General features: G+C 37.0%; 1 protein-coding gene across 1 annotated transcript; it reads left to right on the top strand.

Moving 5' to 3' along the window:
- Window positions 1-25,129: 25,129 nt before the first annotated feature.
- On the top strand, window positions 25,130-59,600 carry LOC149807882 (RING finger protein 11-like). Its single transcript, XM_089971568.1, has 3 exons — window positions 25,130-25,368; window positions 27,266-27,429; window positions 46,149-59,600. Exons 1-3 carry the CDS (start codon window positions 25,261-25,263, stop codon window positions 46,318-46,320), a joined length of 444 nt encoding a protein of 147 aa, XP_089827694.1. The 5' UTR covers window positions 25,130-25,260; the 3' UTR covers window positions 46,321-59,600.
- Window positions 59,601-60,948: the final 1,348 nt, after the last annotated feature.

A 60,948-nucleotide genomic window follows, 5' to 3' on the forward strand; every position in this document is an offset into this window, starting at 1 on the left:
TCGAGTATTTTAGGAAAGTTTTCGTTGATGATATCGTTGAGTGATTTTTTTAGTTCGTCTGCGTTATATGTAGTAAATTTATAATTCGGTAGATCAGATTCTTTTACTTTATTTCTATCTAACCATTTTTTTGTTGAAGATCCTTCAGAAATTTTTGAATGAACCATCGCCTGAACTATTCGGTTGTTAAAATATTCCATGTCTGATATAAGCTGATTTAATATTTCCACACGAGTAACGATTTTTTCACGCGATGATGCTGATATGTCAAAAAAATGTTCGTTAAAATATTGATTTAGTTGTTTTTGACATTCTTCATCAATTTCCCGAAAGTAATCATAAATATCAAATCGATCAATATATGAATCTTGTCCTTCTGATTTAAATCTCCAAAGTTCACCTTTATCGATTATAACTTCAACAAATGTTGATTTTTTTAAACACATTTAAACCTCTCAGATATGGTGATGATGGTTTAAATTCATGATATGATTGCCTATCCGTGGCATAATCAGACTTTTTCGGTTCTGGTGGTCCACAATGCTCTGGCGGGATTTCAGACCAACCTAGTATGGATCTTATTGATGATTGATAAATATCAACGGCGTAATCAGGTGAATGTACTTAATTGGTATTTTTGATTCTTTTCCTGTTATTGATTTTATTCTACGTTGAAATTCTTCATTGATTTCCTCGACCTCATAACTGCCAGTTGGTATTCCAACAACGACCCAATCAGGTGTTCCATCTGGTTTCTTTTTATTAGCAAATACAAGCGAATTATTTGCTTGTGTACCATTAAATGATTTTGATTTGATATTTGGCCAGCTGTAATATATTCGTAATTGTACTGAGGCGATTTTATTTGCACGAATCGCAGTTGGAAAATTAACACTAAATTCAGGATTAGTCGAGCTTACCGAGATCATTGTTGTTTTTGGTGGAGTTGTGTTTGTCACGATCTGTTGAAGTAGCTCTACTGACGTTGTCAGCGATGTCATTATTAATACTCATACCTTTAACAGCACTGTTATATATTTTAATCATTTCTGAAAACTCAAAATCAGAAATTGTTCCATCGCTGAGGCTTGCTGATAACAACGAAGATAACTTCGAGTATGCGACCGTCGCTGTGTGTAATTTTATCATGTAATCAGATAATTTTTCGTTCATGCAGGTGCATATTTTTTTGCAACGATATTAAGAACACCTGCAATAGTTGTTGCTGCTGAAATACAGATTGTCACGGCTACTGGTGCCATCATTGTCATTGTTGACAATATAACACCTGTTCCAGCAACAACAGCGGATACTGAATAAAAAAACACGTCGACGATAACCAGTCGTCGACGATATTTTTTTACTTTTACCGTATATTGTTCGATGATATCTTTTAATTTTACTTGCCATTCACGCGCTTGATTATACCTGTATTGAGATGCATCCTCGATTGAGGTACTCATTATATTTTATGCAGTATATAATTGAGGTGTTTCAGCTACAAACTCTATACACCACCAGTAAGATGTTGCGGTTAATTTCTTATGAGCTGCTTCCAGAATAAATGTTTCTTCGGTTCCCTTGTTTAATATGATAGTTACAAATCCAGAAAACTTATCAGTTGAATGACGCCATGGATACGTTGTAAATATCTCAAATTTTGCAGCACTGAACACAGATAGCCTGTGCACGCCAGTGACTGTTGCGGTATATTTAATAGTTTTATTCTGCGTTGACCATGTTGCAAATCCAGATGATACCGTGTATACGATGTTGGTAATATGCCAGGGAGTTATTCCAGGTGGAATTTTAATCAAACTAATTTTGTTAACGATCTCAGGAATCCCCGCTACGATGTCTTCGAGTGTTCGTTTGATCGTGTCGATGTTAGTTTTGATATCAGAGAAGTAGTGAAAGGGGATACTTTACGGACAATGGGAATTAGCATTACAGAACCCCTTGGGACACTTTACGGACAATGGAAATTTAACATGGCGAAAAATCGTGGGTCAATTTACGGACAAGGGGAATTTAACATGGCAATAAATCGTGGGACACTCTACGGACAAGGGGAATTTAACATGGGGAATAGAGTTTGGGCTTGTTTAGGGACAAAGGGAATGGAACATGGGATTTTTTTTTTTTTAAAAAATTTTTTTAAAAAAAAAGGGGTAGGCAATTCAAAGACTATCTCTTTTCGAGAAATATGGCTGGCCCTGAAAAGGGCCTTTGGGTTTTCTTCTTCTTCTTCTAATTTCTTCTTTTTCTCCACCAAGTTCTTATTTTATCTCCTACACTCTTCTTCCCTTTCTTTTTTTTCTTCTCCTCCTCTTCTTTCTTCCTCTTCTCATTTTCTTCTTCTTTTTCAATTTTTTCGTTCCATTTTGTGACGATCGTGGATAAATACCTATGTATCTATAATCAGCTGAAATTCCTATGAAATCCCACTATCTATTTATAGCTCCAACTTGTGGGTTTTTCCTTTGGAAAATCCCACTATCTTTTTATAGCCTCAGCTTGAGTGACGTTCCTGTTTATGAATTCTAGTATATATGTATAGCTACAAAATGTGGAAATCCCCAAGTCGATATTTATAGTCTCGAAATTTCCAGCGTCAGTGACGTCACTGTACTGAACACTAGGGATAAATATCAACAGTGTTGCAAGTGGCTGACCTGAATACGCGCTACTGTAGGTAGGTAGGTAGGTAGAGTGTATCTGATAGGGATAAAGTGAGTTTTATACGGACAAACAGAGACCAATAGACACACACAACGTACGCGCGCAGACACACACACACACACACACACACACAAACACACAAACACACACAACGTACGCGCGCCGACATACTCACACACACACACACACACACACATACTCACACACACACACACACACACAGAAACACACAACGTACGCGCGCAGACATACTCACACACACACATAAACACACACACTATAAAATAGATAAAATTAGTAACTACTTACAATATCAACTTCTGTGACGATCGTGGATAAATACCTATGTATCTATAATCAGCTGAAATTCCTATGAAATCCCACTATCTATTTATAGCTCCAACTTGTGGGTTTTTCCTTTGGAAAATCCCACTATCTTTTTATAGCCTCAGCTTGAGTGACGTTCCTGTTTATGAATTCTAGTATATATGTATAGCTACAAAATGTGGAAATCCCCAAATCGATATTTATAGTCTCGAAATTTCCAGCGTCAGTGACGTCACTGTACTGAACACTAGGGATAAATATCAACAGTGTTGCAAGTGGCTGACCTGAATACGCGCTACTGTAGGTAGGTAGGTAGAGTGTATCTGATAGGGATAAAGTGAGTTTTATACGGACAAACAGAGACCAATAGACACACACAACGTACGCGCGCAGACACACACACACACACACACACACACACAAACACACAAACACACACACAACGTACGCGCGCCGACATACTCACACACACACACACATACTCACACACACACAGAAACACACAACGTACGCGCGCAGACATACTCACACACACACACATAAACACACACACTATAAAATAGATAAAATTAGTAACTACTTACAATATCAACTTCTGTGACGATCGTGGATAAATACCTATGTATTTATAATCAGCTGAAATTCCTATGAAATCCCACTATCTATTTATAGCTCCAACTTGTGGGTTTTTCCTTTGGAAATTCCCACTATCTTTTTATAGCCTCAGCTTGAGTGACGTTCCTATTTATGAATTCTAGTATATATGTATAGCTACAAAATGTGGAAATCCCCAAGTCGATATTTATAGTCTCGAAATTTCCAGCGTCAGTGACGTCACTGTACTGAACACTAGGGATAAATATCAACAGTGTTGCAAGTGGCTGACCTGAATTCACGCTACTGCAGGTAGGTAGGTAAAGTGTATCTGATAGGGATAAAGTGAGTTTTATACGGACAAACAGAGACCCATACACACATCCACACAACGTACGCGCGCAGACATACGCACACACACACACACACACACACACATACACACATACACATACAGAGGGAAGAGGAAAAAACAAACCCCAAATATACTATCAACACAGAAGGGAGATGATACAAACCCCAAATAAACTATCCACACAAACGTACGCGAACGCATACAAACTCCAAATATACTATCAACACAGAGTGAAGAAGTAAAAGTTTTTTGAAAGCACCTAAGCCCTCACCTGCAATGACCAACTCTGCCAAACACCTACACCCCACCCACCCCACTCCCAACACTACAAAACCCATTTAACCCGTTATTTTATGGCATCAGTGTGTGATTTAGGAAACATCAAGACACAAAATAATGGAGGAATAGACTGACTATTGTTTACCGACTTGCATGCCTAAAGAGCGTGCGTGAAGGAAAACATCCTTCCATTTCAATTCTAACTAAAACATGATCCAGAGGGATAGAGATAGGTGAAAGGGCACAATTTCATAAAGTGTGAGTAGAAAACAAAACACGCCATCCTTATTATACAATGTCAAGACCAAGAGACACTTACGTGTTCTTTCTGGTCTATTCTCTTTTAGAAGGTAGTATGAAATTTCACATCAGGACCAACGCATCGGCTCACATTGTCAATTTTTCCATTTCCATGTCTTTACTGGCACAAGTTCTTCATCATCTTCAATTTCTTCTTCTTCTGAATCCCTCTTCTCTGTTTCGTCTTGTTTTTGTTTATTCTCTTTTCTCGTAGGGCACTCTGAATTCCAGTGTCCTTTCTCCTGACAACGATATTAGGTATCTTGACTTTTGTCTCTCTTTCTTAGACGAAGCAGGTATTCTGGAGACAAATACCCATTTACCTTTGCAGATATAGCAAACTTCATTAGCACTTACACACTTTCGTATGACTCTTATCAAATCAACGACCAAAAGAGTAAGTTTTGTTGCCACTTTCGCATGTGAATTATGCTTTCGTATGACTTTTAGCAAATATTTGACCAGCAGGTCGATCTGTGCTGACTCTTCCATCTTTGATCGTTTGAGAGCGAAATGAATACTCTGACGCTAAGACACTCTCCTTATATACAGAGACCTGCTGCGTATGAAACCTAGTCAAATGTAATTTTGCAATAAGATGAAACGATTTCATTGAGGAAGTAAAAGGCAATGATGTACCGTATCGCCTCACACAAAACCTGAAGTGTTAGTTCAAATCCGTGTCAGCGATTTCGAAGACGACATAACTGGGCTTTAATCAATGCTCTCCAATTATGCCACAAAACCACGAGTTCTGATTCACGCCAAAAGAAATTTCGTTCGGTCCATAAAAAATAGTATCACATCCGAGAAACGCAAAAACGAACTTCCAGAAAACTGAGAACGACGGCTTACACCTACAACGTGAAATGTATGAGTTCAAGTAGTGCGTAAAACTTAGTCAAATTAAATTTTTATAATCAAGACGAAACGATCTCTTTTCGAAGAAGAAAGCAGACACCAAGCGACAATGGCGATCCGTGTCACACAACACTTTTCAAAATGTATATGATCAGAGGTTTGTTCTAGCGATCTGCACGGTTAAATTAAATGTTGATGTATTTTGCAATAAGACGGACAATGGTCGCCCATGGAACCATTGTTCGTGCATTAGTTTAATTTTTTAAAATATTTTTTTATATAAATCGCCTATAGGATAGACCCAGTAAAGCATGGCCATTCTCGTCACTGTGTGAATAGCTGCTCAAGTCAATTCGAAGTGAACGCGGTAAGAAAATAAGTATAGCCAATGAAATGGCTTACAACGGGTGATGCATTGTTTTGTTCTAGGACTGTGTGGCATAATAATCCCTATGTTCTTGCGTTGTTACCATTACAGTGCAGACAGACTGAAATGTGAACTTACAAGCCCTCTTTGTGTGTGTGTGTTGTACCATTTCTTCTTACCACATCAAAAGACTGAGCGTCACAGTATTGGTTCGCGTTTTCAAGCTGACCATTTTTTTTAAATCTCACTTAAACATTTTAACATAAACACTCACACTCACATCGGTAGAGTCAGAACAGACGTGTTACAGTACTGAGGGGCATGTTATCTTTTTTTTTCAAACTAATAAATTTGGGGTTTGTATGAAGTAAAGAACCGAAAGTACAGTGAAACTCAAGGATGATGACCCAATCTGTCTGTCTATTGATGCGTGTATTTACTTAAGAAGAAATATGACCTCTAAAACACAAAGAGATACGGCAAGCATGATTAGAATGAACATAACGATGTTTTCCTTCACGTCCGTGTAATTTAGAGTTTCAATCCTCTTTGAAAACAAACTTGGTCTCCTTTTGTAGGGCTTGAAATAATAAAAAACCTGAAAAAATCTTAAGCACTTTGCTATAGATAATTTCATCAACAGACTAAACAACATAAATGCCGTTACAACACTAGAAAGCCTTAAATCTTCTATCAAAAAGAAATGTATCAAAAAATTAAAGATTAACGATAACTAACCAATGAAACCGAATTTAACAAAGGCAGTGACATGTGAAGAAATGTCTCTCACTTTGGAAAGGTAGGCGAATGTACTCTGTCATGCACCATCAACTTGAAAAAAAATTATAAACAGAGAGAAACCTGAATTCAAAATTCAGTTGTTTTTTTTCTTCAAAATTGTTTCGTTTCTTTTTTCTTTTTTTGGAACAAATCTAAGCACTAATATAGAGTGGAAAAGGGAAAATGCACATACAAGCTTTGATATTTCTGAAAAAATGAGGGGATATTCCTAACGTTCATAACCACCTATGGACTTGGACTTGTCTGTGACTTATCCACAAAACAAGATGTACATATTTCTGGTCAAGCTGCAAGTGTGTGCGTGTTTTTGAAAATGGTAAAAATGGGATATACAATTTTCTCGTGATACTTATGAAGTGAAGAGTCTGTGCAAGTGTCAAAAGCCAAAGTCATATAAGTTTTGTATTTTGTACGGCTTGTAAAGATTTCCACTTTAGAAAATGTGAAGTATCACAAGTTATTATCACAAACAGAAGTGGAACATAGGGACTTGCAAGAAAGAAAATAACCCAGACAGTTGGTGTCATCAAGAGTGCTAGAGACGGTACCCGAACTTGCTTGCTTGCTTACTTGAATTAAAGTGATTTTCGCCCTAATGGAGCATATATCACTGGTTTAATAACGCACCGCGTGATTTTTAATTACTCCTAGGGAAGGAAAGAGAGCCTCATCTCCCAGGCTTTTATGTACTCACAGACTACTTTTAAATTTAGCCACTCAGGTGTAGGACAAACTAGTCCTTAACAACCTGACTGAAAGGCTTTAAACATGAGTGGGAATAGTCTCACCACACACTCATATTTCTGTCCGAGCGTGGTAAAGGAGGAAAAAGGTGCTCAAAAAGACAGCCATGGGTGTTAAGTACTCAACAAAACGCTAGCCCGTACTTATTTCAAATCAAGTCCCGTTTTTGCTAATGGACAGTAAAAAGTACCAATAATGTGTTAACCACTTGTGCAATTAGTTCAAATCTAACGAGTCTGTTAAATTTCCTACTTCCTAACATATCTATCTAATATTAGTACTTAGTGTACATAAAAATAGCCATACTGATCTTATTTAAATTATTATGTCTAAGAGACATATACCAGTTTGGTCACTGTTAGGTTTAAAAAGTTAAATTTGTTGCGGTGTTCCAATGGGTCAAGTTTGTTTCGAGAATAGTTTAGTCAAAGAGGGATACCAAGCCAAATATGGTTCCCTATTTAATAAAAAGCAATCTTTTGGAGCCCTAAAAAAGTTTGTTTTTTCTATTAGAAGGTAACACGTCTCTCTTTTGCTTTCACGTTCTTTCCTGCACTCCTAGTCTCATGATTCTTGATATCAGGAAATGCGTAGCCATGATGGGCGGCAATGTAAGCAGCGGCTTCTACCAGTTGACTGAGGGGGTATCCAGTGTAGGTTTGTCTGTAGAATTGGGGAAGAACTCTGACCCTAATCCCCATTGAGAAGGTCTTGGTTTAAAGGTGTCTAGAGATTTGTAGGCAACGTATTGTATGGCTCTAATAAACTGCCCTGATTTGTTAACGTCATACAATGCTTGATCTAGTCCCATTTCGGTGTACTTCTCAACGAGGGTCAGCGTCCCCCTCTTCCTCCTCAACCGCCTCAATTTCCTCTTCTGGTTCTGATACTAATTCTTTAGTTGAGGTAGATAGTTTTAAATCCGCTGCTATGGCGTCTGTCGCTGTTATTGTTGTTGTGGTTGTTCTTTCAGCTGAGATTGCCTGTAGTATCGGAGTGAGAAAAGAACGTTGTTGTTGTTGTAGGGTTTAACGCCATTTTTCAGCACGCGATAGGCTATACATGGCGGCCAGCATTAATGGTGGAGGAAGAACCCGGGAAAAACCCGGAAAGAACCACCGACCCACGAGAAGCTACTGGCAAGTTTTCTCACATACCCACATTAGCCGAATCCGAGACTCGAACCCACGCAGACAAAGGTGAGATGACAGTGATCCGTAACGGAGAGCGCGTTAGACCACTCGGCCACTCTGGGCCCCAGAAAAGAACGTAGTGCCTCCGATAATTACATTTGAGTTTGCCATACCGTTTGTCTAACATAATTGGCCCTTTGTTTTGCCACCACTCTTTCCGGGTCAGGTTGTTTGTTAGGTATAGTCGGCTGTTAACTAGATGTTATTTGTGTTCTCGAGGTGGGTGGAGTGCTAACTGGCTAGGTCTGCATTTCTTGCTCCCGCTACTGTTGCGTATATTTCTTCCCTCCACACCGAGTTCTGGGCCTAATTCTTTTAATTTCGTTGTACCCGAACTTACATTATCCATATTATCGCCAACAAAAAAAAAAACAAAAACGCACAAACCTAAAAGAAACACTCACTCACTTTTTTACAGAACATTACTATTTTTAAAATTTTGATAAGCGACGGAAACGAAGGACTTAGAGTCGCACTTTCTAACCAAGATAAAGAAATCATGTGCTGATAGACTCACTTCTGTATTTTTTCTTCTAACTGACTAACATATCATAGGCAATGGAATGTTATTTCTTTTCGAGAGTATGGGGTAGCCCTGAAATTTTTTTTTTTGGAACTTGAAGCTATGGCGATCGTTTAGGTTATAAGATGGCGGCCTCCTCTGCTGAGAGGCTTTCTCATAGGATAAGGTCTGCTTCTTCGGAAAAGAGAAGAAGAACTCTTTGGTGTCGATACAACTGTTGACAAAGCCTCTGTTAGGTTCATGCTGCTGCTGTTGCTGCTCTCTCTGCTGTTTATGAAGTCTGTACTTCTCCATCCATTCTTCTTTCTCCTTCTTGAATTCCTCCTTGAAGAGCTCTTCTTTCAGGTCTTCAGTGACTTTTAGCATTCTCACATTTTCTATCTCTTCTGGCTTCGGTATCAGACTGTGTCTGACCCTATGTAAATTCACGTAGGCTTCGTTTAGCTTAGCTAGTTTGGAGCACATCTTCGTAGGAGGATGAGTTAACAATGGATGGGCAGACTGGAAACTTCCCCGGTTCTTAAAGTCAAAGCGCGGACGTGAAGGAAAACATTACTACACGGTTTTCTAGCCGGAACGTTCTAATAGTGTTATGGGAGGGATAGAGAGAAGTCAAAGAGCATGAATCAAGATTCCTATAGCCAAATAAACCACAAAGGCATTTTTTTCTTCAAAACACAACATTTTTTATTCATACTAACAAACAACTCTAACATTTTTTTAACAATAATCCAACACTATAACATCAAACATTTTTTCAAATACCAAACATTTTTTTTTCAATTCACACTCTACTTTAAACAGGGCTGACAACGTTGTGAATGAAATTGTGATTTCCACTGTCGGAAGTCATTAGGCCATTGATGGACACTACGTTTTCTAGTTAGAGACAAAAGATAAGCATACTGGTCACAAAACCATCGATGTACTTTCACATCGTTTCTAGAAGAATGACGAGCATCAAAATGAGTCACTAAATGTTCTAAAGAATAGCCCAGGCTGCAATCATGCAGAAAAAACACACACAGTACTGTCCACACACCAAGGAATATGTGCCTTGTTATTTCACATTATTGAATCGTGTGGTCTATGCATTTCTTCTCATAAAGTCAATGATATCGTCTTCCAAAGAGGGCAGTCCATAGGAATCAAAGTATTCCACACATCCTTCTTGAGGAAAGTAGACGGCTACCCAGTGGGTTCCTGGGAGATGACTGTCGTCCGTGTTGATCACATAAGCTTGATGGTTTTGAGGTGTGCAATGAGGGAGTTCATCTTTAGCACAGACGACAGGATTCCAAGAAGCAGTGTACAAACTGTGGTTCAAAAGGTAATAAAGTTCTCAGGTATCCATTTTTTGTTTTTTTTCTTCTTCACAGGTAATGATAAGTGGTCAATTCGATCCAGACTTTTTGCTTGAAAATGTCTGACGAATAAACGGTTATTCGTTCTGTTTCCTCACTCTGATTCAGGAGAGCTTCGATGCGATGGATCTCTTGTGTGGTTAATGGTGGACAAGAATGTTCACGCAAGTCTTTATACCACTGGTGCAACACGTCTTTGTTCGAGATGAGACTCCAAGCTTCGTCCAGATACTCGTCCAATTTTTCTTCTTGACTTAACATCAGGCATTTATCGTGTTGAATTTGACTGGGATGATCGTTTTGACATCCATAACAATTTTTCTTGATCAATTCCTTAATTTTTTTCTGTCAAGACTATAGCATAACAGGAAACTAAATGTGGTTCTTGTTCTGGCCATCTAGACTTCATCATGATGACTTCTTCGTCTTTGTCTTGGGATTCTCCTTCCTCAGGGATCTTCACATTCCATGTCCAAAGAATCCCTACTATACAAACATTGATAAAAATCCTCCATGACTTCTAATAGTCTAGAATGACTTCTCTCAAACTGTTGGTTTATATCGTATTGTCCAATTCAGCATACAGGATGACGTTCACCGTATTATCTGCGCGTAGATTTTCTGCAAACTGAGATTCCACACGCATCTGGCCGGATTTTATAGGGTGGAAATGTCCCTCCTCGCTGTCTTGACTTACAATTCGTTAGAGAACCGTTTTCGAAAATGGAGTTTCACTGTAACTTTCCCTTTGGAGAATGGAATATTTTGTCCCAGATCTCCTTTTATAGCAATGTTGACAGTGTCTAAATACGACTTACTGACGGGCAAATAGTGAGGATGTACAAATTCACGGTGTACGTGATAGGTGTTTGCACCTTCCTGGTCATTGTTTGTGGTACTATCCACTTTGAAAGGAATGACACGCAGTAACGGAACAGAGGTGTGTCCCACCACGTTGTACTCCACCACATCGGAATACACAAAGATCAAATTAAGTCCTTGGTTCAGTTCTACCGGGTTTCCAAAAGCTCTGTAAAAATCCATATTACTTTTGATCTTGGGGCTCATATTGTTTGCGACCATTTCTGCATGTCCGCCCAAAATTTCAAACAAACTACCATTGAACCTGAGGGACAATGTGTCCGTATCTTGAAATTTGATCACGAGACGATGAGCCACTTTATTGTACTCAATCTTCACACTTTTTTTGGCTCTGTTCAGTGCTTTGCCAAAGGCTAAGTTGAACCTGTCCGCAATAGTGTCCACCAAATGTTCACCACTAAAATAATAACCTGAAGGAATTTTCAAGGTGTAGATAATGAAGGCTGGATTGCTGGCTGGTCTTGTGTCCCCTAAAAACCCTATTTTGTTGATTTCTTCCTCCAATTGGGCATTCAGGATTTCCACCTCGAAAGTGTCTTGCTTTTCGGTGATGTTTTTGATTTGTGTTGGGTGAATGATTTCCACTAAAGCCACTTCCCAATGGGCTTCGTGATCTAACTGGATGGTCTGAGGTAATTTGACCGTGTAACAGCATAACGTGTTCTTGGGAAACACCTCCATGGAACTGTCACTGGGTAAGGTTAAGTAAAATTGGTTCTTATTGCTCATAATTCCAGAGTTTTGTGGCTCTCCGAGGCGATACTGGAAGTTAGAGGAGTGTCTCCGCCCAAAATGGGGTTGTTGTTGGAGTGGTGACTGGCACTGACACTGGACACAAGGTTCCCGTGGTTCCCGTTCGAAGAGAATTTCAGGAAGGGATTAGGAAGCAGGTAACCGATGTAACTGCTCAATACAATGGTCCACAAGTGTTTGTCTCCTTGTTGCAAACTCAAATTGGCAATGGCTGCACCGATGACACAATACACCACGAAGGTTTGGCAGAAAAAGACGATTTGCGTTTTAGGCACACGTTTTCCATACCACACCCACAAGGGCTGTGTTTGTAAATCTTGCAAAGAATTGGGTGAAGGAGTGATCGCAGTAGCTGAATCTGTGTGAAAGGGCATGATGGTCACTTCTTTTTATAGTGCGAAGCGTCGATGCAAGAATGAAAACTGGGTGGATATCCTTTCCAACGTACTTTGACTTCTTTGACACGTCGTTTGCCCACTTTACGGTTTCTGCGTTTGACAATGCCTTTGATGTCGTACACGTCGTCTTTTTTGGTGACACGACTTGATTTGAAATAAGTACGGGCTAGCGTTTTGTTGAGTACTTAACACCCATGGCTGTCTTTTTGAGCACCTTTTTCCTCCTTTACCACGCTCGGACAGAAATATGAGTGTGTGGTGAGACTATTCCCACTCATGTTTAAAGCCTTTCAGTCAGGTTGTTAAGGACTAGTTTGTCCTACACCTGAGTGGCTAAATTTAAAAGTAGTCTGTGAGTACATAAAAGCCTGGGAGATGAGGCTCTCTTTCCTTCCCTAGGAGTAATTAAAAATCACGCGGTGCGTTATTAAACCAGTGATATATGCTCCATTAGGGCGAAAATCACTTTAATTCAAGTAAGCAAGCAAGCAAGTTCGGGTACCGTCTCTAGCACTCTTGATGACACTAACTGTCTGGGTTATTTTCTTTCTTGCAAGTCCCTATGTTCCACTTCTGTTTGTGATAATAACTTGTGATACTTCACATTTTCTAAAGTGGAAATCTTTACAAGCCGTACAAAATACAAAACTTATATGACTTTGGCTTTTGACACTTGCACAGACTCTTCACTTCATAAGTATCACGAGAAAATTGTATATCCCATTTTTACCATTTTCAAAAACACGCACACACTTGCAGCTTGACCAGAAATATGTACATCTTGTTTTGTGGATAAGTCACAGACAAGTCCAAGTCCATAGGTGGTTATGAACGTTAGGAATATCCCCTCATTTTTTCAGAAATATCAAAGCTTGTATGTGCATTTTCCCTTTTCCACTCTATATTAGTGCTTAGATTTGTTCCAAAAAAAGAAAAAAGAAACGAAACAATTTTGAAGAAAAAAAACAACTGAATTTTGAATTCAGGTTTCTCTCTGTTTATAATTTTTTTTCAAGTTGATGGTGCATGACAGAGTACATTCGCCTACCTTTCCAAAGTGAGAGACATTTCTTCACATGTCACTGCCTTTGTTAAATTCGGTTTCATTGGTTAGTTATCGTTAATCTTTAATTTTTTGATACATTTCTTTTTGATAGAAGATTTAAGGCTTTCTAGTGTTGTAACGGCATTTATGTTGTTTAGTCTGTTGATGAAATTATCTATAGCAAAGTGCTTAAGATTTTTTCAGGTTTTTTATTATTTCAAGCCCTACAAAAGGAGACCAAGTTTGTTTTCAAAGAGGATTGAAACTCTAAATTACACGGACGTGAAGGAAAACATCGTTATGTTCATTCTAATCATGCTTGCCGTATCTCTTTGTGTTTTAGAGGTCATATTTCTTCTTAAGTAAATACACGCATCAATAGACAGACAGATTGGGTCATCATCCTTGAGTTTCACTGTACTTTCGGTTCTTTACTTCATACAAACCCCAAATTTATTAGTTTGAAAAAAAAAGATAACATGCCCCTCAGTACTGTAACACGTCTGTTCTGACTCTACCGATGTGAGTGTGAGTGTTTATGTTAAAATGTTTAAGTGAGATTTAAAAAAAATGGTCAGCTTGAAAACGCGAACCAATACTGTGACGCTCAGTCTTTTGATGTGGTAAGAAGAAATGGTACAACACACACACACAAAGAGGGCTTGTAAGTTCACATTTCAGTCTGTCTGCACTGTAATGGTAACAACGCAAGAACATAGGGATTATTATGCCACACAGTCCTAGAACAAAACAATGCATCACCCGTTGTAAGCCATTTCATTGGCTATACTTATTTTCTTACCGCGTTCACTTCGAATTGACTTGAGCAGCTATTCACACAGTGACGAGAATGGCCATGCTTTACTGGGTCTATCCTATAGGCGATTTATATAAAAAAATATTTTAAAAAATTAAACTAATGCACGAACAATGGTTCCATGGGCGACCATTGTCCGTCTTATTGCAAAATACATCAACATTTAATTTAACCGTGCAGATCGCTAGAACAAACCTCTGATCATATACATTTTGAAAAGTGTTGTGTGACACGGATCGCCATTGTCGCTTGGTGTCTGCTTTCTTCTTCGAAAAGAGATCGTTTCGTCTTGATTATAAAAATTTAATTTGACTAAGTTTTACGCACTACTTGAACTCATACATTTCACGTTGTAGGTGTAAGCCGTCGTTCTCAGTTTTCTGGAAGTTCGTTTTTGCGTTTCTCGGATGTGATACTATTTTTTATGGACCGAACGAAATTTCTTTTGGCGTGAATCAGAACTCGTGGTTTTGTGGCATAATTGGAGAGCATTGATTAAAGCCCAGTTATGTCGTCTTCGAAATCGCTGACACGGATTTGAACTAACACTTCAGGTTTTGTGTGAGGCGATACGGTACATCATTGCCTTTTACTTCCTCAATGAAATCGTTTCATCTTATTGCAAAATTACATTTGACTAGGTTTCATACGCAGCAGGTCTCTGTATATAAGGAGAGTGTCTTAGCGTCAGAGTATTCATTTCGCTCTCAAACGATCAAAGATGGAAGAGTCAGCACAGATCGACCTGCTGGTCAAATATTTGCTAAAAGTCATACGAAAGCATAATTCACATGCGAAAGTGGCAACAAAACTTACTCTTTTGGTCGTTGATTTGATAAGAGTCATACGAAAGTGTGTAAGTGCTAATGAAGTTTGCTATATCTGCAAAGGTAAATGGGTATTTGTCTCCAGAATACCTGCTTCGTCTAAGAAAGAGAGACAAAAGTCAAGATACCTAATATCGTTGTCAGGAGAAAGGACACTGGAATTCAGAGTGCCCTACGAGAAAAGAGAATAAACAAAAACAAGACGAAACAGAGAAGAGGGATTCAGAAGAAGAAGAAATTGAAGATGATGAAGAACTTGTGCCAGTAAAGACATGGAAATGGAAAAATTGACAATGTGAGCCGATGCGTTGGTCCTGATGTGAAATTTCATACTACCTTCTAAAAGAGAATAGACCAGAAAGAACACGTAAGTGTCTCTTGGTCTTGACATTGTATAATAAGGATGGCGTGTTTTGTTTTCTACTCACACTTTATGAAATTGTGCCCTTTCACCTATCTCTATCCCTCTGGATCATGTTTTAGTTAGAATTGAAATGGAAGGATGTTTTCCTTCACGCACGCTCTTTAGGCATGCAAGTCGGTAAACAATAGTCAGTCTATTCCTCCATTATTTTGTGTCTTGATGTTTCCTAAATCACACACTGATGCCATAAAATAACGGGTTAAATGGGTTTTGTAGTGTTGGGAGTGGGGTGGGTGGGGTGTAGGTGTTTGGCAGAGTTGGTCATTGCAGGTGAGGGCTTAGGTGCTTTCAAAAAACTTTTACTTCTTCACTCTGTGTTGATAGTATATTTGGAGTTTGTATGCGTTCGCGTACGTTTGTGTGGATAGTTTATTTGGGGTTTGTATCATCTCCCTTCTGTGTTGATAGTATATTTGGGGTTTGTTTTTTCCTCTTCCTTCTGTATGTGTATGTGTGTATGTGTGTGTGTGTGTGTGCGTGTGTGTGTGTGTGTGTGTGCGTATGTCTGCGCGCGTACGTTGTGTGGATGTGTGTATTGGTCTCTGTTTGTCCGTATAAAACTCACTTTATCCCTATCAGATACACTTTACCTACCTACCTGCAGTAGCGTGCATTCAGGTCAGCCACTTGCAACACTGTTGATATTTATCCCTAGTGTTCAGTACAGTGACGTCACTGACGCTGGAAATTTCGAGACTATAAATATCGACTTGGGGATTTCCACATTTTGTAGCTATACATATATACTAGAATTCATAAATAGGAACGTCACTCAAGCTGAGGCTATAAAAAGATAGTGGGAATTTCCAAAGGAAAAACCCACAAGTTGGAGCTATAAATAGATAGTGGGATTTCATAGGAATTTCAGCTGATTATAAATACATAGGTATTTATCCACGATCGTCACAGAAGTTGATTTGTAAGTAGTTACTAATTTTATCTATTTTATAGTGTGTGTGTTTATGTGTGTGTGTGTGAGTATGTCTGCGCGCGTACGTTGTGTGTTTCTGTGTGTGTGTGTGTGTGTGTGAGTATGTGTGTGTGTGTGTGAGTATGTCGGCGCGCGTACGTTGTGTGTGTGTTTGTGTGTTTGTGTGTGTGTGTGTGTGTGTGTGTCTGCGCGCGTACGTTGTGTGTGTCTATTGGTCTCTGTTTGTCCGTATAAAACTCACTTTATCCCTATCAGATACACTCTACCTACCTACCTACCTACAGTAGCGCGTATTCAGGTCAGCCACTTGCAACACTGTTGATATTTATCCCTAGTGTTCAGTACAGTGACGTCACTGACGCTGGAAATTTCGAGACTATAAATATCGACTTGGGGATTTCCACATTTTGTAGCTATACATATATACTAGAATTCATAAACAGGAACGTCACTCAAGCTGAGGCTATAAAAAGATAGTGGGATTTTCCAAAGGAAAAACCCACAAGTTGGAGCTATAAATAGATAGTGGGATTTCATAGGAATTTCAGCTGATTATAGATACATAGGTATTTATCCACGATCGTCACAAAATGGAACGAAAAAATTGAAAAAGAAGAAGAAAATGAGAAGAGGAAGAAAGAAGAGGAGGAGAAGAAAAAAAAGAAAGGGAAGAAGAGTGTAGGAGATAAAATAAGAACTTGGTGGAGAAAAAGAAGAAATTAGAAGAAGAAGAAGAAAACCCAAAGGCCCTTTTCAGGGCCAGCCATATTTCTCGAAAAGAGATAGTCTTTGAATTGCCTACCCCTTTTTTTTAAAAAAAATTTTTTTTAAAAAAAAAAATCCCATGTTCCATTCCCTTTGTCCCTAAACAAGCCCAAACTCTATTCCCCATGTTAAATTCCCCTTGTCCGTAGAGTGTCCCACGATTTATTGCCATGTTAAATTCCCCTTGTCCGTAAATTGACCCACGATTTTTCGCCATGTTAAATTTCCATTGTCCGTAAAGTGTCCCAAGGGGTTCTGTAATGCTAATTCCCATTGTCCGTAAAGTATCCCCTTTCACTATTCAGAGAGTTTCATATCAGCGGTGAGCGGAGTGCCAAAAAATTCCTCTGCGGTTTCGTTAATTTTTCTAAAATTTCTACGGAGATTTGTGAACGCATTTACATGAACGTCATACTCGGCCCGCAACGTGGATAATTTACCATCTACGGTGTTATAGTTGGTGTCGACGTATTTTTCCGTTGTTGCGTCTTCGTCGGATGTTGGATCTCTCAAAACTACTATCTTATTCCCGTTCATGTTGAGTTCTCCCGTCCTTGTGTCGCCGGTGTTTTTCACGCGATTAGCAACGCTTCTTGCAATTTCATCTCTGATGGTTGTAAACGATATACCTGAGTCTCTGATTTTTCCGCTGTCAGTAAACACAGGGATGTTATCCGTGACCGCACCGAGTACTCGTCGAACTATGTCATTCCATTTGATGTTACTCGTTTTTAAAACACCATATCGGTCCTGAAAAACAACAACTTCATCTCGGTCAACTCCAGCTAGATTCATAATATCAGCGAGTTCATCTTTAGTTGCGTACTTTGACAAATCGATGTCATCGGATTTTTTCTTACTTTTCTTACACGTAAACGAAGATCTTCCGTAAATATCAACCATTATATAACATCCTTGATCTGTTTAAAACACCTTGCGCGCAACGAAGCGGTTAATTGTATAATCATGCACAACTTTATGTGGTGGTTTGGATGATTTTGATATGGCGTTAAGTACATTATTTGCTTCACGGCCGCATATTGGCGGATCTGTCATTGTTTGTGTTGGTAGCGTTGAATACCAAACTTTTTTATGAAGTGACTCGACATACTTGATGAATTCAACGGGTGGAGCTAACCCGTACGAATCGAAATATTATTGTTGTAGCAACGTCGACATCTTTCTGAATCGATTCGATATTTTTTCCATCAATCATATAAGTGGCGCTATCAAATAATGCCATAATACCATTGCTGACAAAACCAACTTTTACTGCATCTGTTTATGCAGTATCATCCGTTTTTATAATTTCACATTCTATCTCAATAAAAGACTCAGCGGGTAAAAAGTATCTACTTGTGTCATGAACTTGTAGTTCAATTCTTCCACGTTGATCTGGTAATCGTGCGTCATTAGAATAAAACTGAAAATCACGTACAGACTCATCTTTAAGGACAGGTGCTTCCATGTCAAATGCTGTGTCGGACATGCGCTTGAACATATTATTGTAATAATTTTCGTCTAACACGTTGATTACCGCGTTCGGGAAATTCCACTTCGGGAAGTTCCACTTCCGGATATTAAACTTGAAATATTATTCCCTAGTTCACGTAATCCCTGATCTGCTAGTTCTGCTATTTGTTTATTTGCAGCTTGATTTATTATTTTACTGACATCTGCGGACATCACTTCAGTACTTGGTAATTTTACTGGTTGTCGTTTTCGTCTTATTAATCGTGCTAGTCTATCTTTGATCGCCGAGAACGCCTTACCAGCAACATTGATAATTGCACCAGGAGCTTTTTCACGAACAACATCGATAGCTTTCATCGATAATTGTTTTGCAACAAGTGCTACTTTTGGGGCTAATCTTCTTCTAAATAATTCCTGAATAACATCACCAAGTCTATCTCTGCAAATTGCTCCGTAGACTGGTAGTCGTGAGTTTACTACTCTGACCGGTACAGGTCTGCGATAATTATTATGTATGATCATCTTATCTTATTTATCATTTATCTAATCGCGGTGACTAATCATCAACGAGCTCATCGATAAGTTCCGGGTAAACACTGATATCCATGATGCCGCCGCGAAATAATCGCTGACAAATATCAGCTGCTTCATTAATTATTTCTGGTGAATTATTTCCGGCTCGTTTTCCTCCTATAAGAACTTTTAACCGCGACACGTCATTGAGAATGTTGTCAGGACAAATAATATTACTTGCCAAACCACTCTCAGTAACACCAGGTGCATCATGAAATTCTTCTTCTGGAGATTGTGGTCGAGGAGGTTGTTTATTCTGTTGCGGTGAGGAAGATTGTGTTGTTTTTAACGGTGTTGACAGATCTGCGGTTATAACAGGACTTGTAACCATTCTTGCTTTAACATCTTTCCTAAATTGTGTAAAATCATTGTCATACTTCATCGTGATCCGCTGAATATCTTTCTGTTTAGTAAACACCAACCGTTCCCACTGCTCATGAGTCAACGGTGGTGAAACCGGTTCCAGGTAATTGTAACGATTAACATATTCACCTACAAGATCAACCGCGTTATCGTAATTTTTCAACTTGATATTTTTTGCCACATCCTCTTTGATTTTTGCTTTACCACGTTGGTATTTCAGCGGAGCTTCGGCTTCAAGTGACGTTTCTGGTGCATCTATGAAAACTTCTCCAGGCGGTCTTATTGTAACTTCCCTGATAGCAGTGGCCGCCCTAGCGGCTGCTTCAGCGGATCTTTCAGCTGCGGCTGCTAGCCGCCTTGTTGCAAAATTTTGTTGTTGAGCAGTACGCGCTAACGATGTAGTAACAGGTTTAAATAACCTTTTAGTGTCTTCCTCGTACTCAACTTGTGCTTTCTGCTGCGCTTGTAGGTTTTTTCTAAATGAATCTCTAACAGGGAGAAATTTTTTGATTGCTTTTAATCGTTCTCGAGCTATCCTTGCAGTATGAGATTCCGGATGTACCATTTTATTATAACATTAATTTTTTTAATTAATAGCAGCAGGGAGGGCGCGACCTCAAGTTGAGTCAATTTTTTGTAATATGATCGCTATCAACACGGATAAAATTATATTTAACCAATTCGAGGCTTCCTCGAGTTGGTCAATATTTTTGTTTCAAATATATTTGCTTAAGAATATAATATCAGTATAGAAGGGTTTATTTTCGGTTTTGGACGCTCCTACAAAGTTGCGGGTTCGCCCTTCCTGCTGCTTTCTTGATGAATTTATTAATAATCTCGTAGTATACGACGACGTGATGCTGGACAAACAAACAAATCCAGCAAGAATATTTTCTCGAGGTAGGCATAAAAATACTGATGTGATTTATGTTCCTCAACGATATACACAAATACCTAAAGTGATCAGAGATAACTGTAATATTTTAGTTGTGTATATGGAGTTGATACACACACTCTTCGAAATATTCATCAGACATGGTGTAGTGGGAATATGGACATGATTAAGTTCAAAAACTTCTTTTCAAAAGCACAATCTGCTCCTCACGGATTTATAACAATAAATTTGCACGATCCTAGAACAAGATATCGTGTAGGTCTTGATAAAATATTTGATTGATACAATAATGATCTTATTATAGCAGCAGAGAGGGTTCGACCGCAATGTAACGTCGGTGGGTAAACGAAAACACGCATACAAATTTAGAAAAACACTAATGACCAAAAAAAAGTAACAAAAAACCTAACCCAATTAGAGAAACTCTCGGTAAGTTAGAGGCTTCGGTTTGGCGTTAGTGACCTTACTTTTTTTTCTTCGTTTTTTTGTATGAGGTTGTAGTTTTAAAAATGATGTTTCAGCAAAAGGTCTGTTCTCCCTCTCTGCTGCTTCATTTATTGATCTATAATTTCCAACCTGATCGTCGCCAAAGGGTCACAAACACAGTCAAAGCATTGATGTTTCAAAGCAAACGGAAGCCCTCGGTATAAACAAGCTAACGGTCTGCTCGCTGTCCGTTTCTGCTTTCTAAAAAAGTCTATTTCGGTAAAAACTGTCGTCTGAGTCCAGTATTTGCAATGTCTAGTTTTAGTATTTCTAAAATAAATGGAGCAAATAAATAGGAGAAGCTCTTGCATACATGTGTTCAAAGAGGTAAATCTAAAATTTACGGAATTATTGAGATTTTCAAAGACGCTGAGCTACATCACCATCACATCTGTTGCTTAAAAATATAGTCTGGCCCTAGCACATATGGCGACCGTGTTGATTCTCAACGTCAAAAAGTTGAGAATGTTTGAGACGCCTTGGAGACAATCAGGTTAGAACTAATAATTCAATGAATGAAATGACTAAGTTTTGTGCATTTTTTATATCCTTGATGTTTTCTCTTCTTTTTTTCTCCGTTAACTGTACACTATCAGAATCGTGCAATATTTTTCCATGCAGCACAGCTTTATCTTGCACGACACGTATGTCTAAAATAGTATCGTTTATCAGCGTTACAACTCTATGGTCATAACCTAAAAAACAAAAAGAAGCAAAACCAACAAGTTTTATAATTTAATTGTCAAAGTTATAAACGAAACTGTGAGAGTAACTTACTGTATTATGAAGTGAATCCAAAATAATCCGGGCAACATTGTATGAAAGACCAAATTAATGAAAAGTCCCATATAAATTTCAGAACCGAAAATATCCTAGTCCGCCAAGAATCGTAACTTTTTCAAGGTGGCGTTGTCCAGAACTCCTTTGAATAATTCAAAACGGTTCCAGAATAACTTTATAGTCCAAATAATGATCACTTTCTATTTCCACTGAATAGCCCAAAGAACTGTTTTTCCTCTCGAATAATATCCAAGTACAACATAAAACACGTCTGCAGACTTACAACAGGAACACAAGAAATGAGGATGACTCCAATATATGAATGAATATGATTGATCAGTTCTTTCTTTAAATACGCCTTCTATTACGACTATATTTCGCAACATACCCCACGTGACGGATCTTACTACTCAACTTATCTCGACTTGTCTATCAATGTGACCTAGACCAACAAATGGGAAGTTACTGAATTCTTTTAGAACCTTCCAAACCAGGTTATAATTCCTATTATTAAGATTGTTATCAGTACTTGACAAGACGCACGTAATCATCTATTTATAGATACTATTGAAAATGACGCTCGTAGCAAACTCAGGTCTCGTAGGCAAAATTTAACTAAAGATATTCTGTAAAATTTACAACCATCAATAAAAATGAGATAAATCATGTACCAGGAGTTACAAAAATATAGATATACATAAGAATTAGGAACTAATTTGATTGTAAACATTGTACGCCCATATAGCAGAAGTTTTAGGACTGGTTGATTAGATTTGTTTTTGGATGAACTAAAGAAGTTGTTTCATCCATTTGAAAGTAGAGATGATCAAGTTGACGATGTGTACGAGTTCAGTGAGTCACAAATGAAACGTTCAAAGAAGCGAACCAATGAACGTCATATTCGCAATGTAAACAACTAACGTAACAGACGCAGTATTGAAAATACCGTTCTGATCATTTAAACAATTTTTTCAGGAGAAATGTTCGTAACTTTCCGTAAATAGGATGGTTCAGACTATGACCAGTATTCTCTAGGGTCTATAAAATAACATAGAAAACAATACCGAGGCCATGGGTTATCGTATATCTATCCGATACGTACTATTTTATAAGTAAGTCTAAACACTAAAATGGAGTGAGAACAAAATGCAACTGAAGTGTTTGGTAGAAAATTAAGAGCCTCAGAGCCAATATGCCAAGAAGACGAAGAGTTCTTATTTTCGCTGGCTAAATGGACTGTCATAAAGCAGCTGGTTTACAATTTTCCATGTTACCTTTGTCGATACAATGTTTTGGATTTAGGCTAGTGATCGAAGCCATACTAGTCATGCACATAGCTGTGGGGCCCTACAAAGATCATGCAAGTGACAAGACATAAACTGTCTTCCTCAGCTGGTAATATGAATAGCAAAAATAAATACTTATACGGTTGCATCTTTAATTTCCTTAAAATGTGCTTTCTTAGTTCTGCAAATCCGAATTAGATTACCTATGATATGGGTTCCAAACCTTCGACTACATTTCCAACTGCACTCACCTTCTTATTGCACTCAAAATGAAAAGAACATGATATTCCATAGTTTTTTTTATTTAAAAAACAAATAATTTCAATTGAAAGAATTCATATTTTGGCCACATTATGGTTCCAAACAATCAATTATAGGACAGAAACACCCATGCAGCGGATTGAAGGCTGGTCCCTGGAGTGGAGGCCCAGTGCTCAAATCACATGTTCATCATACGGAATTGACACATCTAAAAAATCAAGTTCATCATAAGCAGAAAAGCATAATTGACTTGGATCGACAGAAAAACAAAATCCATCCATTCCAGACCGACTGGAAAAGTTATTTCAGCGCGCATTCATGCACAGTATGACTCAAGTTTATGTCGACCAAAACGAGAATTATTTTTGAAACTAATCAGCGCGCGGTGAAGTTCAGTTGTCGGTGAGGCGCGCAATGTGCTCATAAATAGTGTTACTGTGTATTGAAGTATGTATGGTTGTGTATTTATTTTGGAATACAGCATAAATTCGATTATCTTGTTTCTTTTAGTGTTTTTTTTTTAAAATTATTATTAAGCCTTAGGTAGAAAAACCAAATACGTACTTAATAAAAAGGTTACTGCATTTGTATGGAAAAATATGAACTCGTTTTTTTCTTCTTCTTCGGAGTAATACTGTACTTCCTAGGTGGCGCAGTAATACTCAGAAAAACTTGATGATATATTTTCCTGTACACAGTCAGTAAGCCATAACTACTGTATACTTAATTATGGTATGCGGTACATTTAAACACGTATTTTTGTCCAATATCTTTTAAAACGAGCAAGCCATTTTTGAGACTGATTTTTAGCCAAGGCTTAGAGTATTAAAAACTTTATGTTAAAAGCTTTTGCTACTTTTCAAGTAGCTTACACGATTAAAAATTTTTTAAAGTTATTTTATTAATATAAAATTTAAGAATCTGTAATAACTACACTAGTTGCAATGGAAGTAACTCGTAATATCACAACTAGCACAAAAAGGTAATCATCTCCCTTATGCCAATATTGATGTTTAACAAATCGAATTTTTTTTTTGTTGTTCGTTGTGCGTCAGTCACACATCAGTATAATAATAATAATAATAATAATAGTATTATTATTATTATTATTATTTTATAATATATGTATATCTGATAGTTAAATTGTAAGTAGTTATGCGAGCCCTGTGCTCTGAATAAAATGGATCTATTTAAAAAATTTGCAAACGTGTTTTAACTATGACCATCTTACTAGTCTTCCCTTTAGCGGGAGTTGATCATCCACGAAATCCCGAAATAATCTTTGATCTGCGCAGTATATATCATCTCTATTCTCGAATACATAGGCTGCATTATCTCATCCCTATAAACAATTGTAAACCCGTTAGGGCCTAACATTCTTTGCTGCATTTTTTTCAATATGATATGAATCCTACTTAAATTAAATATACAAATAATAGGCAAGCAGAAAAAGATACATAAAACACGTTGTTCTTAAATTTGAATTAATTATTCTATTATGAAAAAGGATTATTTGATGACATCACTTAATGCCCGCATCTGTTGCATATCCTTAACGTCACTAGGTCTTCCACTTACTGGGTATTAGTGCGCAATCATCTCGTTTGACATATATTGTTCTGATTTGAATTAAAATTGCTGAACACAATATTAGATATGAGCTAGAATCAATAAGTATCCTGTAACGATATAATAAACTATAATATAATTGAAACCACGGCTTGATTGGAGATCTATTTTTGCGAATGACGTCAACGCGGATTTATCCAGACTAGACGAATGTAATGCGGCAAATGTTTATATTTTTGTCAGGTGTTTAGAGTTCTGAACTTCTGTGATGAAAAGACATACGTTTCGCGACCTCTTGTAACATGACAGCGTGTTAAGGTGTTTATTTGAGATTGAGTAAGGATGGGTAACTGTTTCAAGGCGCAGAGTGCGGACGATATTTCCTTGCTGAGGGGTAGTGAAACCCAAGACGGTAATGAACAGGCATTGGGACCCCCACCACCTTACCAGGCATGTTGAACCTATAATAGTCACGTTCATTATCTCTTCATTTTATCTAAATTGTAAATAATCTAATATAGTTTCTTCACAATTAGAGCGAATTTATTCGGATATCATCACAAACTGAGTTCTATTTTCTAAAGGACAGATACAGTGATGGTGTTAACAATGATCTAAAATCAGCTGATTCATGACAACAAAGGGGACAACAAAGAACCAGTCAACAACCAGACATTGTGTGTTACTAGCCGTACATCGTGTTTTCTTTTCCTATCACAACATATGTAATCTGTGAAAGCTGAATAAACATAGTACTTTATCAAGTTAAAACCACATATACGAATCCATATTTTGTACGAGTCTTTACAGCATTGTGTCTCTCTGTTACCTAATTTGTACTTTCAATGTCTTTCAAAATGGATAATTGTCGTAAAGGTTGTGGGATAGTATGTTTATGGCATTTTAAACACATTATTGACTTTATAACGCTGAGAAAATTGGAGCTTTGTGCATAAATATTGTACATGTAACAGATGCAAATATTATGAATCAGATAATTACTTAGTACTCCACACAGTAAAAATACGCTTATTGATATGATGCACAGTCTCCTATACACACGACTTGCAAATCGAAAAAGGCTTAAGGGGTATGCATTTAGAACTCTGGCACCCAGACCATTCTGTTGCTGGGGCCCTCATTCTGGCTATCCAAGATGATGCACCAAGGTAGTTCTGGGAAAAGGGTTGGAGCATAAAATATAACCTTTGTCCAACCACCCACCCATCTGCCAGTCTTGTGTTAGTTATTTTGTAAGAAACAGTGGTGGGGCATTTGTGTTCCTTATCATAAATCTAGTTTTATGTTATAATCATGATATCAAAGACCAGAAATTTTGTTACATGTCCCAAGGGGGAAGTAATTGTCCCTCTGCGAATGAAACATATTTTGAAATTATAATTTCCAGTTTTATCAGTTTGTCTGAATATATCATTGTTGTTTTTTTTAATTTCAAGTTGATAAGCCCATTCCGAATTGCTTTAGAAATGTTCCATTTTTTCTATCGAGACTGAATCTTATAATCATGACACATAGGTCTGTGGAGTCTACATTTGTGATCCAACAGTTTTCACCAGACGTCTTTGGGAATACTTTTAGATTGAAGCTTTTACATGGAATATTAAATTTACAGCTGATATCCCTTGCTGGTGCTTATAAAAATTCTCTCTGCTTTTTTTATGTCCCTTTATTAATGAATATAGTGGTGTTATCAACATGCATGAATCTGATGGTACATGTTCTGCAGGAATGTAAATATTTGTCAAGAAAACACTTGTCCATAGTGTTGTCAGCTGGATTACATTCTTCACTTGCACTATGCACAGTTTTAAGATGTATGTGTACACTGCACTCAGACTTAGCAAACATACTTAATTGTAACATATTTCATGCCTCAGCTAACAATTTGAATTAATTTAATTGGCTTAACAGTACATCTGTGTAAGAGACAAAAGTGCTTTCAACACAGAATATGCAAATTGCACAAATTCATACCTGGAGGGAAATGCAGAATCTGATTTAAAATAACTTGCATAAGATTCGTTCTCACCACTATTCACCTGTGTCATGTGTCATTTAATTTAGAGTAAAGTCCTTTATCATTCCATTGTGTTTAGATCTTTCTCTCAGAGTTATCTCCACCTGGATATTTACATTTAAGCACCATTGGTGTTAATCTGTCATGTTTTTGCTCATTTTTCTTCCCTTAAAGTGAAATCAGCCAGTGAATTACTTTATAGCATTATCAGAGAACATGTTGACTTCAAGGATTTCCAGATTTGAGTCATCTTAAAGCATCCGCAGTTTTTTGTAAATTATATTTGTCTTTATCTATTTTTCTGTCCAGGAGCGGGTAGCACCTAGGGCTCCCATATATTATCCATCACCAAATGTGAGTCGACCAGCCAACTTACTAACAGAAGATGAACAGGTCAAGATTGCCAAACGCTTGGGCCTGATTGTTCACCTTCCATGTGGAGTGTATGATGGGTGCAGCAAAAAGGGCAAAGAGTAAGTCAGTCTGTTTATTTATGTATGACTGTTTCATTTTGCTCTCTTCTGAAACAAAATAGCATATCCAAAACTAAGTGTTTGAAATTTTTACTGAAGCAGTATTACACACTCATACTAATATCAGAGGCATTTGGATTATATGTGTAATTTCTGTCTTGCTTCAAATTGTAACTGAGCAAAACATTGCCTATAGCTTAGGACAGTGACCAAAACATTTCCTATAGCTTATGACTGTGAGCAAAACATTGCCTATAGCTTATGACAGTGACCAAAACATTGCCTATAGCTGATGACAATGACCAAAACAGGACTGACCTACAGCACCTTTCATGTCTGGATCACTCTGGTGGCCTGAGTGGTTAGAGAGCATCTGTCTTTGATGCGGGAGATCGTGGGTTAGAACCCTGGCTAAGTCATGCCAAATAATTATGAAAATAATACTAGCAGCTTGCCTTGCTTGGTGCCCATCATTAAGAGGTTATTTAGGACTTTTCTGACTGGTGTCAGGATAATGTGACTGGGTGGGACATGATGCCCCAGTACTAGACATCACTACAAACTGCCACACTGCAGACATCGTACTGATATGACTAAAATTGTTAAAGCTATATTAAAAATCCACAAACATAAACACTTTTCCATGTCTGTAAACATGAGAATACATGATGCATAGTAAGAATCTGCTAACAACAATCTCGGAAACGCTTAATTACGTGTATTTGGATGCCAGTTTTTGATCTGGGATGCAGAAAATCACTGAGGCGGGAGTCCTCCGTACGCATGTAATAGGTGTGCAGCAAAATTCAAAGACTTGCCAGACCTGCTTCAGCCACCTGCTTTGTGGGGAAAATGTGTTGATCAGTTAGCTGTTCTGATATTTACGACAGAATTCAGTGACTGAAAGACGCCTTGATACATACATGTTGCCGTTTTATAAGAGTACATAAAAAAGAACATGATGCAATACCTGGGCAGCAAGTTCAAAGGCTTTGACTGGCAGCCACATGGGAAAATGTACATATTTACAATTATTGAATTCTGAGGCAGAAAGATCCAGAGATGTACATGTGGTCATTTATAAAAGTACATCAAACAAACAACTTTAGCTTTCGTTATTGTGTTCATTTCCGAATGTAGCGGAATAAGCAATGCACATGACCTCAGAATCAAGACTTGTTGAGATTTAGACAAAATGTCATTTGTAAGTGGGTGACAAGTTGCCTAAAAATGTAAACTTCGCCTTCTTCTGTTAGGAAAGCGAAAACGACTTCGCCCTGTGATTATTTAAGAGGTACATTGACTGACCATACCATATTAAATGCCCCTTGCCTTAGCCCGGTCAGTTTTAGTGTTGTAGCGAAATGTATTCATCAAGGCATCAGTAGTTAGGCCTAGTTTTTATATCAAATACATTAACAAACAAACTCTTGCCCATTCACAAGCATTATGTGTTGATAGCTGATTGACCATTAACCCTTTTCTGAGTAAGGTAGCAACTATCAATTTCCTGCATGCTCTCCTTTGATGATAAAACATACAAACTTGTGTTTTAAGATCAGAATTGGTAATCTGGATATATATTAACTGCCTCTTATACACTATTATTTCATCATAAAATTAGTTTGAACCAGTAGGCTTAAGGGGAAATAATGGCTTACTTCGCTAAGGCTGGGATATACTAGTTTATTAGATTGTCTGTTTTCTTAAATCATCGGGCAAATATATTCAGAAAAAATATACAAATCATTGAAACCAAAGCCAAGGTATTATTTTATTAAAGATTTAACTTTAAAATGCAAATTGTGTAGGTCAGTGGGGCCCCGAGTGGCCATGTGGTCTAAAGCGCTCTTCGTTATGGATCACTGCCATCTCACCTCTGCCTGCGTCGGTTTGAGTCAAAGATTCAGCCAATGTGGGCATGTGAGAAAGCTTGCCAGTAGCTTCTCGTGGGTCAATGGTTCTTTCCGGGGTTTTCCCGGGTTCTTCCTCCACCATTAATACTGGCTGCCATATATAGCCTATCGTGTGCTGAAAAATGGCGTTAAACCCCACAACAACAACAACAACATGTAGGTCAGTAACGTATGAGACAATGCTATGTTGTGGAATTCGCAAGATGCGCTTTAAGGTCTAAGCTGTTTTCTGACTTGACACGTATTTGCGAAAATGCGGGAAAAAACAGCAAATCTAATAATATTTATTTGCCTAAAATTACTACAAGTACATATACAAATAAATAAACCATAAATTTGCGATCCTGTCAATGGACTGTTGTAATGAAGCTATATTATAGTGAGTGATTACATTATGAAAACATCTCCATCTAAAAGTAGATGCACTCACATCTGTACTGATTCTGTAGGAAAGAAGGGACTGCAACTTTTGATGGTGGGACTCCTATTTTTACCAAAATGGGAGTCCAAAACTCCTAGTTTAAAAATCCTAGTGAGACCCCTGTGCTAACATGAGAATACATGATTCATAGTCAGAATCTGCAAACATGAGACTACATGATGCATAGTAAGAATCTGCAAACATGAGAATACATGATGCATAGTCAGAATTTGCAAACATGAGAATACATGACGCATAGTAAGAATCCGCAAACATCAGAATACATGATGCATAGTCAGAATCTGCAAACATGAGAATACATGATGCATAGTCAGAATCTGCAAACATGAGAATACATGATACATAGTCAGAATCTGCAAACATGAGAATACGTGATGCATAGTAAGAATCTGCAAACATGAGGATACATGATGCATAGTCAGAATCTGCAGACATGAGAATACATGATGCATAGTAAGAATCTGCAAACATCAGAATACATGATGCATAGTCAGAATCCGCAAACATGAGAATACATGATGCATAGTAAGAACCTGCAAACATGAGAATACATGATGCATAGTCAGAATCTGCAAACATGAGAATACATGATGCATAGTCAGAATCTGCAAACATGAGAATACATGATGCATAGTAAGAACCTGCAAACATGAGAATACATGATGCATAGTCAGAATCTGCAAACATGAGAATACATGATGCATAGTCAGAATCTGCAAACATGAGAATACATGATGCATAGTCAGAATCTGCAAACATGAGAATACATGATGCATAGTCAGAACCTGCAAACATGAGAATACATGATGCATAGTCAGAATCCGCAAACATGAGAATACATGATGCATAGTCAGAACCTGCAAACATCAGAATACATGATGCATAGTAAGAACCTGCAAACATCAGAATACATGATGCATAGTCAGAATCTGCAAACATGAGAATACATGATGCATAGTAAGAACCTGCAAACATGAGAATACATTATGCATAGTCAGAATCTGCATACATGAGAATACATGATGCATGGTCAGAATCTGCAAACATGAGAATACATGATGCATAGTAAGAATCTGCAAACATGAGAATACATGATGCAGTCATAATCTGCAAGCATGAGAATACATGATACATAGTAAGAACCTGCAAACATGAGAATACATGATGCATAGTCAGAATCTGCAAACATGAGAATACATGATGCATAGTCAGAATCTGCAAACATGAGAATACATGATGCATAGTAGGAACCTGCAAACATGATAATACATGATGCATAGTCAGAGTCTGCAAACATGAGAATACATGATGCATAGTAAGAACCTGCAAACATGAGGATACATTATGCATAGTAAGAATCTGCAAACATGAGAATACATGATGCATAGTCAGAATCTGCAAACATGAGAATACATGATGCATAGTAGGAACCTGCAAACATGAGAACATATGATGCATAGTAAGAACCTGCAAGCATGAGAATACATGATACATAGTAAGAATCTGCAAACATGAGAATACATGATGCATAGTCAGAATCTGCAAACATGAGAATACATGATGCATAGTCAGAATCTGCAAACATGAGAATACATGATGCATAGTAAGAACCTGCAAACATGATAATACATGATGCATAGTCAGAGTCTGCAAACATGAGAATACATGATACATAGTAAGAATCTGCAAACATGAGAATACATGATGCATAGTCAGAATCTGCAAACATGAGAATACATGATGCATAGTCAGAATCTGCAAACATGAGAATACATGATGCATAGTAAGAACCTGCAAACATGATAATACATGATGCATAGTCAGAGTCTGCAAACATGAGAATACATGATGCATAGTAAGAACCTGCAAACATGAGGATACATTATGCATAGTAAGAATCTGCAAACATGAGAATACATGATGCATAGTAAGAACCTGCAAGCATGAGAATACATGATGCATAGTAAGAACCTGCAAACATGAGAATACATTATGCATAGTAAGAATCTGCAAACATGAGAATACATGATGCATAGTCAGAATCTGCAAACATGAGAATACATGATGCATAGTCAGAATCTGCAAACATGAGAATACATGATACATAGTCAGAATCTGCAAACATGAGAATACATGATGCATAGTAAGAATCTGCAAACATGAGGATACATGATGCATAGTCAGAATCTGCAGACATGAGAATACATGATGCATAGTAATAACCTGCAAACATGAGAATACGTGATGCATAGTCAGAATCTGCAAACATGAGAATACATGATGCGTAGTCAGAATCTGCAAACTTGAGAATACATGATGCATAGTAAGAACCTGCAAACATGAGAATAATGATGCATAGTCAGAATCTGCAAACATGAGAATACATGATGCATAGTCAGAATCTGCAAACATGAGAATACATGATGCATAGTAGGAACCTGCAAACATGAGAATACATTATGCATAATAAGAATCTGCAGACATGAGAATACATGATGCATAGTAAGAACCTGCAAGCATGAGAATACATGATGCATAGTAAGAACCTGCAAAAATGAGAATACATTATGCGTAGTAAGAATCTGCAAACATGAGAATACATGATGGATAGTCAGAATCTGCAAACATGAGAATACATGATGCATAGTCAGAATCTGCAAACATGAGAATACATGATGCATAGTCAGAATCTGCAAAAATGAGAATACATGATGCATAGTAAGAATCTGCAAACATGAAGATACATGATGCATAGTAAGAATCTGCAAACATGAGAATACATGATGCATAGTAAGAATCTGCAAACATGAGAATACATGATGCATAGTCAGAATCTGCAAACATGTGAATACATGATGTGTAGTAAAAGCCTGCAAACATGAGAATAATGATGCATAGTCAGAATCTGCAGACATGAGAATACATGATGCATTGTAAGAACCTGCAAACATGAGAATATGTGATGCATAGTCAGAATCTGCAAGCATGAGAATACATGATGCATAGTCAGAATCTGCAAACATGATAATACATGATGCATAGTAGGAACCTGCAAACATGAGAATACATGATGCATAGTCAGAATCTGCAAACATGAGAATGCATGATACATAGTAAGAATCCGCAAACATGAGAATACATGATGCATAGTAAGAACCTGCAATCATGAGAATAAATGATGCATAGTAAGAACCTGCAAACATGAGAATACGTTATTCATAGTAAGAATCTGCAAACATGAGAATACATGATGCATAGTCATAATCTGCAAACATGAGAATACATGATGCATAGTAGGAACCTGCAAACATGAGAATACATGATGCATAGTCAGAATCTGCAAACATGAGAATACATGATGCATAGTAAGACCCTGCAAACATGAGAATACATGATGCATAGTAAGAATCTGCAAACATGAGAATACATGATGCATAGTCAGAATCTGCAAACATGAGAATACATGATGCATAGTAGGAACCTGCAAACATGAGAACATATGATGTATAGTAAGAACCTGCAAACATGAGAATACATGATGCATAGTAAGAACCTGCAAACATGAGAATACATGATGCATAGTCAGAATCTGCAAACATGAGAATACATGATGCATAGTAAGAACCTGCAAACATGAGAATACATGAGGCATAGTCAGAATCTGCAGACATGAGAATACATGATGCATAGTCATAATCTGCAACATGAGAATACATGATGCTTAGTAGGAACCTGCAAACATGAGAATACATGATGCATAGTCAGAATCTGCAAACATGAGAATACATGATGCATAGTAAGAACCTGCAAACATGAGAATACATGATGCATAGTCAGAATCTGCAAACATGAGAATACATGATGCATAGTCAGAATCTGCAAACATGAGAATACATGATGCATAGTAAGAACCTGCAAACATGATAATACATGATGCATAGTCAGAGTCCTGCAAACATGAGAATACATGATGCATAGTAAGAACCTGCAAACATGAGGATACATTATGCATAGTAAGAATCTGCAAACATGAGAATACATGATGCATAGTAAGAACCTGCAAGCATGAGAATACATGATGCATAGTAAGAACCTGCAAACATGAGAATACATTATGCATAGTAAGAATCTGCAAACATGAGAATACATGATGCATAGTCAGAATCTGCAAACATGAGAATACATGATGCATAGTCAGAATCTGCAAACATGAGAATACATGATACATAGTCAGAATCTGCAAACATGAGAATACGTGATGCATAGTAAGAATCTGCAAACATGAGGATACATGATGCATAGTCAGAATCTGCAGACATGAGAATACATGATGCATAGTAATAACCTGCAAACATGAGAATACGTGATGCATAGTCAGAATCTGCAAACATGAGAATACATGATGCGTAGTCAGAATCTGCAAACTCGAGAATACATGATGCATAGTAAGAACCTGCAAACATGAGAATAATGATGCATAGTCAGAATCTGCAAACATGAGAATACATGATGCATAGTCAGAATCTGCAAACATGAGAATACATGATGCATAGTAGGAACCTGCAAACATGAGAATACATTATGCATAATAAGAATCTGCAGACATGAGAATACATGATGCATAGTAAGAACCTGCAAGCATGAGAATACATGATGCATAGTAAGAACCTGCAAAAATGAGAATACATTATGCGTAGTAAGAATCTGCAAACATGAGAATACATGATGCATAGTCAGAATCTGCAAACATGAGAATACATGATGCATAGTCAGAATCTGCAAACATGAGAATACATGATGCATAGTAAGAATCTGCAAACATGAGAATACATGATGCATAGTAAGAATCTGCAAACATGAGAATACATGATGCATAGTAAGAATCTGCAAACATGAGAATACATGATGCATAGTCAGAATCTGCAAACATGTGAATACATGATGCGTAGTAAAAGCCTGCAAACATGAGAATACATGATGCATAGTCAGAATCTGCAGACATGAGAATACATGATGCATTGTAAGAACCTGCAAACATGAGAATACGTGATGCATAGTCAGAATCTGCAAGCATGAGAATACATGATGCATAGTCAGAATCTGCAAACATGATAATACATGATGCATAGTAGGAACCTGCAAACATGAGAATATATGATGCATAGTCAGAATCTGCAAACATGAGAATGCATGATGCATAGTAAGAACCTGCAAACATGAAAATACATGATGCATAGTCATAATCTGCAAACATGAGAATACATGATGCATAGTAAGAATCCGCAAACATGAGAATACATGATGCATAGTAAGAACCTGCAATCATGAGAATAAATGATGCATAGTAAGAACCTGCAAACATGAGAATACGTTATTCATAGTAAGAATCTGCAAACATGAGAATACATGATGCATAGTAAGAATCTGCAAACATGAGAATACATGATGCATAGTCATAATCTGCAAACATGAGAATACATGATGCATAGTAGGAACCTGCAAACATGAGAATACATGATGCATAGTCAGAATCTGCAAACATGAGAATACATGATGCATAGTAAGACCCTGCAAACATGAGAATACATGATGCATAGTAAGAATCTGCAAACATGAGAATACATGATGCATAGTCAGAATCTGCAAACATGAGAATACATGATGCATAGTAGGAACCTGCAAACATGAGAACATATGATGTATAGTAAGAACCTGCAAACATGAGAATACATGATGCATAGTAAGAACCTGCAAACATGAGAATACATGATGCATAGTCAGAATCTGCAAACATGAGAATACATGATGCATAGTAAGAACCTGCAAACATGAGAATACATGAGGCATAGTCAGAATCTGCAGACATGAGAATACATGATGCATAGTCATAATCTGCAACATGAGAATACATGATGCTTAGTAGGAACCTGCAAACATGAGAATACATGATGCATAGTCAGAATCTGCAAACATGAGAATACATGATGCATAGTAAGAACCTGCAAACATGAGAACACATGCATAGTCAGAATCTGCAAACATGAGAATACATGATGCATAGTAAGAACCTGCAAACATGAGAATACATGATGCATAGTCATAATCTGCAAACATAAAAATACATGATGCATAGTCAGAATCTACAAACATGAGAATACATGATGCATAGTCAGAATCTGCAAACCACATGATCCATTCTGGGGCCCTCCTCCATTTCGTAAAAGGCTATTTATGCAGGCAGGAGCCACCGTAGCTCATTAGTTATGACAGAGGCATGAACCACTGTGGCTCATTAGTTGTTACAGAGGCAGGAACCGCTATGGCTCATTGGATTTGACAGCCAGATGCCACTGTGGTTCGTTAGTTATGACTGAGGCAGGAACCACTGTGACCCATTGGATTTGACAGCCAGGATCCGTTGTGGCTGATCGTTTAGCATGACAGATTCAAGACTGTACATGTGCAATAGAATCCTGCCATCGGATCAGCCAGAATCAACTACCATGGTGTATCCATGGGCAAGACAATTTACTCCAAAGACCTGGGCTCTTAATAGCCTACCTCTGGTGCCATGCTGTAAAACACTAAACCAAACTGTCTCTGCTTTCCTTTTCCACTAGATATTTGGCTTCTGAGAAGAGAAGACATTAATTTGAACAATTGATAGAGGTCTTATCTTCATCGGGGAATGCCAATTGGACTAGTCAATAGAGAAAAAGAAACTTCCTCCAGAAGTGCTTATAGAACTGGTCAGTAGAGAAAAATGAACCTGGTTAGAGACTTGGCATAATTTTCCCAGGCTGTTTAAGGTTTATCCACTGATTTCTTATGATTGCTATAATTTAATGGTTATTTCTGTCAATTACTTATATTGGAAAAAATTAGAGGCACCCATGATGATGTATATTTATAAATTACAGAATTCAAATGGAATTTATTGATTTGCAGAAGTATATTTTTTCTTCAGATTTAGTTGACTAAGCTAAGAAACTAAATTAATTTTAAAACATTTTTTATTGTACAGGATGTACTGTAATGGACATGATATGGAGGGCAAAGAAATCCAACTGAACATGTCTTGAATGCCTCGTAGCGTCCATTTGAGAGTTGTTTGGTCCTTTAAAAATGTGCAGATTTATTTCTCCAAACTCGGGTTGTCACTGTTTAACTATATATGCATGTAGCCCTAAAAATGTTCAAATCTTCTAACTTGTAGAGAGCGAACAAGATATTTAGTAAAGGTAAAAACAAAGGTTGTTCACTTAAACTGAAGGTGAATTTTAACAATAATTTTTTTTTCAACACATATTTGTTAGTTCTGAAGTTTTCATGTTTTTATTATATAAACACAATTTATTTCCTGTGTATATAAAATTTGTCAGTAACTCATTCCTTTCATTGCATAGCAGAGACGTTTTATATCTGTTGATACAGCTTGTTAGAGTTTTCACCAAGTTATACTGAAAAAGAGTTTTCACCAAGTTATACTGAAAATATAATACACAGTAACTACATGAAAATACCAGTATCTGTCAGCAAGCAGTAAGATAATTGTACAAGGAGAGCAAATTCTTATGCATTTCACATGATTTTGGTAAGTATTGATATATAGCATGTACCTCAATCTTTGACCCAGACTGAGGTAAAAACTTGGTTCTGCCTAATAATATGCATGTGATACAATGCATTTTACAATCTTGATCATTTTATGCAGTTTCCGTTGTGTGACAGGAGTCAGTCATTTTGCACAGTGCACTGATCGTCATTTGTTTTTAAACTCTTTGCAACTAAACCAGTGCTTGATTGTTTCTCTTTTGAGACTTTTCTGTCAGTTCATGGCACCCAAACATTACCAGTACCTTTTTTTTAAACGATATATTCAAAGAAGAATGACAATAATGGCAGTATTGAAAGTTTATCTTTCCAGTTTTGGGGTTGGTTGGCACTTACTTAAAAGTGCCACTTGAAGGTTTGCCTTGCTCATGAAGTTCAGAATGTTGCATGAAAAGTTGCTATACAATCCTTGTCTTATCTGTCTTTCTTCTTCACTACCAAACAGAAGACTCATTTACACAGAACTTCCTCATATTGGCTCTGTTCCAGTATAGGAAGTGAAGATTAGCTCGTCTTGCAGCATAGTAATTGAGTTTCCTACAAGGTCTATGTTGATACCTTAACTATATTTGTTCAGATTTTAAGATCGACCACAAGATGCTGTGTGGAAGTATAGATCCATTATTTATCATTTTTTTGGACTGTCATGACATTTCTGAAATATATCTCATTGTCCAATCTTGAATTTAGTATGATGGTGTATCATAAATGATGTATGTCACATCAGAGTTTGGTTGGTGTTGGTTACCTTTAAAAATACCGCACCAAGTGAATTAAACATTGATCATTCTTTTGCAACAACAACAGTGTGAATTACTGTGATTTATGATGAGCAATAAGCGAAACAGTTTAGAAGAAAAATAAATAAATCACAACTTAGCCTGGGCAAAGTAATGTAATTATGTTGTATTACATGTATTTCCAGTAGAAATACAGCACAAACAGCTACACAGTGATGTGAAATGAAATGAGTTTATTAATCAGATAACAAGTAATCAAAGAAAAAGACTACAAAGGTTTCTATGCATGATTTAATTCTTTAATGAGCTTTGTAAACAATTAGAATGTGACAAAATTAATTTTGAACAAGGAGTAAATGTGACATCTATAGGCAGCTTTTGTGCCATGAACCTTTTCTCAGATTGACCTGGACTACCCACCCACTTTTATTTTTGTTCCTTTGTAACCCGACCACTCCCTTCCTGAAAAAGATATTAAGTAAAATAATTTTGCCTTGTACATCCAAAATACAGTATTGCTTACTGTTATTTTGTTATGGTATTACTTGTAAAGTGCTGTGAATTGGAGACTGAATGTTTTCTGTTGTTTCAGGAACAAAGTGAGACTTAAGCTACCACTGTGTCCAAATTTCCTGTTTTCGTACTTATAGCTTCAAAGGTCATAGGTCATTTGGTCACTCTAAACTGATAATTTAGTTGGGAAGTTGGTATCACATGCAGAAATAAAACTAATATTAGTAAGTTGTGTTTATGTTCACTTTGAACAAGTACTGTTTGTTTCTAATATATGTAAATACCAATTTGAGCATGTTATTTCTTTTACCCAAGATGGTGTCTGAACAATTTTAAAGGGACATAACTAGTAACACACCTTGGAGAATAGATTGGAAAGGATGCTTAGAGACTGTGTAGTATATATATATATATATATATATATATATATATATATATATATATATATATCCATCACACTCTACAGTCTGTGTTCATCTGTCCTATAGTCAATATATCCATCACACTCTACAGTCTATGTTCATCTGTCATATAAGCAATACATCCATCACATTTCTACAGTCTTGTGTTCATCTGTCCTATAGTCGATGCATCCATCACACTCTTTTGCCTATGATCATCTATCACAGTAGTTCTTAACCCATGGGTCACAACCCAGAACTGGGTTTCATACTGTTTTGAGTGGGTTGCCAAGATCAACCTTAATAATTTGACATTTCCTACCAAAGTGTTTTTTTTAGCATTTGATATGTCATGAGGTCAACACCACAAAGCTAATCTGTGTCACCACCCAACAAGGTTAAGAACCACTGATCTAGCAGATAGTCAATATGTCCATCACAGTCTACAGTCCATTTTAGTCTGTCCATAACAATCTACAGTCCATTTTACTCTATTAGATAGTCAATATGTCCATCACAATCTACAGTCCATTTTACTCTATTAGATAGTCAATATGTCCATCACAATCTACAGTCCGTTTTAGTCTATCAGACAGTCAATATGTCCATCACAATCTACAGTCCGTTTTAGTCTATCAGATAGTCAATATGTCCATCACAATCTACAGTCCATTTTAGTCTATCAGATAGTCAATATATCCATCACAATCTACAGTCCATTTTAGTTTATCAGATAGTCAATATGTCCATCACAATCTACAGTCCATTTTAGTCTATCAGATAGTCAATATGTCCATCACAATCTACAGTCCATTTTAGTCTATCAGATAGTCAATATGTCCATCACAATCTACAGTCCATTTTAGTCTATCAGATAGTCAATATGTCCATCACAATCTACAGTCCATTTTGTCTATCAGATAGTCAATATGTCCATCACAATCTACAGTCCATTTTAGTCTATCAGATAGTCAATATGTCCATCACAATCTACAGTCCATTTTAGTCTATCAGATAGTCAATATGTCCATCACAATCTACAGTCCATTTTAGTCTATCAGATAGTCAATATGTCCATCACAATCTACAGTCCGTTTTACTCTATTACATAGTCAATATTTCCATCACAATCTACAGTCCGTTTTAGTCTATCAGACAGTCAGTATGTCCATCACAATCTACAGTCCATTTTACTCTATTAGATAGTCAATATGTCCATCACAATCTACAGTCCATTTTAGTCTATCAGACAGTCAATATGTCCATCACAATCTACAGTCCATTTTAGTCTATCAGATAGTCAATATGTCCATCACAATCTACAGTCCATTTTAGTCTATCAGATAGTCAATATGTCCATCACAATCTACAGTCCATTTTAGTCTATCAGATAGTCAATATGTCCATCACAATCTACAGTCCATTTTAGTCTATCAGATAGTCAATATGTCCATCACAATCTACAGTCCATTTTAGTCTATCAGATAGTCAATATGTCCATAACAATCTACAGTCCATTTTGTCTATCAGATAGTCAATATGTCCATCACAATCTACAGTCCATTTTAGTCTATCAGATAGTCAATATGTCCATCACAATCTACAGTCCATTTTAGTCTATCAGATAGTCAATATGTCCATCACAATCTACAGTCCGTTTTACTCTATTACATAGTCAATATGTCCATCACAATCTACAGTCCGTTTTAGTCTATCAGACAGTCAGTATGTCCATCACAATCTACAGTCCATTTTACTCTATTAGATAGTCAATATGTCCATCACAATCTACAGTCCGTTTTAGTCTATCAGACAGTCAGTATATCCATCACAATCTACAGTCCATTTTACTCTATTAGATAGTCAATATGTCCATCGCAATCTACAGTCCATTTTAGTCTATCAGACAGTCAGTATGTCCATCACAATCTACAGTCCATTTTACTCTATTAGATAGTCAATATGTCCATCACAATCTACAGTCCATTTTAGTCTATCAGATAGTCAATATGTCCATCACAATCTACAGTCCATTTTAGTCTATCAGATAGTCAATATGTCCATCACAATCTACAGTCCGTTTTACTCTATTACATAGTCAAGATTTCCATCACAATCTACAGTCCGTTTTAGTCTATCAGACAGTCAGTATGTCCATCACAATCTACAGTCCATTTTACTCTATTAGATAGTCAATATGTCCATCACAATCTACAGTCCATTTTAGTCTATCAGATAGTCAATATGTCCATCACAATCTACAGTCCATTTTAGTCTATCAGATAGTCAATATGTCCATCACAATCTACAGTCCATTTTAGTCTATCAGATAGTCAATATGTCCATCACAATCTACAGTCCATTTTAGTCTATCAGATAGTCAATATGTCCATCACAATCTGCAGTCCATTTTAGTCTATCAGATAGTCAATATGTCCATAACAATCTACAGTCCATTTTGTCTATCAGATAGTCAATATGTCCATCACAATCTACAGTCCATTTTAGTCTATCAGATAGTCAATATGTCCATCACAATCTACAGTCCATTTTAGTCAATCAGATAATCAATATGTCCATCACAATCTACAGTCCGTTTTACTCTATTACATAGTCAATATGTCCATCACAATCTACAGTCCGTTTTAGTCTATCAGACAGTCAGTATGTCCATCACAATCTACAGTCCATTTTACTCTATTAGATAGTCAATATGTCCATCACAATCTACAGTCCGTTTTAGTCTATCAGACAGTCAGTATGTCCATCACAATCTACAGTCCATTTTACTTTATTAGATAGTCAATATGTCCATCGCAATCTACAGTCCGTTTTAGTCTATCAGACAGTCAGTATGTCCATCACAATCTACAGTCCATTTTACTCTATTAGATAGTCAATATGTCCATCACAATCTACAGTCCATTTTAGTCTATCAGACAGTCAGTATGTCCATCACAATCTACAGTCCATTTTACTCTATTAGATAGTCAATATGTTCATCACAATCTACAGTCCATTTTAGTCTGTCAGATAGTATATCCAGTAAACTCTACAGTCTATGTTAATCTATCAAATTATTTCGGAGATACTGTTTTATCAACTCCATTTCTAGTTCCGCAGATCATAGACCAGAAGAGCTTGTCTGTTATTTGTCTGTCCATTAGCACAAGTTGCCATTGCAGCCAGCTTTACAATCTTGTCATCACTACTACTCCTGACTGGACATATTGACATGGAGTTTTCACCAGAAGACATTTTAGGATGCTTTCTTAGTCCTGAGTGAAAATGGTTCCTTTCATACTTCCATTATGGCCAGATCATGGTATTACAACAAAGGAGAATGAATGGTCATGTCAGCATAGGGTTCTCGGTAAAAGACTTATGAAAAATCTTGTTGTTGCTACTTGTACTGAATGAAAAATCATATCTGCATGGTATTTTCTCCAGAAGACTTATTGTGTGAAGTTGGTCTTAAAAATATAAATTGTGCTGATCTGATATCCAATATGAACACCATAGAGGTCATCTTGAAAATCTTGTCACTACTCCCCCACCCCTTGATGGAAAGTCATATCAGCATTTGGTTTTAATCAGAATACTTCTTATGATGTTTAGTTGGTACTAAACGAAAATGGTGGTGATCTGATTGATATCCAGTATGTCCACCATGGCAGCCATGTTGAAAATCTTATTTTTAAAATGGAAAATCTTATAACCATGGAGTTTTCACCACTTGATTGATTATAATATCTGATTGAAAATTGGGCCATTCTGACCTCAGATATGGTCACCATGGAAGCGAGCTTGAAATTCAGCTTGTCTTTTTGTCACAGCTCCTCACAAATAAGGTCATATCGACATGTGGTTTTTACCACTTGATTGATTATAATACCTGAATGAAAATTGGGCCATTCTGACCTCAGATATGGTCACCATGGAAGCGATCTTGAAATTCAGCTTGTCTTCTTGTCACTGCTTCTCACAAACAAGGTCATATTGACTTGGGGTGTTTTTACCAGAAGACTTGATATGGTGTCAGGATGGTCCTGCATGAAAATGGCGCTATTATGGGCAACATCCTGTTAGGGTTATTCCTCCTGAATAAATGGTCATATATTTACATAGGTTTTTTGACAGAAAACTTCTTATGGTATCTAGTTTCTCCTCAAAGAAATGTTTGTTGATGGACACATTATATCAGAAGACAGTGTTGAGGTTCTTTTGGTCTAGTATTCCAGATCTCAGTAGCCTCTTTCATTGACATTCTAATGGCCTCGTGGTTAGAACGTCTGCCTCAGCTGTGGGAGGTCACTGGTTCAAACCCCAGCCGAATCATACCAAAGACATATAAAAATGATACTAACAGCGGTTAGTTTTAGGACTGTTCGGTATGGTGTCAGGATAATGTGACTACAGAGTTCTCGCTAGGATTTTAAAAATAGGAGTCCCACCATCAAAAGTTGCAGTCCCTTCTTTCCTACAGAATCAACACAGACATTGAGTGCATATATTTTTAAATGGAGAGGTTTTCGTAATATAATCACTCACTATAATATAGCATCATTACAACAGTCCATTGACAGGATTGCAAATTTATGGTATATTTATTTGTATACATACTTGTAGTAATTTTAGGCAAATAAATAGTATCTGATTTGCTTTTTTCCCCCCGTATTTTCGCAAATACGTGCCAAGTCATTAAACAGCTTAGACCTTAAAGCGCATCTCGCGAATTCCACAACATAGCATTGTCCCATATGTTTCTGACCTTCATAATTTGCATTTTAAAGTTAAGTCTTTAATAAAATAATACCTAGGCCTTGATTTCAATGATTTGGATATTTTTTCTGAATATATCGGCCCGATGATTTAGGAAAACAGACAATCAAATAAACTGGTACATACCAGACTTAGCGAAGTCCGCCATTATTTCCCGTAAGGCCTACTGGTTCACTTACAGTTTCAAACTAATTTTATGACAAAATAGTGTATAAGAGGCAGTTAATATATATCCAGATCACCGATTCTGATCTTAAAACACAAGTTCGTATGTTTTATCATCAAAGGATATCATGCAGGAAATTGATAGTTGCTACCTTACTCGGAAAAGGGTTAATGGTCAATCAGCTATCAAAACATAATGCTTGTGAATGGGCAAGAGTTTGTTTGTCTAAGTAATTGCTATAAAAACTAGGCCTAGCTACTGATGCCTTCATGACTGAATTTCACTACAACACTAGAACTAACCGGGCTAAGGTGAGGGGCATTTAAAAAAAAATATGGTATGGTCAGTCAATGTACCTCTTAAATAATCACAGGGCAAAGTCGTCTTTGCTTCCCTAACAGAAGAAGGCGAAGTTTACATTTTTAGGCGACTTGTCACCCACTTACAAATGACATTTTGTCTAAGTCTCGACATGCCTTGATTCTGAGGTCACATGCACTGCTTATTCCACTACATTCGGAAATGAACACAATAACGAAAGCTAAAGTTGTTTATTTGATGTACTTTTATAATGACCACATGTACATCTCTGGGTCTTTCTGCCTCAAAATTCAGTCATTGTAAATATCTACATCTTCCCACGCGTTCGCCAGTCAGAGCCTTTGAACTTGCTGCCCAGCTATTGCATCATGTTCTTTTTTATGTACTCTTATAAAATGGCAACATGTATATATCATGGGGTCTTTCAGTCACTGAATTCTGTCAATGTAAATATCAACACAGTTAATTGATCAACACATTTTCCCACAAAGCAGGTGGCTGAAGCAGGGCTGGCAAGTCTTTGAATTTTGCCGCACACATATTACATGCGTACGGAAGACTCCCGCCTCAGTGATTTTCTGTGTCCCAGATCAAAAATTGGCGTCCAAATACGTGTAATTAAGTATTTCCGAGATCTCTGGACTAGGTGGAACATGATGCTACATGACTGTGGCATTATGTCCCAGTGCTGGGCATCAGTATAATCTGCCATACTGCAGACATTGTAGCGATATGATGGAACATTTCTTAAAGCTACATTAAAAATCCAAATCACACACACATGCAGCAGCGTGCCTCTTTCATTTAAATGCCCCCCTTCCCCCAGCATCTTGTGTTAATGGTCAACTGGTGTAGCAGTATTGGCGTAAATGTTACAAATGCCTTTTTTATATTTGTAAAAGTGATCAGTACAAACAGAAAATACTGATTGGTTTATCTGTATGGATTTTAGTACTCACATACCATTTATTTTAACCCAGGTTTTGCATATACCATGGGGGAATGGGGTGGGGATGACGGGTGATTTATTTTAGTTGTGTATGGATAGCAAATTATTTTTTTTATATGTATTGCTTTCACCACACTTTGTGGATATAATTATACATGTGTAAGTATATTTTGAACTTTTATTAAAATTTGCAAAAGTGCTGATTGTCATTTTGAACCAGGTACTCAAGCAAGAAAAATGGTGATCATTACCTTTGCATATTTTAACTTTGGCCTAAAAAGAAAATGTTTCTGTTTCCGAAGGCCAGTCTCTCTAAAATAATGAGTTCAACACAGATCATACACAGTTTGAGTCATTTACTCCACTGAGTCTAATAATTGTGCTTCAGTTAAGTATCATTCATCTCTCTCGATATATTGCTTGCTGCAGTAAGTCTGCTCAGAAGAACTACATTTCTCTTTAACTGTCTTTAAATTCTCTTTGGGCATTTTGTTTTTGATTTCCAGCAGGTGGACATCTCAACAAAGTCAGATCATTTTCATTACTCACATATGTATCTCACATTGTTACACCAGCAGATGTCATGTACACTGACTACAGGAACAGAAAATAATGTTTATCCAGTCAATTTCTGCTTGTATTATGAGTCATTTACAGGAGTTATTGCCTCTGAATATCTATCCTTTTCTCCCATGCAGTGCCACTATATTAATAGCAATAGTGCTTCCTTTGTTTTCTAAGGAGGAGTTACCAGCCTCATAGAATCTCGAACAAATCATAATTGATGAACATTTATTGTACAAAATTAATCTTTTTGAAAAAAAATGGCATATACTTTGTTATTCTAATTTATCATATTATTTTTTGCATTTCAGATGTGTAATATGCATGTGTGATTTTGTGATGGGAGAATCTCTACGATTTCTGCCGTGTATGCATACATATCACAAAGACTGTATAGATGACTGGCTAATGAGATCCTTTACATGTCCATCATGTATGGAACCAGTGGATGCTGCTCTTCTCACCTCATATGAGACAAGTTAGCTTAGAAATCAGCATGACAGATATTCTCCACGTACATGTGATAAAGACATAATGAATAAAGTTGTTGCTGAAATGTAGAATTTTGTCAGGAGAGTTAATGAGGCCACCAGTGTGCAAGTATGGAAAGATTTTTTAAGAGTCCCTGCAGATGATATGAATGACATGATGCATGGCAGTTTGTTTGCAGTATGTGGAAAACCAAATCCACTGTGACTTCCCTTGTATGTATTTACTTGTATATGTATTAGAATATTCCAGAAATACATGCATTATATTTATTTGGTAGACATGTCCCAAAGTTGCTTGGGTCTGTCTCATATTGTTGTGTGTGTATACACCAAATAGGACTGAAGAAATTTGAAGAAGTCTGAACATATTGTTTAAAATAGTAATGATGCGGAAGTAAATATTCCAGCATCCATTATTTGTCCATTAACAAAGTGTTGTTACCACTCTTGTTTTTAATCAGAATTTGTTAAAATTTGGAATACAGGCTTATATCAAGTTCTTGGATGCATTCAGTGATGAGCAAGATCCATATATACAAATGAGGTGATCTTGCATCTGATTGGCTGAGCTTGTCCCCACTATGGAAGTAAATTTCTGATCCAGTTTTGATCAAGCTTGAAATGTAGGCTTTTGTCATTACTATTCGGGACAGTGGCATTAATGAGTAAGATTCATGTATAATACTGTCATGAGATGGTCTTATATCTGTTTGTATCAGCTTACTACCACTCCTGAAGGCATAGTTCTGATCCAGTTTGATCAGAATTGGAATATGGACTTGCATCATCAAGATCTTGGGCAAGGTGCATAGTAACCCGTTACAGTCTTTGTCTGTTACAGTGCAGGATGTCAGTATACATGTGCCCAATCCATATAATGCAGTGTGCTATAAATAGAACATCTTTTACCTAAATGACTGGCCTGTCTATACAGAGTTATTTCTGTGTAGTACATGTTAAGTGCAACATAAATTTTAACTGTTTTGTACACAACTGTCATCTACAGTTAGGTTCAAGGGTAAAATCTGTTCTTTATAGGTGTATAATTATTTTTCACAGAAGAAATTTTTATTTACTTTAAAATCTTTAGAGAACTCATTCACAAAGTCAGTAAACCATGCTTGACCTTTATCAAACACTAAATCTACTTGCTTGCTGTTTCCGTCTACATTGCTAAATGATAAATTATCGATATATGTGTTGCCTACATTGACTTTGGAGCCTACATCTGAAATACTGAAGCCTTCATTTTGTAATTCTTATCCAAACTCAGAAAGCCCTAAGCAGAATCCACATCCTCCTTTTGGAGAATGGAGAATTCGACCCAGTTACTTTAAATAGCAAATTACTACTAGATCTTAAATAGCAATTGCATGATGTGATATAATGGTCACTTACCTCAATGGCAGTAGTTTCTAATAGGGTTTTTTTCCCTGAAGTTGGTGCCATGAAAACCAGCTCAAAATAACTGATGTTTACTATAGGTATCTAAACAAGCTTCCATTTGGATGATGCAGACATCCAATAATGAGAATGGGGTAGAGGAATCCAAAAGTACTTAATGGGTTAATGAGGTGATTTTGTATGTGATTAATTGAGCTTGTCAGCACTTTAGCAATTCAATTTCAGATCAGTTATGATCAAACTTGGTAAATAGGCTTACATCATCAAGTTATATAATGTTTTATTATATGAGAAAGATCTAATCATATTAATGATGTGATCTTGCATACAGTTGATTGTACTCCATACCACATGAGAGACTGGATTTCTGACCTAATATTAGAGAGACTTGTTTGATAGACTAAAATTGTCAAGATAATGGATGAGTTTTATTATGAGCGAGACTGGTGCATATTTATGAGGCAGTCTTGCATCTGATGCAGAAATTTTTTACCACTATAAATACTGTATTTTGGGAATATGATCAAACTTGGTAACGTGTGTCATCTAGATCTTGGTTCAACATGATTATGAGTGAAATTCATGCAACTGATGATTATGAGTTAAATTTGTGCATACAAATGATTGTGTGAAATTCATGCATATTAGTGATTATGAGTGAAATTCATGCATATTAGTGATTATGAGTGAAATTCATGCATATTAGTGATTATGAGTGAAATTCATGCATATTGATGATTATGAGTGAAATTCATGCATATTAATGATTATGAATGAAATTCATGCACATTTATGATTTGACCTTGCATGTCATTGACTGAACTTGTCAGCAATTTTAGCAACTTTATTTCTGATCAGATTTTGATCAAAACTTGTTAAATATTGTTAAATTATCAAGCTGTTGGATAAATTTGATTATGAGCAAGATCTATGCATATTAGTATGGTAATTATTGCATCGTATTGGCTGAGTTTGTTACCACTCTGGAGACCAAATTCCAGTCAGAATTTGCAATCTGACTCTACCCTTGGATCAGTTCAGGTGAAATAGTAACTCATTATTCTCATTTCTCCTTCAGATACATTCCCCAATCACTTTATGCTACCTCACAAATCCAGCCATACTAAACGATGAACATAATTTTATCCTATCTATGTTGAATAAACAAAGGGCAGTAACTCTTGCTCATTACCTCCCCTTGATTCAATTATGTGACAGCTTTAGCTTCACTGCTGTACAGCTCACATGTCATACAGTTATCCTCTGACAATCCAGCCGTTTCTGCATTTTAAGAGGCGCAACCATTGTTCCTTTTCGATTTATTGTGTGGACTCATTGATCTACTGCTGGTTGTATGCATATTTTACAATTTCTGCCAATGTTTGAGTTTTTTGTCACTTTTTTGAACTTTGTCTTTGAGACCCCATCCCACCACAGTATTGTTGACCTATATAAGGTCGTTTTGAGTCAGCGTGAATTTGACCTTTCTCACTTACTCTTTTCATTACAGAATGTGATTTAGCGACAACAATTTAGTGCTCATGGTTAATTATTACTAAGCATTGTACACAAGTCTAATAGGACCATAGGTTTATGATATGACACTTTCACTACCTGTTAGTGATGACCGTGTTTTAGTGACTTAGTCTTTTCGAATACATTACTAATTTCTGCTTTAATTTGTTCATTTTTTATGTCATTTAAGTGAAATGTCTTCCAAGTGTCTGAAATGCAAGAAATTCAAGGCCATGAGGACACTCATGCCCCCAGCATTGTACGCATGAAATGAATGTCAGAATCATTTTTTGTAATATATGTAATGCTTGGTCTGATAATACCTGGAAAGCAGTACTGCAGAAAGCAGCATAGCTGAAGGAAAGGATGTCAAAATCATGAAAGTACAACACTGACGTCCTCAGTCGCCACCCCAAATATGCTTCCATGGCATGCCAAGTGGAGGATGCTGGGTCCCCCCACCCCTTCCAAAGTTCTTCAGGTGCAACCAACAGCTACAGCTACATCAGGGGATGGAAAGGATACAGGAAGGGATTAACTGTTGATTTATCAGTTGTGTCATCTGGTGCAGGAGATGACAGTGCAACCCCTTACATCTGGGCAACTTTTGCCCCTCTTTCCATCTCTTGCTTCTACATGTGCATTGGAGTGATATTCCCCCAACTTTAGGCAGCCCAGAAACTGTAAGTTCCTCTAGATGCCCAAGCATGACTTTTGGGCCTGTACAAAATCAGGGAACATGAGGTTAATGCCAGATCCACTGGATCCAAATAATGATACTGCCGCACTGTTACCAGCCATCCAGCTGTTCTGACATCACCAGCTGTCCAGTCGACACTGGCAGTTCAGCTGATTAAGCATTCCCAGCATTCCAGTAGAAATGGTCCAACCAAACAGTTTATACAGGGATCTTTGTAATAGAGCCATTCATCTAGCTGGGCAATGGCTTCAAATCAGTACTATACATGTGATTTCGATGAGAAATTGGTCCATTCTGCCTGACCCTTTGGAGTTCTGGTACTGGTGACAGCTGGGCCAACTTTTATACTGCCTGCTTCTGGGCCAACCACATGCTGTCTACACCAGCTGGCGATGCTGGACTCACTGCCTACCTTCAAGGGAGAGATAGTGACTTCATCAAATACAATAGGTCAAAATCATTGATGCCACACAGTATGACTTATGCAGAGCTGCAAACCAAACTGAAAAAGGATCCAGGGCACGGTGAGTGTGATGAGATGCAGGTAAATCAATTTTCTTCTGATCTGACTATGGAGCAGACTGAATTCCACTTTGGATCAGCTGCCATCGAGGAAACTTATTGGGTGTTGGCCATTTCAGAATGCCCTCCACCATTACCACTACACAAGATCACAAAGTCAAGGCATCATTTGATTTTTGGAAAGGAGGAGGAAGAAATGCTCTCTTTCTGGATCCTTTTCCAATTGGCAAATTTTAAAGAGATTAATGACCAGCTTTCAGGTCAATCGGTGACTCTTAGGCATTCTTATTGGAAAGGCAGGTTGCAGCGGATTTCTCCTCTCGCTAGTATCAGACACTCTAACACCTTGAGTACAGATGTTGCGGCTCTTCAAAAGAATTTGCCAGCCATCCACATGTTGGCTCCATTATACTACAAAATGGATAAGAACATATTCCATGCCACATAAAAGCTGGTGTCGACATCATCTGTTGCCTCATTGGCAATCATCCAACTCACCAAATGATACAATAATAGCCACACCAAGGAGGCCATGGCCAGAACCTCTTGGTCCTTAACTGAGCAACTCACCATGGTATGGCCAATGCCTTGATGTCATCGGCCAGTCCCCACATAATCTGATGGGATGCATGTCTGTGGTCAGCATCACTCTCTTGCTTTACGGATGACCCTGTTTGGGTCTCCATTGCTCTTTGGAGGATGGATCAAAGATGTTCAGAGGCAGGCAGCTCAGGAACAGCCTCTACAACTCGCCTCACCCCTCACACAAGTGCTGGACCCTGTCAGCCTTCGGCAGAGGGATGCTCAGTGGCCCAGTCTGATGTACCCCAATACTGATCCCAATCCAATGCTGATCCCAACCCAATGCTGATCCCAACCCAGTGCTGATCCCAACCCAATACTGATCCCAACCCAATGCTGATCCCAACCCAATACTGATCCCAACCCAATGCTGATCCCAACCCAATACTGATCCCAAAACAATGCTAATCCCAACCCAATGCTGATCCCAACCCAATGACATAGGAGGCTTTCATACAGAGGTCGGAAGAAATAAACTTCCTCCACCTTCAAGCCTCCAAACTGTAAGCATTGACATACTACCACCTGCAGATAGCCTACCTGTGGGTGGCTGACTCATGCATTTTCGGGATCACTGGATCTCAAAATGGGTGGGTGATCCAGGTAATTTCGGTGGGGCTTCAGGTATTGTTCACTCAACTCCCTCCCTTCACCTATCCCCTATTCATAGAAGTCCCAGCAGATCAGGAGAAGGATGCCTTCCTTCAGCAGGAGATACAGTCACTCATCTCAAAGCAGGTGGTGGAGATAGTGCAAGAGCCTTAATCCTCAGGGTTTTATTCTTTGCTATTTCTAATTTGGAAAGCAAATGGCAAGCTCAGGCCCATCATCAACTTGAGTTATCTCAACCTTATTCAAAGATCAAAATAGAGATGGCGAGGTGAATCCACCGTTCCCATCAGACAGGGTGATTATGCCATCAGTCATGATCTGCATACTTTCATGTCCCTATTTACCCCCTATCCTGCAAGTTTTTCCATTTTGCTTACCACAACACCATTTATCAATTCACTGTTCATCCCTTTGGTCTCAACATCAGCCCTGGGCTTTAACTCCGAATATGGATTGTGTCTCCCTGTTCCGGTCAGCATCATCTTTAACGAAGACAGCATACCTGGATGATATCTTCTAGAAACACATGGTAAGTTCTGTCCTACTCCAAGGCAAGAACAATACTCCTTCTGTTCTAGTTCTTCTAGGCCTTTTTTGTTAACTGGGAAAAGTCAGACCTCTGTCCAAACCAGAACTTTGTCCATCTGGATATGGAGTTCTTAACCAGCTGGAATGTGTGGCTTCCTTGTGCTCATGTCACCAGAATTGTCAAATTTGTCAAGTCTGTTTCCAACAAGGCTTGGATTTCGACAACTCCTCATTTTATTCAATGCAGTGGCACATATGATCCTGCTTGGCTGCCTTTTTATGTGCCTCTTACAGATGCCATTGCCGACACAGTGGAACACTTTTTCATGTCCCCTCAATCAAGCCATCGTGATATGTATGCAGTCAACCCTCTCGAGCTTTTACCTTCAGAGGTTTAGTGTTGCAGAGACAAACTTTGAATCTGGTAGGGCCTGTGGCAGCAGCACAGATGGACACCAGACCCAACTAGATCAATCAACATAGCCTGTTAGCTTCACTGGATTCGCCAGTGAAACTTATGTAAGTAAGATAATTTCAACTTCATCTTCTCGGCTGTTGATAAGAGACCCAGGTCAAGGAGTCCCAGGATGTGTTGCTTGGGATAACTGAGGTAGAGGTTGGATGCTCAGCATCCCTTTCTCCTGTTATTTATTTTTCTAATGTAATGTATTTGGGGAATGTATTTGAAAGAGAAAGCAAATTTTCAAGTAAATTGTTTTTCTCTGAGAATACTTACTCAATTAAATTACTTAAAAGCCCTTCCGACTACCCTGCCACGTGAACATCCTCGTTAGTATCTTGCTCTGCTAAAAACTGGCAACACTTGGTGGTATCAGGGGGAGGTAATGGGGATGAGTTACTGTCCTTTGTCTATCTAGACTAGGATAAGACGATTTTTGTCTTTTAGTTGGGCCGGATTCACAAGGTAGCAGGCTAATATTCCTAACATAATGTGATTGGATAAGTATTCTCAGAAACATAACTGACTTAAAAATTTGCTTTCACCCTATACACAAAGAAAGCAAAGTTGACTGTTTTCTTCAGGTCCACATCATCATTCCCATTTGGCCTTTGAATGTGTTCATATTCTAAGTAAAATAGCAACTCTTTTGTCTTTTTAAAACAATTTAAACATAAGACTAGCTGTGTGTGATTTATTACACAGTAACATCTGGGGTACTAAGTTTGTCCATATGTAAAGCAGTTTATTCACTGTATGTCTAACAACTCAGCCAGTTTTACTATAAAAAAAAAACCTGTTCATTTTCAGACCATTACAGCTTATCTTTCACTCAAGTTTTGTGACGTTTTCACCATGATCCAAATACTGCCATCTAATTAAAGGTAGAATTTTTACAATAAAAACTCTAATTTTGTAGAAAATATTTTGTTGATCAGTAGATTATTTTGTTAATTAGTAGGTTATTTTGTTAATTAGTAGGTATCATTATCATCGGGTCAAGAAGCATAGAACTTTGGAGTTTCCTTAATAAAGACCCATCTTATTTGCTTGTCTTGGATGCTACTCATCCTAACCAATCTCCTTGCCTGCATTGACTTGTGACCTTTCAACTTGCTACATTTTCGCATCTCTCACAATAAAATGCACAGCGAAAGTAATTCATATTATTCCATATCCAAAAATGTGCGTTGTGGATTTTGAGTCTACCGGTATTAATTTATTATAGGGTTTTAATGAGTTGCAATGTTGTTGTTGTTTTAACTAATGTTTTCTCCTGGACTGTCTACAGCTTTTACCCCAGTTCTACATTTTACTAAATAAGAGTACAATATTGCTAAAATTTGCTTGAAAATTCTTCAGTTCTTTCAAATATTTTGAATTTTAAACCAGCCTGCCACACTTGTATCCATTTCCACTCAAAATGAACAGCTTGGCTAATGTTAATTTCAAGCAGAACCCCTTAGTAATCTAAATTTGCTTCATCCAAATGCATGCTGGGATGCAGAATGGAACCGTGTTTTAGACTTGGTGAATACTATACAAATGACCCATTTGCTAAACAGTTACTGAGGAGATTTTTGTCTGAACATTATAAAATGGCTCACTCCTTTTTGTACAAACCATTTCATCCACATACAGTTTGAAGAATGAGGGATCAGCATAATGAACTAAAATGTTGTGGGATTACTATTTGTAAAACTGTTGACTTGAAGTGGAGATGGGCATGGCAATGTCAAGGCAGAAAGTTTGTTTAAATATTAAAAAATATTTGAAGGAAAGTAATCATTTTCGAGAAAACTTTTGAAATATTGTGTAGATAAGGGTACAGAATGTGAGGGGTCCCAGCAAAACTGTATAATCAAGCTTTGTTGGTAGTATAGTGTTCAGTTTCTTTTATAATTGATATATGTAATGTACTTTGATATCAAATTGCAATCCATTTGAAGAAAATGTAACTTCTGCAAATATCAGTTTTTGCCATGTAATCTAAAAAGCATGTTGCTGTTTGATTTAGAGATACACTGACTATTTAGATTTACGTTTGTCTGTAAAAGGAATAACAGGACTGTCTGGGATACAATATTTTCATATTATGAACTTGTTTTAATTTATGAGTAAAATATTCATCAATGTATACTTCAAGTTATGAGAACCAGCATGCATAAATTACAACTAATTTACACTTCATTTTGTGTATGTAAATCATTTCATTGGTAGTTTCTTTTATGTCAGTTTGTGCAGCAATGTACCAGAGCTTTTTGAAGGTATTTTTCCTATTTTCTTTTATTTTTTACATATAATATGGCCATGATAATCAGTTCCTACAAAGTAGCTTTAACATAAGATAGAACCAATTTTTTGTGGTTGTAATCATTTAATTTATTGGTGCTTATCCACACTTCTGTGTTAAATTCTCAAAATTCTCTCAAGTTCTGATTTATTTGGAATAAAACTCAGATAGTTAAGGAAAAAATGTAATGTCTTTTATGATTCTAATTTTTATTGGAACAAAATGTGTTGAATTTCTGTATTGCGTTTAGTTTTGAATTTGAAGTTTAAGGAAGTATATGGATTATGGGTAATTGACCTCATCCGATGTTGCCAGCTGATAAGTCAATATTTGATGAGGTGGACGGTAACATTATTTATACAGCATTCAGGTGCAAGAAAAACGTTCAGAGAAATTTTGAAGTAGATTCATTAACAAAGCGTAAACCGTTTTGCACCTTTGGGGAGACATGTGATTATTATTTTATTGTATGGTTTGGATAAAACTGATACTGAATGAAATTTGAGTAATGAAGTCCTGCTGTAGCACTCATTTGATGTGCCCCCAAATGTATTTTTTTTGGGAAAGGTTTGGTCATTTATTATTCTATATTGCATTCAGTTATTAAAATATTGATAAATTTAACTTATTTAAGTCATGGGTTTTTTGGTTGTTTTTTCGTAGATTATGTACAGAGAGACAGTTAGTGCTTTTTTTCCTTCGCATTTTGTAAAATATGTCCTTGATATGATTGTTGAAATTCTTTTTACTTTTTTATTTGTAGGATGATGATTAGCACTAGTTAGTTTTTAATTAATTTTCTCCATGATAACTCTGTAATAAAATTGCATCGATGCAAGAAACAAAAAAAGATATGGTCAGTTAAGTGTCTTTTATAGATAGGTTTCTACCTACATTTCAGATTCAAGCATCAGTGCTTGTTTAGTTTGCAGTATCAACATTTTTATTTTCCAGGTAAATTTTTAAAAAATAGAAATAAAAAATACCTGTAATAATTCCTCCACTTGTATTGCATATTGATTTATCTGTGTCCATCTTTTGAGTTGCACAGTCAACATAGTTCTAGATTAAGGCCTTCCAGGACCTAAGCACTGAAATTATTATGGTGACCCCCCTCCCCTTACAAAATATGAAATGTAATAAAACAATATTAAAAGCTTAAATAGCAGGAAAATGCCATCATTCCAAATCAAAATACTCTTACATGCTGATTGAAATGGTTCAGTTTTATCAGCAACAATCAATCTGAATTTTTTCTGGTGTCTCTGTCGGGCTGGTGCCTTAAGCACATGGTTAGTGTGCTTACCCAGTAATTCGGCACTGAGTCAACACTTAGTTTTGGTGAGCAAAGACCAATTTAAGTTCCAAGTTTGTTTTTATTCAGAACCTCTGATACTTGAATCCTCCTTATTGAGGTGGACCCGAATTTTGGGGATTGATTTTGCATTGTTCATGGTTTAATAAGAATAGTATTCAGGGTTGAAAGTCTTCTAGAATACTATTACATATTGATTAGATTTAGATGAAATTTATGTTTCCAAAAGTTCTTTCCAAGATCAGCTTTACCTACATGTATATTTACAATTTATTAGTGCGAGATATACAATACAGATTTCCATGCATGTATTGTAAGATTTTTATGTTAATAGTAATGAAGTGTCCAAGTGAACACATTTCTTTTCTGTTTGTTGCTTCAGTATTTATTTTATTGGTAAATGTGTTTATTTTATCTTCGATATTGAACTGGAACAATGCTGATGACATAAAAATGTTAGGCTTTTGATGACATGAAGTTATTCAAGCAGATTCTTAAAACTGGAGTTCTCATCAAATCAGTACATTTTTTTCTGACATGTTTGTTAAAATCAGGTTTAAAACTGCTGGTTATATCCAATGGCTAGCTGTTTATTTTAATATTAATGCCTGTAAATTAGGCTGAGAAGAGAGAAGCTTTTTGAGTTACCTGGTAACTCGTTTGTGTATTACAATGAAGGTATTTTGATACGATCATCACTTTAATAAATAATAGATATGTTTATAATATATATGTTCATGGCTATTTCATTTAAACATACATGGCACCCAGGGAAGGCAGATTTTATACAAATATATTGCCAACGTACTCTGACTACTCTTTGAGTTTGTATGTAAATGATTCCAAATTCTAAATTACATCTCTGGGTGACTACTCCACATGGAATGTGCCTTCCCTGGCTTCCAAGTATGTTTTCCTGGAATAGATCTCAAGGGATCTCAATATAGATATATAGGTATATATGTGCAATGTAATTTCTTGTTTATCTGTAAATGTGTTATGGAGTAATTTTTTGCACACCCATCTCCAGTTTGTGATAAATGGTGAAAATTCACTGCCATATTTACCATGTATTGCATACACCCAGCTACAACACGATCCAAATAATGTACCACCAGACCTGGGTCTTAGCTGATGGCTTAAAATACTAGAGAGAACCTCCTGCAGGCACATAGAATAGATGTATAAGCCCTCTGGTATTTTATTAAAGGCAACTTGTGGAGTAGGGAACTGTGCTGACACTCAATGGAAAAGGTTTTTTTCTCCTATTGCCTTGGCACTAAGTAACTTACTTGTGTGCCATAAAACACCAAATCCAAATGAAGAATTGACATTGATCTGTTGGCATACTTTGCAGTGGCTGATCAGAGATTGACATTGATCTTTTGGCATACTTAGCAATGGCTGATCAGAGATTGACATTGATCTGTTGGCATACTTTGCAATGGCTGATCAGAGTTAATGCTGTTCACAGTTGTATACACAAGAAAAAAAATCTTTCTTATCTGTACCTTTAGCATCAGTGTTTCTGGTCTCACTTTTACGCGACATCTCAGATTGTGTCATGTTTGCAACTCAACTGTATGTCCCTCTGTTAATTGTTGATGCGATGAAATTCATGACCAGTATTTTGATGTACTGGCTTTAGATGCTGTACATGGCTAATTTTAACTTGATTTATTTCTGTGCTGCTCTTTTTTTTAAATAACATTTTTTGGTTTTTAAATAATTATTATCCATTCATTTGTTTATTCTTACCTATGAACTCATTTATATGATTGTAGAAAAACCACTTTGACAAAGGTAATGGTAAGGTACACATATTTATGAGCATATATATAGATGATGTGAGTTGATCGTTGTGCCATTTAAGCTCATTTTCAATATTTGTGCATGCTTTTTTATGCAATATATTTTTTAGGAAAACCATGTAAGCATGATTAAGCACTTGGTAGTCAAATAGAATTTGGTTGGCATTTTTTTTATTTCATGACTTTATTAGATTTTCATGCTAGTTTGAACAATTTTCAAAATGTTTACAAGTTTAAAAATTGTTATGCTTAGGTTTTTAGTTTGCTGCAGGGCATACATGCAACACAAACACCAAATTAATTTTGGCATACATGTATCACAAACACCAAACTAATTTTGGCATACATGTATCACAAACACCAAACTTTTAGTGCATACAGTAATACCTCGTGCATTCGCGTTTCTGGATTCGCGAATTCACAGATTCGCGACATTTTCATTGGTACCCTCTGTGTACATGTTTTCTTTATTTTATTGAATTGTACCTTCATTATATGACTTTTGTGACATATGAAGTTTACCTAGTTTACCTTCCTGACAATGACAAAGAAAACGTCAGTCATTAAGTTTACAGTCCCATTCATTACTTGGTTTTACCTTACTGTGAGTGCAAAAGAAAACGGCAGCCAATGAATTAGTATAGGGGTAATATTAGTATACATGTACCGTACTGTAAATGCGCTAGTGTGGCAAATACCCATTAGGCGATACTGTACTCTATCTTTACGTCAACCATTTATTTCTCTTTTTAAGGGTAATGTTGTTGTTGTTGTTGTTGTGGGGTTTAACGCCATTTTTCAGCACGATAGGCTATACATGGCGGCCAGTATTAATGGTGGAGGAAGAACCCGGAAAACCCCGGAAAGAACCACCGACCCACGAGAAGCTCCTGGCAGGCTTTCTCACATGCCCACATTGGCTGAATCTTAGACTCGAACCGCCGCAGACAGAGGTGAGATGGCAGTGATCCGTAACGAAGAGCGCTTTAGACCACTCGGCCACTCGGGGCCCCCTAAGGGTAATGTATTAAACTAACTTTTAAATGAAATTAAAGTGATTTAGGAGCATGATTTGGGTCATATTTAGGGTTTAACCCCCCAAAAAATAAGCATTTATTAGCATTTTTAGTGACTCGTACCAAACATTTGCGATTCCTCCTGATCCGCGACTGGTTCTGGAACCTAACCTCGCGAATGTTCGAGGTATTACTGTACATGTATCACAGCATCAAACTAGTTGTACTTGTAAGCAGAATTGTTATGAAAATCTGGTCAGTATTCTCAAAATATTCACACCAATTATGGTGTCCCCCCATTCCACGTCTTTTTCTCTTTGGAGACCAGTATTTATTATAATGTAAGCACATTGGCTTTTTGAATGTTAGGGGCCATGTCCTTTTGTTGTGTTAATATCTGGAAAATCTGTGATGATGATGGGAAAGTGCATTTGCCATTGAATAATAATTTCACACTTTTTCTTGTAAAGTTTTTCATTATATGGAAGTAAGATAAAATAAATGTTTAAAAGTACACCAGTTTTCCACTGATCATTTTTGTCTTGTACTAGATTTTGCAAGTGTATTATTGGAGTTCAGACTTGTTACCTCGTTCAGAAGGCTTTGCTCATGAGCCTGACTTCTGAATTCAGGAACAGGAAGTTCATGATAGTACACACATGCATCAGATATATGCATATTCAGTTTGTAATTTTGAGATTTTTTGTAAAACAGGTTGATTTGTGCAAGACTGTATCTATATCAGACATAATAAACTACAGCAGTCAATGATGGCTGCATCACAAACAGCCTAGTTCACTACAATCGGCATGGCAGGGTTTTACAGAGGGAAACTTGCATTGGGAAACCAAGGCTAGGACAAGATGGGTATTTCGAGTCCATAACATCTCTTAATTTGTGACACAATTCGGGAAAGTCTGTGTGTGGTTTCTGCAGCATTCCTTTATGAAGGATTGTCGCATTTCAACCAGATGTTTGTATACAGCTTTATATCAACAAGACCTTAAGTTCATTTTCCACAATTCCATAACATTGTTTAGGATTTATGTCCTTTTGATTCATCACACTTCTAACTTTGGTTTCTGCTGCATAGATTCTTCCATTTTAACTAAATTTTGTACCAACTTTTATACTGATCAGTACCTTGAAATAGTTTGTTCCTGGTGTTATATGGCATCATTTACAAGAGTTATGGCTGCTGATAGTTGGTTCTCCTGACTTTCATTTCTGCTGCATTATTTACCAAGGATTGTTGCTCAGTACTTATGAGTTCTTGAAAGAGTTTACTTTCCAGAATTCGACCACTCCGTGGCCAAAGTGGTTAGAGTGTCTATCTCAGATGCAGGAGGTTTCGGATTCAAACCCTGGCCGAGTCTTATCATTGAGAGGTTAGTGTTAGGACTGGTCAGCCTGGTGTCAGGATAATGTGACTGGGTGGGACATCATGCTACATGTCTGCGGCATGATGCCTTGGTGCTAGACCTCATTATAAACTGCCTCATGGCAGTCATCATAGTGATATGATTGGAAAATTGTTAAAGCTATGTTAAAAATCCAAATCACACACAGACACAATTTTTTATATATTACATAACGAGAATTATATTTTAAAAGTTACTAGACCATAGTAAAATAGCACAGCTGTTCGAACTCACATTAAATCATACTGTTTTTCTAAGAAGAATTAGAGCCATTAGGTTTTTTCTCCTTGCCAGAATATCAAGTCAAATGAGATAATACCACTTATGAGTGAAAGATTTGTTTTTGCTTTAGGCTGCCACAAAAATCAGTAGTGACTATGTAGGGTCTGTAACAGTTATCATTTTATCCATTAGGGTCTGTACCAAAATTTGAATGTTGTA

This window comes from Sinohyriopsis cumingii, chromosome 1, assembly GCF_028554795.1.
Source record: "Sinohyriopsis cumingii isolate HCF-2022 chromosome 1, ASM2855479v2, whole genome shotgun sequence".
Classification (NCBI taxonomy): domain Eukaryota; kingdom Metazoa; phylum Mollusca; class Bivalvia; order Unionida; family Unionidae; genus Sinohyriopsis; species Sinohyriopsis cumingii.

What these genes read in the sequence shown, in the direction of transcription:
- LOC149807882 (XM_089971568.1), top strand. Translation starts at nt 25,261, where the DNA reads ATGGGTAACTGTTTCAAGGCGCAGAGTGCGGACGATATTTCCTTGCTG. An exon ending in GACCCCCACCACCTTACCAG is followed by an intron (nt 25,369 to 27,265) that starts GCATGTTGAACC and finishes TTTTCTGTCCAG; the next exon opens with GAGCGGGTAGCACCTAGGGC. An exon ending in TGCAGCAAAAAGGGCAAAGA is followed by an intron (nt 27,430 to 46,148) that starts GTAAGTCAGTCT and finishes TTTGCATTTCAG; the next exon opens with ATGTGTAATATGCATGTGTG.